General features: G+C 50.3%; 2 protein-coding genes and 1 non-coding gene across 6 annotated transcripts; 2 read left to right on the top strand and 1 right to left on the bottom strand.

The window, feature by feature from the left end:
* The first annotated feature begins 7,196 nt into the window (after positions 1-7,196).
* On the top strand, positions 7,197-25,182 carry Ggt1 (gamma-glutamyltransferase 1). Its single transcript, XM_052744681.1, is given in 16 exon segments — positions 7,197-8,172; positions 10,062-10,213; positions 11,445-11,587; positions 12,088-12,252; positions 13,702-13,832; positions 13,976-14,062; positions 17,962-18,154; positions 18,533-18,690; positions 20,147-20,296; positions 20,809-20,945; positions 23,542-23,584; positions 23,587-23,728; positions 23,960-24,087; positions 24,188-24,300; positions 24,395-24,508; positions 24,866-25,182. Coding segments are annotated over 13 exon segments (1,704 nt in total). The 5' UTR covers positions 7,197-8,172; positions 10,062-10,213; positions 11,445-11,587; positions 12,088-12,091; the 3' UTR covers positions 25,013-25,182.
* A 1,292-nt stretch (positions 25,183-26,474) lies between these two features.
* Ggt5 (gamma-glutamyltransferase 5) lies at positions 26,475-62,164 on the top strand. Of its 4 annotated transcripts, none has more exons than XM_052744678.1 (13): positions 26,477-28,181; positions 28,544-28,577; positions 42,039-42,169; positions 42,404-42,499; positions 43,019-43,214; positions 43,711-43,868; positions 44,337-44,483; positions 47,170-47,306; positions 47,648-47,838; positions 48,277-48,383; positions 48,561-48,679; positions 48,803-48,913; positions 53,133-62,163. In XM_052744678.1, exons 3-13 carry the CDS (start codon positions 42,067-42,069, stop codon positions 53,277-53,279), a joined length of 1,512 nt encoding a protein of 503 aa, XP_052600638.1. In that variant the 5' UTR covers positions 26,477-28,181; positions 28,544-28,577; positions 42,039-42,066; the 3' UTR covers positions 53,280-62,163. The 4 variants fall into 4 exon arrangements, with proteins under 4 accessions (XP_052600637.1, XP_052600638.1, XP_052600639.1 ...); XM_052744679.1 differs by having other exon boundaries at positions 27,897-28,181; positions 28,448-28,577; XM_052744677.1 differs by having other exon boundaries at positions 26,475-28,577; positions 53,133-62,162.
* Positions 52,195-52,300, bottom strand: LOC128115086 (U6 spliceosomal RNA). Its single transcript, XR_008219984.1, has one exon. It is a non-coding gene; the product is annotated as a U6 spliceosomal RNA (small nuclear RNA).
* Positions 62,165-62,728: the final 564 nt, after the last annotated feature.

The raw sequence follows: 62,728 nt of genomic DNA, 5'->3' as shown, positions 1-62,728 counted from the left end.
TGTCCCCCCTGGACGACTGCTCAAATGGCCATCTTGTGAGACCACTAATTACCGCATTTAGGGCCTATCCTAATCCAGTATGATCTCATCTCAGCCAATTATCTTGTGAAGACTCTGTTTCTAAATAAGGCCATGCTCTGAGCTCCCTAGTGTGCATGAGAAAACAACACACCACAGAAACCTCTAGAAACCTCAGTTTCCTTGTCTGCAAAATGACAAGGGCGTCCTAGGCTAAGAGACGTGGGTAAAGGAGCCGGCACCGCACAGCGCTGCACAAGTGTGCTTTTATTATTTATTTTTTTTTTAAGTAATTAATCTTCTGTAGCATCTTCTTCTTCTTTTGGTACTGATAGTTGAGCCCAGCATCGTTTGCATGTTTGGCAATCATTCTACCTTTGAGCCACACCTAGCCCCTCTTTATGGCTTTATAATGAGCCCATCCATCTACCCCCTCAGCTAGCATCCATCCTTTTGGGAACGATCACTGGGTGCTGTGAATGCTGCCCAGGCTACAGCAGCACCAGTAGGAGTGATGGCTGGCCCACAGAGTTGGGTGCAAATCAAGGTTAAGGAAGGGGGTGTGGAGGTAGGGGGTGTGAGGAATGGGCCAAGGTAGTAGCCTGTAAATTGTCCTGGCAGGAGCATTGAGTGCAAAGAGGCAGGCGCCAGCAAGGCAAGAATTTCTCTGCAGGGCAAAGGGGGCCTTTGAAGGGTTTCCCAGTGGGAGAGGAACGTGCTCCAATTTACATGTTGAACAACACTGGAGCTCCATTAGAGAAACAGCCACATTGCAACCTATGACTGGGCGTCACCAGGTGATAGGAGTGGCCCAGAGGGGCTGGTGGGAGGAGGGTGTTAGGTGTGGCTCGGAGGAAGTCACAGATAGCACCGATTGGAAGGGACCAGTGAGGGGCTGGGCTCTGGCTTTTGTGGCTGGTAGAGGTCTGAGGAGGGCAGTTGCTTGCTCAGGTTTGGGCATGTTGACCTCGGGCATCTGACACAGCCAGTGCCTCAGACTCGGGCTCTGTGTGAATAATGTTCAGCATCCAAGAGGTAAGAGAGGCAGAGGAGCTCTTGGGAGCCTGGGTAAGCTAGGCATGGCGTGTATGGGGAGTGTCGGGCAGTTTGGGGTACCAATAAAGTCACAGGGAAGTGGTGGGTGAACAGGAGCGCTTGGCCTGTGGTCCGGGAGATGGTGAGACAGAACCGAGTTGGCTTTCCTGCAGACTATGGCCTGTGATGGGAAGACCAGGACATGGATAGGACAGGGCTTCTCTCCCAACTCCCTGGAGATTCCAGACACCACAGAAAATTACCGGGAATTACAATAAATGCCACCTGAACAGGGAGGGCAGGACAACCAGGAAGGGGGCACTTTGTGCCTTGCCTCTGAATTGTTCATCAGGCAGGACAGAAGTGACTTCCGATCTGAGTGCCAGAGCCAGGCCAACACTGAGGCTTCGGAGAGCTCCTGGACCCCCTGAAGGCTGTCTCATTGACTCTCTAGTTCCCTGTCTTCTCCGGAGAGGAAACTGAGGCCCGAAAGGGAAGGCTTCCCAGGTCCCTATACCAGCTCTCAGTGAGGTCAGGTTTGAAACAGGGGACCACAGGGCCCATGTCTCTGAGATTCTACCCTTGGATTTTGGAGTTGGACTTGACCCACCAGGTGCCAGGCTGCTGAATGCTCCCAGGCGTTAACAAGCTGACATTCTGGAGAATCACACACTTGACTCAGGTTTCACTTACACACAAAGGTGAGTGCTGGATGGTACCAAAAAGCCAGGCCTGGGGAGGGGAAGGGAGCACAGGAGCTCTGTCCCTGCTGTGGTCGGTCAGGGCTAGTCTCCTCATCACCATGGGATGACACTGGACTCTTCCATCCAGCCAGTGTGGTCTGTGTGGTTCTGAGAGGTTATAGCCAGGTAGCCACAGGGCATGGGTATCCCCTGTCTCTCTGATCTGTGGCCTCAGATGATTTGAAGGGTCTGAGACCAGACCCTTCCAAGATGAGCTGACTCTTGTAGCTTGTAGAAGGCACCACAAGAGGCAGGCTGGGGCTTGACCTTGGAGAGAACTTGCCAACCACCTTTAGAGATGATGAGCTCCCCTATGGGGCAGATGTGTAAACTGGCATTTCTAGGGTGCTGGAAAATCAGAACAAACTTTGAGATTCTGTCATCCTAAAGTTGATTAAGTTGTTATGATGTTTGAGATCTGAAGTCAGTTTCAGTCCACTAGTTTACTAAGAGGGGGGCATAAAATGTCCCCGGATGGTATCAGAGTTCTTGGCTTCCAGGGTAAGGAGGGTGAGCCTGCCCCAGGTGTTCTAGAGTGTGTCGGGGGGGGGGGGAAGGTGCCGCTTACTCTGGATCCACCCATTTTGCTTACTCACACTGAGTGTGCAGCTTAGACTATTGACCTCAGCCTGTAACCCTTACCCACCGGGGGCTCAGGATCTGCCCAGAGCTTCCTGGCATTCAGGTGTGGTCAGCCTTCTGGACCTGACAGTGACATGGGGTGTGGCTGGAGGCTGCAATGAGATGCCAGTTCCAGGAAGTGGTTGGCACAGCCTTTCTTTAATAGGTTTCTGTCCCACTGAATGGCGGGGGGGGGGGAGCAGAACCCCCTCCTCAGCCCACAGAACTGCCACCCCAGCGCTGGTTTCCTGTACTGACAACACAAGTCTTGCTTTGCCAGTGTTTGGTTTTCTAAGATGGGGTGGGGGAAGAAAACCCTTTTGAAACAGGAAGTACCTCGGGGGCCACTGTGAACCTGTTCCTCTAGAATGTTCTCTGGAGAGGAGAGCTGGAGTAATTCCTGAGCCTCCTAAGTCTGTTCCTAAGTCTTCCGCCTGGTCAAGGCCCCTGAGGCATGAACAGATGGTACCAGCCCAGAAGGAAGGAATTTAAGATGAAAGGCACTGGAATGGTGGTGTGGTACCCTCAGGCCACTCTGGCATGCAAAATCTCCTGCAGGGTTAAGCACACAAAGAGCCCAGGTCAGCTAGCCCTCAGCAGCGCCCGCCCCCACCAACATTCCCTTCTCACGACTGCCCTCTGCCCGGCTAGTTCCCCAGAACTAGCCAAGGAGTAAAGAGGCACCCACAAGGGTCTTAATGAGCAAGCCAGGGTTAATGGGTTACCCAGCATGGTGATATATTCACCAACCTCCCAGGGTTCTCAAAGTCCAGACTGGCCTGGCTTTCAAGGTCTAGGCTTGCAGGCTTGGCCACCCCCATTTCCAGCCGTGACACCTTAGAGTTCGAAGTGAGGCTAAGGGAGGTCAAGAGGCCTCCACGCCATCCATGGAACTGTCCGTAGCTGCCTCTGCAACGCTAAGGTCCAGCCTCCAGACTCACAGGTTTCCTCCTGCCTCAGTCCAGGCTCAGCCCCAACCCTGAGCCTTTCCTGGGGCTTCCATCCTAGGCCCTGACCTCCCTACCTGGCTGAAAGCACGTTTTGTTTTGTTTTTTTAGTTTTATTTTCTGTGTATGGTGTTTTGCTTGAATGTTTGTTTTGTTTTTTAATTTTATTTTCTGTTTGCCTGTGGACCATTTGTGTGCCTGGTGACCCTGGAGACCAGAATTGAGTCAGATCACCTGGAACTGGAGTTGTGGGCCACCATGTGGGTAATGGGAATCGAACCTAGGTCCTCTGGAAGAGCATCCAGGGTCTTAACCATGGAACTCTCTCCAGTCCATGGGTTTTTCTGTTTGTTTGTTTTAAACCTTTCTTTTAAATTTACTTTATGTTATGACTTTGGAGCTGGAGAGACATCTCAGTGGTTAAGAGCACATACTGGGGGCTAGAGAGATGACTCAGCAGTTAAGAGCACTGGTTGCTCTTCCAGAGGACCCGGGTTCAATTCCCAGCACCCACATGGCAGCTCACACCTGTCGGTAACTCAAGTTTCCGGTGGATCTGACTCCCTCACAAAGACATGCAGGTCAACACCAATGCACACACACACACACACACACACACACACACACATATATCATATACTGTTCTTGCAGAGGATTCAAATTCAATTCCCAGCACCCACATCAGGCAGCTCACAACTGCCAGTGATTCCAGCCTCAGGGGACCTGACACCCCCCTGACCTTCTCATGCACAAACATATACATGTACACATAAATAATAATTAAAGTATTCTAAGTTTTATTTTATTATTTTATGTGTGTATGTATTTTGCCAACATGTATGTCTATGCACCCCATATGTGCAAGTGCCCAAGGAAGTCACAGAGGACATCAGATACCCCTGGAACTGGAGTTAGAGATGGCTGTGAGCCACCATGTGGGTACTGGGAATCGAACCTGGGTCCTCAGAAGAAAGGGTCGTCAGCGCTCTTGCTAACTACTGAGCCGTCTTTTCTTTTCTTTTCTTTTTTTTTTTTTTTAAGATTTATTTATTTATTATGTTTACAGAAGAGGGCGCCAGATCTCATTACAGATGGTTGTGAGCCACCCTGTGGGTGCTGGGAATTGAACTCAGGACCTCTGGAAGAGCAGTCTTAACCTCTGAGCCATCTCTCCAGCTCCCTGAGCCGTCTTTCCAGCCCCCAGTGTTTATTCATTTAGTGTGTGTGTGTGTGTGTGTGTACATACATGTGCTACAGAGTGCTGTGGAGCTCAGAGGACAGCCAGCTTTCTCCTTGGCCATTCTCTCCTGGGCCACTTGACTTTGGTTCCTGAAACTCCCACTGTCCGGCTCAGCAGGAGACACCATTACCTACTGAGCCTTTGTGTGGGCCCGGAGAGCACCGTGTTATTTCCAAGCAGGTTGGAGGCTTCTTAGGACAAGAGTTCAGAGGGAGTAGGAGAAGATGGTGGGGGTGAGGGGGTGGTGTTGAAGGAATGAGGGGAAACTGAGGCCCATGATAATGGAAGAGAATCTGACAGGCCACACACTGTGAGATCCCAGGGCCTAGAGGCTTCTGATTTTTTCCCCTCTGTTGGAAACTTATTCACTGAGAGGTTGTGAGGCCTTAAACAGATGGTCCCCCACTTCCCCAGTCAAGTGCACCCCACCCCCACCCATCGGCCAGATTGCCTTTATCTGGAAAGTTGAGGGATCAGGAAAGACTCTTGGGTCGGGAGACGTCCTTCAGTCCAGTTAACCAAAATACTTGGAGTAGCAGCCCCTCCCCAACTCTGTGGTCCAGATAGTCCAGAGGGCCAGCCTCCATCTGGAAAGGCTCCTTAGACCTTGTGGGGCCTCAGAGGGTTTCAGCCATAACTTCTACTGGGTTAGGACATCTGGCTGCACCCCAGCTCTATGCGACCCCCATTTGAACACAGGAGCCACAGTCCTCCCCCCTCTTTTTAAAGCTTCTTTAAGCTCTACCTGCCCCGGGACTCAGGTTTCTCATTGGGAACCTCCCAGGCTCTGCGCTATCCCCTACCGTTCCAGGTCACATGGCACCAGGGATTGGATTTGGTGCCAACCCTCTCCCTACCTGGAGTAGTTCCTGTACCTTTAAAACCTCCTCCCATCCCCGGCCAGCTGGGGGAGGGAAGGGTGGAGCTGGGTCACAGCTGGGGATGGGGACTTAGTCTTCCGCTGGTGTGGAACCCGGAGTGAATGCGGCACGTGTCTGGATGTGCCCCGGCTGCGGTGTGACCCCAGAGTCCTCCTCTCTCTCTCTGAGTTGCTGGACATCGTAGGTGGGGCAAAATAGACTTGGAGACCCTCCCAAGAATGTGTGAAGACCTGGTTCTGTCCCTCAGCTCTGCCATGCCACTCTAGGGACTCTAGTGATCCTCTCAGAGTCTCCTCGCGGCCACCTGCGCAGCAGGAGTGCCACACACTTCTGGATAACGGGCAGGCCGGCGCAGGCTCCAGTGCCCTGGTCCCTTTGGGTTCACACAGGTAGGCAGAGCCCTATTTCTTATCTGACAACAGGGCATGAGGGGACCTGCCCAGACTTTCCTCTCCCTCTTCTGCAGGGGTAGGGTGGGGGTTAAGGGTTTGGAGTGGAGTCACAGACTTCTCAAAAGAAGCTTTGGAGTCCTGGTTCCCTGGAAGTGGATTTGGGATTAAGAGTTGGAAGCAGCTGAGAGCCGAGAAGATCGGATAGCCCCTGGCAGGAGTGATGGTCAATGTTCCGGAGACACTGTGCCCTCCAGCCATGCCTGTCCCTCTCTGGGCTTGGACTGGGGGTGGGGCAGGGACCGTTGTGCAATGAGTCATTTATTCAGCTCCAGGAGGCTCTGTCCCCTCTAGGTCTGTGCCTCCGCATTTTAAGCTCTTTCATTAGGTTCCCAGCAAGCAGTAGAAAGGGTAGATAGAGGTGTGTGTGTAAGGGGTATAGGTGTGTGTGTATGTGTGTGTGTGTGTGTGTGTGTGTGTGTGTGTGTGTGTGTGTGTAAGGGGTATAGGTGTGTGTGTAAGGGTTACAGGGGTGTGTGTGTGTGTGTGTGTAAAGGTGTATAGGTGTGTGTAAGGGGATTATAGGTGTGTTTTCTGATCCTCTGCCATCCACACCAGTTTGGGCAGCAAACTTAAGGCAGATTCCAACTTCAGGTCTGGGAGAAGCAAGTGTCCTTCTTACTTACAGACAGGACTGGGAGGCCAAAGAGGTCTGTGTTCTTGTACCCAGGTGTCCTTACAAGCATTCGGGGTGGGATGGGGTGTCCTGGTCCGTGTGTGATCTGCAGACCTCCCAGGGACAGCTGATCCTGGGCAAACTGCCTTTGTCTAAACTTCAGTTTCTTGATTTCTTTCTTTTTGAGACACCTCACTCTGTAGCTCTGGCTGGCCTGGAACTCACAGAGATCAGTCTGACTCTGCCCCCCAGTGCTGAGCTTAAAGGTGTGCGCCACCATGCCTGACCTTAAACTTCATTTCTTGCTGGTGGGTGTCTTTAAACTGCGCCTCGTTTGACTCCTGTGACCCGGAGACTTCATAACAGCCCACGGACTCTAGTGGATCTACTGGAGGATTAGCAGAGACATTTTGGTCTGGCTGTTGGTCTGTCTTTCTTGTACCCGCTTCTCGTTGCATCTTGGGAACCTGCTTTACTCAGCCTAGATTCAGCTCGGGGTATGTGTGTGTGATGTGTGTGTGTGCTTGTGTGTGATGTATATGTGTGTGCAGTATGTGTGTGTGTGTGTGTATTATGTGAGTGTGTGTGCAGTATGTATATATGGTTTATGTGTGGGGGGGTGTGGGTGTGTGTGGTGTGTGTACAGTATATGTGTGTATGCATTATGTGTGTATGTGTGCAGTATGTGTGTATGTACATGTGTGTGGTGTATATGTATTTGTGGTCTATGTGTGTGTATACAGTATGCATATGTGTGGTGTGGGGGTGTGTGTGACAGCAGCCAGCATCTCTAGGCGTATGAGGTTTGTATCCTGATGAATATAGGGAGTCTACCACACTTTGTGCTGGAGTTGGGGAACTGCTCCTCTTGGCCGATGAGGACCAGGAGGAAACAGGGTGCCTTTTGAGGCAGATCCACAACTGTGTCTTGTTGGAACTTCATTGGTGAGCTAGTCAGGGTCATGCAGCAATTTGGGGCAGGAACCAGGTGGCAGGTTTGCCCTGATGGGTTGTGTGAGTTTGGGATAGGTCTGGCCTTCTCTGGGCCTTGCCCTTTCTAGGCTGTTCCTGTCATTGATTGGGCCTGTGGGGCTAATGTTCCTTGATTGGTGGTTGAACCGGTCTGGACGCTGTGGCCCTAGGCCCTGTTCCAGAAATACACCTGTCACTGACCGGTAAGGCACAACAACGCCTGTAAGATCTGGGCTGTGGTCTAGTGCCAGGGGACATCCCTACTTCACTGCCTCAGGAACATTTCAGGGACATCGTGTCTGTCTCTAAAGTCACAGAGGGACTTAGCAGGGGCTCTCTGGAAGGGCTCACCGGTGGCCTCTGCCCTCTGGAGGGAACTGAATCTGAGAAAGGGGAGCCCCTTTCCCAGACTCTTAGCACCTCCCACCTCCCTGCTCAGGGCCCTCCTGGGGCTGCATGAACTTTAGCCACCTGGGGACAAGCCTCATGGCAGCGCCTCCTTGCTGCTGTGACGTCAATATTGACCATCCTCCCAGTCTGGCTGGACCTCTTGCAGAGGAGTCCCTATTCCACACCCCACTCAGAAGACTCCAGCCGCCCTTCTGGGATCTAGGCACCCCTTAGCTGACCTCTTGCCTCTCTGGGATTAGGTAAGCACATGGGTCCTTTGCTTCTGCTAGCCTTTTCCCACCTCTGCCCTGAGGAGACGTCCAACCTCAGATCCTGATACCAAGTCAGGGGCGGGGACGCTGAACCATTCTGCAAGGGTGACAGGCATGGCTCTGGCTGCTTCTGGGGGGTGGCAATCAGTTCCATGGCCAGGACTTCCTAAGTGGATCCATTTACCTCTTCCTCCCCATCCCAGAACTATCCTGAGGAAGAAGGGGCTCTCTCCTGGGTCCCCACTGCTTCCAGTGCCTCTGGGAAACCCACCAGAGTTACAGAGAGGGAAGGGTCTGGGTTTGAGGAGCAGTGCCTCAGTTTCCATCCCCACACCAATTTGGGTGGAGCCAGGGCTTCTGGCCTTACACATTCTTATAGTGAATCTTTGAGAAAACTTGCGGTGGAGGGGTGGGAAATGGAAGCCCAGGCTTCCAACAGGGCGTCTTCCGCTTGGACTGGAACAGCTGCTCGCAGGAGGCAGGGCCAGCCCTCCCTGTCAGGCTGTCCCAGAAGGAAGGGACAGGGGTCAGGTGTCAAGGCTGCCCACTTCCTTCCCCAGCCTCTTTGGAAGAGGAATCCTGCTGGGTGTCCTTATGAGGCTGTTAGATGGACAGAGGGATGCCCGGGTAGACAAGGAAGGATGAAACATGTAATGTGGGAGTCACAGATGGCTCACCTCAGGGCCCTGAGACTACTTTTAGGTTACAGCCCCAAACCTGGGAGAAAGGAATCCCAAGATCCCCCAATTGAACCAGAGCTGCTTGAGGCCACAGGTGGAGCACTGGCCATGCCCATTCCCTAACCTACTGCATAGATGGGAGTGTTCTGTACCAGCAATGAATGATGCCACATGTTGCTGGCCTGGCTCCTAAGGCCCCTTGAGACCCCCAGTGTGACTTTCACACCAGAAATCCTAGACCCTGACCTAGGCTCACCCCAGGGCCCAGGGTATGTGCTCAGAAGGCTATTGGGTCTGGAAAAGGATAGAGACTGAGCCTTGGACCACAAGGACAGGGCCTGGTTGCCCTGATGGATAGGAGGAACTCTCCAGCTGCCTTCTGGAGGGCCAAGCTGGCCAGACCGATTACAGGAATGAGACTGACTTCAGGTCAGATCCATGCCTGGATTCAGGCAGGGAGAGCTACTAGGGATACTACTGGGGACACAGGGTGGTGTCCCCTCTGCTCTGGGGACTCAGTTTCCCCCCTCTGCCTCAAGAGTTGCAAATCTACTTTCCCACATGAGATGAGGCACCAAGTCATGTTACACCATCCACCACCCAAACCTCCAAGCCAGGGCAGAGGAGCTTTTCCATTATGGAGTCAGTCATTTTATCCTCAGGTATGGGGAGGGCACGAGAACTCCATTCCTAGACCATGGGATACCTTGTCTGGTCCTGAACTCAGGTGCTCTGAATAAGGACAGGGAGAACCAGAGTGGGAGGCTGTTGCAGGAATTCTAAATGGTCTTATAATAAAAACCCAGAGACAGATATTGGGGTAAATGCTGAAAGATCAGAGGAAACAAGCAACTGCTTCTCTTATAGACTGGATTAATCTCATGTAGTCTAGGGTGGCTTTGAACTCACAGAGATTCAGCTCGATCTCTGCCTCCCGAGTGCTAGGATTAAAGGTGTGTGTGCCACCACTGCCTGGCCTCCATGTTTAATCTAGTGGCTGGCTCTGTCCTCTGATATTCAGGCAAACTTTTTTTGTTAAGAGTGCACGCAAAATATCACCACAGTAATGGACCTGTGAGTTCAAAGCCACCCTGGATTACACGAGATTAATCCAGTCTATAAGAGAAAACAGAGCCAGGCAGTGGTGGCCCACACCTTTAATCCCAGTACTTGGGAGTCACTCGCCTTTAATTCCAGCACTAGGGAGGTTGAGACAGGAAGCGAAATGGCTGGGCGGAGAAAGGACTATAAGGCTGGAGGAGACAGGAACTCAGAGCCTTTCTGCTGAGGATTCAGAGGCATTCGGTCTGAGAATTCGTGGAGACAGGATCGGCTGAGGTGTTGGCGAGGTGAGAAGTGGCTATGGCTTGTTTCCTCTGATCTTTCAGCATTCACCCCAATATCTGCCTCCAGGTTTTTCTTTTTTTTTTTGGTTTTTCGAGACAGGGTTTCTCTGTGTAGCTTTGTGCCTCTCCTGGAACTCACTTGGTAGCCCAGGCTGGCCTCGAACTCACAGAGATCCGCCTGGCTCTGCCTCCCGAGTGCTGGGATTAAAGGCGTGCGCCACCACCGCCCGGCCCAGGTTTTTCTTATGAGACCATTTAGGATTCGTGCAACAGGAGGCAGCCAGGACTTCATGAAAAGGCTCTTCTGTGGATGCCATCCTTTGGAGGGAATAGAGTCTGGGAGGAGAGCATCCCACACTTTTGTCAACACATTCCTCCCTCTTGTTTGGTTACATCCTTCCCTCTAGCCTCAGAGCAAGGCTAGGGGGTTTCCTTCCCGGTATGGTCTGGGAGGAAATCTTCAGGAGAAGTAGTCAGCTATGAGGCACGCCTGTTTTCCTTTTAAGACTTGTTTACTTTATTTTCTGTGTATGAGTGTTTTGTTTGCATATTTGTCTGTGTGCTGTCCACATGTCCGGTGCCCACAGAGACCGGAAGAGGGCATCAGATCTGTGAGCTGCCGTGTGGGTGCAGGGAATCGAACCCGGGTCCTCTGGAAGAGCAGCCAGTGAGTGCTCTTAAACACTGAGCCATCTCTCCAGCCCCTCCCACAACCCCTTCCCCCCTTTTTTGAGACAGTATCTCATACCGTAGCACAGGCCAGCCTAGAATTCACTAGGTAGCCTCTGCTGGGCTCAAATCCATGGCAATTCTTCCGCTTCAGATACCTGAGGGTTGGCGTTAGAGGTGTTAGCCACCCCTACCAGTTAACACTTCACATGCTCTCATCCAAGTCATGCAAAAACACCCTGGCAAGTGACAGCCTGCTGCACACAGGAGTCCCACAACAGGTGAATACCAACTCCAGTCTCAGGAGGGGCCTGGACCCTTGAATCCCTTTGCTCACATGCTGCTCTTACTTCCAAATCCTGGGTTTACACATGAATGCCCGGGCCCCTCCCTGCCCTGCTCTGTGACCCCTTCCCTGGGCAGTGCTTGAGAGAAGTCATGCATACAGGCAAGCGGCTGGCAGCCTCTTTGGCTCCAGAGTTCAATGGGAGGCAGAGGGAGATCATCACATCGGGCACTCCAGGAAGTACTGGGCCCACTTCAGGTATAACTTTGTGACTTTCAGGAGTACCAGGAGGTGGCCTGCTCCGGGGGTTTCAGGGAAGACTGACTGTAGGTTTCTGTGGAGTGTGGGGAGCTCCTGCTTGTCTATACAGCTGTTTTTCGGGAGCCACCTCCCCAGGGAAGGTGCGGAGCTCCTACTGGACGGTAAGTCCTGACCTGTGTTGCTAGTCTACTTATTTCAGGGGACTGTTGGGTCTCCTTGGGAGGCATGATAGATATCCAACCCCAAGCCGCTCTAGGGGTCCATGGATAGTGCCAGGCTCTCGGCTAGCGTAGGGGACACAGAAGAAGTGTGGTGAATCCTCTCCTTCCTGAAGTTTATCTCAGGGCAGTAGCATCTTGGCTTCTGTAGGCAAGTTCCCAGGGCACATGGAGTCTGAAAGGTCTCCTTGGAGGGTCTGTGCTGGGAATGAGCCCTGAAGATAAACAGGTTCTGCAGTAGCAGAGGTGGGATCCAGAGCTTCCGGCAGAAGGAATGGCCTGGCCAGAGATCTGGGGGCTGGACAGCCCACGCATGTTCCAGGAGGCTAAAAGGAGGCACAGGGCTGTGTTCCTGAGGCTTGACTTTAGACCATGCCCTGTGGGGGATGGTCTGGGAGTTCCTAAGGCTGGGCCTGACCCTACTCCTTCTCACTGGACAACAGAACCATGAAGAATCGGTTTGTGATGCTGGGCCTGGTGGCCGTGGTTCTGGTATTCGTCATCATTGGCCTCTGCATCTGGCTGCCCTACACTTCTAGGAAGCCCGACCATGTGTACACCAGGGCAGCCGTGGCCACGGACGCGAAGCGCTGCTCAGAGATTGGCCGGTAAGTAGGTCTGCCGGCTCCAGGGCAAGGCGTACTGGAAGACAGTGGCTTGGGCAAGACTAAGGTTCCTCATCTGTAAAGTGGACAGAGTATCCGATTCCCGGGGACTGCCCATCCTTTCCTTGGACTCTCTTGGTAGCAAATGTCTAGGGGAGAAGGGACGGAGACTCTGAGAGCGGGGTATTAATTTTCCCACAGCCAACTTGGGCCCCTCTTTTTCAATATTGTCTCTGAAAAATGGTGCAATTCCATTCCCATTTTAGATTGTGGGTTTTTTTCTTTTTAATTAAAAAAAATGTATGTGTATGGGTGTTTTGCCTGAATGTATGTTTATGCGCCACTTGCGTGTCTGGTTCCCCTCAGAGGCCAGAAGAGAGTGTTGGATCCCCTGGAACTGGGGATTACAGACAATTGTGAGCTGAGATGTGGGGCCTGGGGCTTGAGAATTGAACACAGGTCCTCTGAAAGAGCAGCCACTGAACCATCTCTCTGGCTAGCCTCCACCCATTTTAAATTTTTTATCTCATTAAACATAAAAAGTCAGCTTCCATTTAGAGACATAGTCAGAAAAAAAGTTATTGATAAAAATAGCCTCCCTTTTCACAACTAAATCACGTGTGTTTGTTTGCTTGGAAAAGAAAAAAATATATATATCTTCAAAAAACAAAAATTTTGCTAGGCATTGTGGCACGTGCCTTTAACCTCAGCACTCAGGAGGCAGAGGCAGGTGGATCTCTGCAAGTTTGAGACCAGCCTGGTTTACATAATGAGTTCCAGAGCTACATAGTGAGAACCTGTCTCAAAAACAACCAACCAACCAACCAACCAAAAAACAAAAACTTTGGGGCTAGAGAGATGGTTCAATGATTCAGAGTGTGTGCTGTTCTTTCAAAGAACCCGAGTTCCCCCATGTCAGTCAGCTCCCAACCGCCTGGACCTTCAATCCAAGGGATCTGATGTCCTCCTCTGACCTTCGTAGGAACCTGCACTTCACACTTTCGCGCTCTCTCTCTCTCTCTCTCTCTCTCTCTCTCTCTCTCTCTCTCTCTCTCTCTCTCTCTCTCTCTCTCTCTCTCCAAGATAAAACAAATTTTTTTTAAAAAAGCCAATCCAAACCAAAAATTCCACCTGTCGTCTCTCAGCCCTTGGGTTAAAGCCCTGGCCCCATAAACTAAAACAGGTGAGGAACGAACAAAGAAATGAAAAACCCGGCTCAGCTGAGCACAGCCGCTCCGCTCACCTCTCCTCTCAGGAGGCTGAGGTTGGAGGCCAGCTTGGGCTTACGTAGGGAGTGGGAGGCCGCGGGATTCTGTCTCAAACCAGAACGATCTAGTGTAGGCTTGCTCTTCTTCTGCCTTCCTTTGGGCAGGGTGACCAGAGAGGGTGGCAGGGTGCTCCTGAAAGACTGGGAAGCCCTCAGGCTCTCACCTTCCTATGTGCTGCCTACAGGGACGTGCTGCAGGAGGGTGGCTCCGCGGTGGATGCAGCCATTGCAAGCCTGCTGTGTATGGGGCTCATGAATGCCCACAGTATGGGCATCGGGGGCGGCCTGTTCTTCACCATCTACAACAGCACCACGCGTGAGTGCCCAGGGTGAGGAGGGCGAGTGACTTGGTCCATCCCGCTCACGTCAGACTAGAGCAGTATAGCTGGGCCACCGCTGGGCTCCCTTGACAGGAGGGGCTGGGGACAACCCGGCCTGCCAACATGTTTCTTTTCATAGGGAAAGCTGAGGTTATCAATGCCCGTGAGGTGGCTCCCAGGCTGGCCAATGCCAGCATGTTCAACAACTCGAAGGACTCTGAAGAAGGTAAGCTGTCACATGGGCCACAGGTATGGATATGCGCTCACAGGGCACACGCACCTGTGTGAGGCCTGGGGACAGCTCTGGTACCCATGACACCCTCCTATAGTGAGTGCTTAATCACCATCGTGAGGGTAGGGGTAGGCTCTTTTATTTCTTCTCAGCCCTGCACTGGGCCACTGGTGTGTGCACATGGAGAGGATAATCACAGCGGACTCCTGGTGTCCACAGAGGACCTGGTTTGATTCCTAGCACCCACATGGTGACTTGCAACCACCTGTAAACTCCAGTCCGGGGGAATCTGATGCCCTTTTCTGATCCCCTCCTACTCAAATAACAGGTCATGGTACATACACATACATGTGGGCCAAGAATTCATACACTTAAAAAAAGTAAATAAATCTCTATATAAACTCAATTACTTTTATATTGAACACATGCAGACTTTATTCCTTATCAACACTCCCTACGTGGTTAAGTGGGCAGCTAGTTACATAGGCTTTACAGGGCAATAATGACTGTGAGCAATCGCCAGACAATTAAACCCACAAGAGGATGCTTCATTTAAGGGACGCAGGCATCCGTGTAGTTTGGTATTCTTGGGGGCTTCTGGATACTGAGAGATTGCTCACACTTCCCAGGGGTCACGGGGACTGCCCCCTTGCCCAGTTGTTTTTGCTGATGAGGCTCTTGTATCCTCCCTATACCCCCGGGGCTGGAAGAAGACACCATGTTTATTCCTGTCCTACAGGTGGGTTGGTAAAACCCAGCGAGGTCCTGCAAACCAGAGGTGAACTAGTAGATGGTAGAGCTGGGGTGGAGCCTGAGCCGTCTCGATCCTGTGTTTTTAATAGTAGACATTGAATTCATTCAATTATTTGTCCATTTGTGGAAACAGCTCTCTGGGTACAGGTGGGGTCTCTCTTCTCTAACCAGGCTTTAAATGGGGAAGGGACTTTCAAGCTCCCCAGGCGGGTGAGTGGAAGCCAGTGTTCCCTTTGGAGTCACTGCTCAGAAGAGCTGCTGTAGATTGCAGAATAAGAAGGTGGAGGCGTGGGGGGCAGGTGTGACAGCCAGGAAGAAGATTCTTGGGCGATGCCCTGTGTGTGGCCTCTTTGGATTCCTCCCCTCACAACTCTCTTTGACCTCACATTCATTGAGAAACTTAGGATGTATAGCAAGGAAACCTCTTGAGTATGAGAATGTTTATGGGTGCTTCGAGTTCACTCTTTAGCCAGGGCTAGTGAAACCTCTTACAGAGCTGGGTACTGTTGACGAAGCAGAGACGATCAATGCTACTCGCTTCCAGGTGGCAAGGAGCACTGAGTACATGGGAGAGTCATTTACGTTGTGGGGAGGGCAGAGGGTAGAGTGTTCAGGGCAGGAGACATCTGGGCAAAGACTCAGAGGTGTGGGGTGAGAAGAGTCACGTTGGTGTCTCAGGAAAGGCGGGAAAGGTTGAGGGACCCAGGAGGAGGGATGGAGATTAGGCCTTGCAGAGACCCAGGGAGCATGTGGCCTGAGAGGAGAAATTTGGTGTCGGAGGGAATGGCGTAAGTAGCTAGGTGGTATAGGCTACTGTGATGCTCCTGTCTCTTGTCTGAGCAGAGGAGGATACACCTAAATGATGGGACCCCTACAACCCTCTGTAAGGTGCAGGGACCCAGTGGGGACATGTTAGAAAGTTACCCCAATAATCCAGGGTGGTTTGTCAGAGCTAAAACCACATAGATGAAGTCAAGATCTGTCAACTCTTTGGGTGATATGCGATTACAGGAAACCGGAGTGACCCCCTACGGTCCTTGGTCTGTGCCCGGGTGGACAGAGTAGCCCTAAGAGAAACAGACAGGGATGTTGGGGAGTAGATTTCAATGGTTGTTTTGGGCATGTGAAGTCTGAAGCGCTTGCTTCCTGTAGGTAGGTGAGTACTGGGATCTGCTGATGAGGAAAATGGTCTGGGCAAGAGGATACACAGGAGAGGTATTGGTAGAGGTATTAAGGCAACTCCACATGGTTAAAAAGGAGGTTTATTTTGTGCGGTAACTTACAAGTAAAGGGATAGGTTACAGGGTCCAAGAAAGGCGAAGTGCAGTCCGGCAGTGTTCTCTGGAGAACTCTGCTCAGTCTACCTCCAGCGTCCAGGATCCAGGAACCAAGAGAGCCGGCGCATCCAGATCTCAGGTCTTAAGGGTCCTCTCTCAGCCCCACCTCATAGGCATGACAGTTATCAGAAGCCTCAATGGGGGTAGTACTTCCAGGTCAAAGCTGGAACAGCTACCCACTACAGAGAAGTGTTTGTAGAAGCTCAAGTCCAGAGCTGAAAGGCATCACTAAGAAAGAGGTAATGTCTCAGGAGACAAAGTGGATGTTAGGAGAGGGAAGACAGGCAGGCATGATGTAGGTGGCTGAGGAGAGTCATAACCCAGCAAGACTTGAGCAGGATGCTGGGTCCGGCAGCACCGGGTCACCCAGGAGCTTCACAGGCAGGGTGGTGTGAGACCAGGGAGCTTAGCAGAGGGGTGACTAGTGCGTTTGTTGATTTTGTTGTTGTTTTGTTTGTGGTACTGGGAATCAAACCTGGTACCTCATGCATGCTAGGCGAGTGTTCTCTCATGGAGCGACTTCACCAACCCACAGTGAAGATCGCTTTTAAGTTGGGATGGATTATGCGCCGGACTTCTGAACTGTGTAGTAGAAAGGAGTATCTTGATTTCGGTTATTATTGCTGTGATGAAACACCATTACCAAAAGCAACTTGGAGAGGGAAGGGTGTATTTCACTCACAGTTCCATATAACAGTCCATTATCAAAAGCAGTGAGGACAGGAACCTGGAAGCAGGAGCTGATGCAGAGGCCATGGAGGGGTGCTGCTTACTGTCTTGTTCCCCTTGGCTTGCTCAGCCTGCTTTCTTATACAACCCAGGACCACTAGCCCAGAGGTGGTACCACCCACAATTGGCTGGGCCCTCCCACCTCAGTCACTAAGTAAGAGGATGCTCTACAGGCTTGCCTACACCCCGATCTTAGGGAAGGATTTTTCTCAGTTGAGGGTCCCTCCTCTCTGATGACTCTAGCTTGTGTCAAGTTGACATAAAACTAGCCAGTACATGGCTCTTGCCACAGACCTGGCCCATCTCATGCTGATTTTACTTTGTGATATTCTAAAGGAGCCCAGGGATTGTCTGGGACAGGAATGATGGAGGTTAACTCAGACTGAGAGTTGGGAGGGGTCTGGCTTTCCCCAAGTCTTGAGTACAACCATAGGCCTGATACAGGAGCTCAAGTATGGAAGACACATCCATTCATCTGGGCCAGCACACCTTAGTGCACAGCTGCCTGCTCCCAGTTCAGTACCCTGTGAGAAGTGTTTGGTCAACACTTCTTGCCTGTGGAGCTCAGCTGTGATCTTAAATCTCTCTTTGCTTAGGATGGGGATGTAGCTCAGTAAGGTCCTGGGTTTGATCCCTAGCAACAAATCCCTTTCCTTCCAAGCTGCTCTAGACCCAGCATTAAATGGGCCAGGGAAAGAAAGTGCCTGGAATACTGCCGCTGCGCTGCTGGTGGTGGTTTTTTAATATGGTTCTGGGAACAAACCAGATAGGCATTCTACTACAGAGTAACCACACCGGCCCTTTGCTCACATTGCTCTTTTCTTTTTTTTTTTTTTTTTTTTTTTTGGTTTTTTGGGACAGGGTTTCTCTGTGTAGCTCTGGCTGTCCTGGAACTCACTCTGTAGACAAGAATGGCCTTGAACTCACAGAGATCCACCTGCCTCAGCCTCCTAGGAGCAGAGTAGCAATGACCTAGTAGCAATGACCAGACTCAGCCTCTAACTCTCTCCATCTCTCTGTCTCTGTCTGTCTGTCTGTCTTTCAAACTCTGCTCCCCTCAACCCTGGCTCCTAGGTGGCCTTTCGGTGGCAGTTCCTGGTGAAATCAGTGGCTACCAGCTGGCACACCAGCGGCATGGACGACTACCCTGGGCTCGCCTCTTCCAGCCCAGCATTGAGCTGGCCCGCTACGGCTTCCCTGTGGGCAAGGGCCTGGCAATGGCCCTGGACAGAAAACGGGACATCGTTGAACAGACACCTGCCTTGTGGTGAGCAGCCTCATGTCCAGGTGACCCAGCCTGGGGGGCGGGGCTGGTGGAGCTCTGTGCTCTGCTCTCAGGAGCCTGCTGCTCAGCGGGGTTAAGTTGTTAAACCTCTCATTGTGTGTGTGTGAGTGTGAGGGTGTGTGTGAGGGTGTGTGTGTGTGTGTGTGTAGACACATTTAGAACCTGGTTTAGAGTGAACACTGTGGTCTGAGCAAAATGGGACAACTAGAAACCCCAAGTGAGAGCATAGCCGCCCCCCAGACAGGCTCTACCTGTACTTGTACTCTACATCCTGAGGACCAAAGGGTGAGGGGTGGGTGTGAGGTATGACAGGTCCAGTTTTCCGCATCTGATGCCTTACATGAGTCTTCTCTGCCTCAGCGAGGTCTTCTGCCGTCAAGGGAAGGTGCTTCAGGAGGGCGAGACAGTGACTATGCCCAGGCTGGCCGATACGTTGCAGGTACTGGCCCAGGAAGGTGCCCAGGCCTTCTACAACGGGAGCCTCACAGCCCAGATTGTGAAGGACATCCAGGAGGCTGGTGAGTGGGCTCCAGTGAGTGGGGCCCAGGCTCTGAGGTGCTCCCTGCCAAGGTTGGCGTCTGGGTCCTCAGGGAGCACTTGGCAGGGGAGGGTCAGTGTGGACCACTTGGATCCATAGCTCCTGGCTCATCCCTAGAGGCTGAGCTGCACGGGGAAACCCCCTAGAGCATGAGTAGGGGTATAGGAGCCCTTGGGGCTGAGGAGGAGCTAGACGGAGGGGCTGGGAGGATGGCCCGTGAGAAGTAAGAGGCAATGGATGTCAGGCAGAGAGAGAAGAGCATGGGCTAAGGGGAAGAAGGAAGATCTGACTCACTGGGAGGATTACAAGGTCTGAGGAAGAATTTCTGAGAGGGCTCTTAGAGGGGTTTTGGGTGGGGCAGTCTGAGGGCTTGGCTGTGGCCTTGTTATTTCTGTCCTGTTTCCATGAAGTGGGGAAATTAGCATGTTGACATCTACGACTGTAAATCCTACTTAGCACCAGTTCCTCAGAGAATCGAGAGTCTTCTCCCATCTATATGGTCATGAAGGAGGAGTCTGGGAAAGGTGGGATGGAAGAAGCGGGTAGTCTACACTTGGGAAAGACCTCTTGTTGTATAAATCCTAAATGGTCTTATAATAAAAACCCGGAGTCAGATATTGGGGTAAATGTTGAAAGATCAGAAAGACAAAGGAACAAGCAGCAGCCACTTATCACCTTGCCAACTCCATGAACTATCTCTGAGTCCTCAGCCAAAAGGCTCTGAGTTCCTGTCTCCTCACACATTATATGCCTTTCTCTGCCCAGCCATTTCACTTCCTATCTCAGCCTTCCCAGTGCTGGGATTAATGGCGTGTGTGTGCTTCCCAAATACTGGGGTTAAAAGTGTGTGCCACCACTGCCTGGCTCTGTTTCTCTCCTAGACTGGATCAGTCTCATGTAGCCCAGTGAGGCCTTAAACTCACAGAGATCCAGACGGATCTCTGCCTCCCGAGTGCTAGGATTAAAGGTGTGTGCCGCCACTGCCTGGCCTCTATGTTTAACTCTGTGGCTGGCTCCATCCTCTGACCTTCGGGCAAGTTTTATTAGAGTACAACAAATTATCACCACAAGCTCTGGCTGCAGAGATGAAAGAAGGTTGGTTAGGAGGCTGTTGTTTGGGCCTGGTATAGGTGGTAAGCACCATTAGTGCCTAGGGTTGCTAGTGATGTTCAGGGTTACCAGTCTGATCTGATAGCACTGTGGTCCCTTCTGATGGTATAGACTGTCTCCTCACTGTGGTACACACCTGTCTTTTTACTCAATGGTGACCATCCTCCTTCGTAAACAGCCCTGACCCCATAGTTCACCCTTGGCCATACTTCTTGGTTTCACCCTATTCTCTGCCCAGTGGTAAACCAAGTCCCACATGATGCAACCCTGTCCCCAACCATGGTACAATCCCAGCGCACATCCACTGAGCCGCTGTCCCACGGCAGGAGGCATCATGACGGTCCAGGACCTGAATGACTACCGTGCGGAGCTGATTGAGCACCCGATGAGCATCAGCCTTGGGGACTCGACACTGTATGTGCCCAGTGCCCCACTCAGCGGGCCAGTGCTGGTTCTCATCCTGAACATCCTCAAAGGTGAGCTATCTCTCTCTCTCTAGCCCTGCTAAGGAGTCGGGACATAGTGTGTCCTTCCTGGTACTCCGTATTGGCTGGGTCTCTTTGCCCTCTGTCTTTCCATCAGTGAACTGATAGAGTATCCGCCCTGCCTCATGGCTGTGGCCTCCTGGAGCAGTGTTGAGTGCCAGGGGGTGCCCATGGGGGGTGGGAGGGGGTGACAGTAGCTGGAAGAGGAAAAATGTTCCGGAAGAAGAAGAGTGTGGCAGAGGCCGTGTCCAGAGTGTATTTCTGGCTAATCTAAGTGGTCTTCAAGAAACCTATAGACCTCGGGACCCCCGAACTGTACCTGTCATGTCCATGATGGTATGCCGTTGTCTTGACCACATCTTTCTCAAATGGCCACTGCTATTGGTTATTACGTATTTCTTTTCCTAAGGCAGAGTGCGGGGAACATGGCTCAGAGATCTATTAACCCCTTGAGCCCCTCCAGGCCCTAATTGCCTGCCAATGTGTGCTTGGATACCACTCAGGATACAACTTCTCTCCAAAGAGTGTGGCAACCCCTGAAGAGAAGGCGCTGACGTATCACCGTATCGTGGAGGCCTTCCGGTTTGCCTATGCCAAGAGGACCATGCTTGGCGACCCAAAGTTTGTCGATGTGTCTCAGGTAAGGGGCTATCCCACAGTGGGTGAGGGATCTGCCAAAGGGGTGCTGGGTGAGCTCGGAAAGCCCACCCCCAGCCTTATGCATGCTTTCTGAACCCATTACTACAAGTAAGTTTGATTTCAGGGTAGACTTGTTACTCTATACCCTGACCTCCATTTTGTGGAGCTCATAGTGTGAGGGAAACTGAGGAAAACAGACTTGAGAATGGATCATTGGTGTGTTGTGATCCCCTCCCCCCAAGCCCTCCACCTGAGACCCAGGATCCTGTCTCAGATCCTTTACCCATGCTTGGGCCCTTGGCCTGGAAGATTCTAGAGTGCTCAGTGCAGAAGGGAGGAATGGATGGAGAGGTTGCATCCCTCAGGAATGATGAGGGGGAGGGGTTAAAACTAGGTGGGCAAAGAGGCTCACTCTGTAGTCCAAAATGGCTTCAAGCTCAAGGCAACCCTGTTACCTCAGCCTCCTAGTACTGGGGTTACAGACTCAAGCCACCAAACCTAGCCCCAGTTTCATTTTGCAAAACTGTACCCCCACACAAACCAACCTGAAACATCAGTGTGCACCTGTGTGCTTTCCCCGGAGCCCCTACTTGAGTGTGAGCATTTTGCTACAAGTCCTTCCTTTCTCTTTACCACCTCGTTTACTCTCCCCATCCTCGTTTTCCTGAACGGGTCACCAATGCCACAGTCCAGGCTGTATTTCCTAAGAGCAAGGGCTTCACCCATTGAGTGAGGAGCCCAGCATTAAGATCACACGACTCATTATCTGCCAGTGGTGGAACCCCGACCCCAGGGTCTCAGTGTCTCTTAGGTGCATTATTCATCAAATCACACCTTACACTTTGCCATGGGGCCTCTTGTGGTAGACCATTTTGTTGCTGCGACAAAACCTGAATTCACAGAGATCCACCTGCCTCTGCCTTCTGAGTGCTGGAATTCAAAGCATGTGCCACCACGGCCCGAGAGGCCATAAGATTTATCTGATGCCAGTGAGAGCGTGGAGGGGTCTGAAGAGAAAAGAGAAGATCTGAGACTGCTCGGACAAGAATGTTTTAGGGCTCTGGGGGAGGGGGACAGGGTATCTTGCATGGTGAGGAAGGGAGGAAGGAATCTTGTTAATGTATGACTTAGATGACACGGTGGAGGAAGAGGAGGAGGAGGAGGAGGAGGAGGAGGAGGGGGAGGAGGGGGAGGGGTGCAGTTAGTTAAGATGAACCATTCTACCAGTAGGCCTAGGATGTTCCAGAGTCTGTTTGCCTGGGGGTCTGTAAATTGTCACTGGGAGAGTGGGGACCTGGGGGGGGTACCTCAGAGTTACAGACTCACAGGCAGGTGGGGTGTCTGCCTTGCCCTGTAGCCACAGGGATCCTAGAGTCAGCTAGTGGGTGGCGCTAGGAAGAACCGCAGGACAGCCTTTACTGAATGTGGTCTGGGATTTAGCAGCTCATTCCTGGAGTCGGGATACCTGGGGAGCCTGTTACAGATGTACAGACAGACTCTTAATAGGGGACTTGGTCAACAGCTGTGAAGCTCCGAAGACAGGGAAAGGCTGCTACAGGGGAATGGCCTAACTGGCCTTTAGCCTAAACCTGACAGGTCCCAGGGTCCCTTTCTTCCTGGCTGCCCCTTCGTTTCCTCTTCCTCCTCATCTTCTCTCGACATTAGCCTTCAGCAGCCATCATGTGCCCACGCTGTGTTTGTGTCTTTGTTTGCCTGTAAATTTCACGCATGAACCTATGGGCATGGTCCCATCCTCCCTTCTGTGTATCGTGGGGGTGTGTCCCAAAGCAAGCAGGTCCCTCACTGCCCCCCTACATGACTGCTCCTTCTCTAGCACTTACTTTCCCAGTTAATGGCAACTCCAGGCCAAAGACCTCAAGGGCATCCTCTCTTCTTTTTCTCCCACCCACAGTGACATCTTCATCTTCAGTCTGGCTGTCCACAGCCTTTCCATGGCCCCCAGAGGGACTCTATATAAATGTTTCCCAACCTGCTTACTCCTCTACCCCAAGCTTGTGTGTGGCTTATAGCAAAAGCCAAACCACTCTTTATAGACCAATGAGACCTTACAGAATGGATGTGTGCTAGCCAGCATCCTCTCTCCTCATTCCATTCATTCTCTGTTATCTAGGGCCTTTGTACTTACCTTTTAGGCTTCATTCTGGGCTCATTTTAGGTACCATTTCCACCAAAATGCCTTCAGCTTCCCCCTTTCCCATCCCTGTTTTCTGGCCCCTCGTTTCCAGGACTCTTCCTGCCTTCTAGGGAGGCAAGACCTGTGGGTCTCTTCCCTGTTGGTTCCTCAGCTCTGAGCATGTAGCACACGTTCCATAAACAATCGCACACATCATGTAAGATCAGGGCAAGAGTCTAGAGGCTTGGGGGATGGCCAGACGTCAGTTGGAGGTGACGGAGGGTGTCAGACAGGAATTTAGGAGGTGCTGGCCTTGGTCCTGGGGAAGTCCTGGTTTAGCATAGAGGTAAGTTGTGGTCAGATCCACGGCTGGGGCCTCTTGAGACTTGCTGGGACAGCCCTGTTGTCTCCCTTCCCCCTGCTTCCTCCTAACCTCCTCAGGCCAGCTCTGGGGTCTCGGCAGGTGATCCGCAACATGAGCTCTGAGTTCTTCGCCACTCAGCTTCGAGCCGCATCTCTGACGGAACCACTCATCCGACCTCCTACTATGAGCCTGAGTTCTACCTTCCCGATGATGGGGGCACTGCTCACCTGTCCGTGGTTGCGGAGGATGGCAGTGCCGTGTCTGCTACGAGCACCATCAACCTCTAGTAGGGGCTGTGCGGCTGCTGGGCAGTACGGGGACAGGGGTAGTGGGTTGGGAGCTAGCTTCATTTCCTGTGAGGGCCTCCCTCTTTCGTGTTGGGAAACAGAGGCTCCACCTTGATAGCATGCCTAGGGTGGGCCTTCCGGGGGGTCCTCTTGGCCTGGTATGGGTGGGTACCAGGTGGGAAACGGCTGGGTTGTTAGCTGTATTGTTATCTGAGCTGGCCTATCTTCAGTTTCGGCTCCAAGGTCCTTTCTCGGGTCAGCGGTATCCTGTTTAACGACGAGATGGACGACTTCAGCTCACCCAACTTCGTCAACCAGTTTGGGGTATCCCCCTCACCAGCCAACTTCATCAAGCCAGGTGAGGGTGGGAATCTGGGGATAAAGGACTTGAGTTGGGAGGGGGCTGGTACCCTGACAGGCAACCGACCAGCCTCTCTGTCTCCTCCGACGGACCCTAGGGAAGCAACCACTTTCATCCATGTGCCCCACAATCATTGTGGATAAGGATGGCAAGGTCCAGATGGTAGTGGGAGCGTCGGGAGGCACACAGATCACCACATCCACCGCACTGGTACATGCCTTTGGCCTAACCCTTCCCACCCCCATCTCTCCCTGCCCTTTTGCTCCGGGGCTATGCGGACATCTCGGCTATCCTCTCCCTCCAGGCCATCATCAACAACCTGTGGTTTGGCTACGATGTGAAGAGAGCGGTGGAGGAGCCCCGCCTACACAACCAGCTTTTGCCCAATACCACAACAATCGAGAAAAACATCGATCAGGTAGGCTGAGAGCCGAGGAAACAGAACGATGGTGTGGGGTGACAGGACATCCTTGACTGGGGACTGGCATCTTCTGAGTCATCAGAGCAAAGAGTGGCTAGTATCCCCTGTCCAAGGCCTATGGTCCCCATGGGTCACCTCATGACTTAGCATGGGTCACCTTGCGCCCTTGCTCAGTGACAGCCAAACAGCCTGATCCCAGGAGACCTTAGAAACCCAGCGGCCTCTCTCTAGTTATTCCTGGTCACCTGGCCGGATGTAGCACTAACTGGGTTTGTGCGGCCCGCGGACCATACAGGGATGGTTTCAGCCACCTCTGCGGCCTTGCTGAGACTCCCTTGGCCCTCTCACCCACAGGTGGTGGCTGCAGGCCTGAAGACTCGGAACCATTACACAGAGGTCACCAACACCTTCATTGCTGTGGTTCAGGCCGTTGTTCAAACATCCAGTGGTTGGGCAGCTGCCTCAGACTCCAGGAAAGGCGGGGAGCCAGCTGGCTACTGAGTGCTCAGAAGGGGCAAGACCAACCTGTAATCCAGGATGAGATACAGACCAGGAACAAGAGTGGGACTTTGGAGGACATGCTGCTCCTGAGTGGGACAGGGCAGCACAATAAATGGGCTCAACTGCCAAGCTCCAGGAAGTCTTGCTGGTTGGACTTCCCATATCTTGGATTTTAATGTCTGGTTATGAAATGGAGCCATTGGATTTGGAGAATGATGAGGCAGGATCCTAAGACTTACTACTGTTAGTGATGGAGCTAACCTCAACCTTTCAGTCCGGGAAGCAAGTGTGCCTGGGAGTTGGGGTCCTCATCCTACATTGTCATAGGCAGTAACACTTCCAGTATCAGCCACTAGAGGGCGCCCCGACTGTGCCGTTAACCGGGATAAAGCAACCCCCTAGCTGTGGGAGAACCTTGAGAATGCTTCATGTCCAGGTTAGGTGTGGGCTTTCATTGCCTAGCATTTGTGGAGGTAAAACTGAAGGGAAGCAGACTAGACAAGAGGCAGAAACATGGCAGCTTGACCAGAGCCATACTTGAGATCAATTTCCAAGCACAGACCCAAAGTGAAATCCAAGCTTGTCTTACTAGTTCTCAAAGAACACAAATGGGTCAGCCAGCTACAGGAAACCCACAGATCCATGAGAACACAGCTCAAAGTGAGTGAGCCCAGAAGAGCAGTTAGGCACAGCATCCCTCCTTGTCCTAGTCAGGATTACTATTGTTGGGATGAGACACCATGACCAACGCAACTTGGGGAGAAAGGGTTTATTTGGCTTACATTTCCACATCACTGTTCATCGTCAAAGGAAGTCAGGATAAGAACTCAAGTAGGAGAGGAACCTGGAGGCAGGAACTGATGCAGAGGCCATGGAGGGGCGCTGCTTACCGGCTTGCTCCTCCTGGCTTGCTCAGCCTGCTTTCTTACAGAACCCGGGACCATCTGCACCAGGATGTTCCCACCCACAATGGGCTGGGCCCTCCTCCATCAGTCACTAAGAAAATGCTCTACAGGCTTGCCTACAGCCTGATTTCATGGAGGCATTTTCTCAATTGAGGCTCTCTCTCTAATGACTCTAACTTGTGTCAAGTTGATATAAAACCAGCCAGCACACTCCTAAAGGGCAGCCCCTCCCAACGTGCCAAGGTCTGTAGGACTCACAGCTGTGAACAGGTCATGAAACACTGTAGATATAGAAGTGGACCATTGGGGCACTCCCAGCCTCAGAGCTAAATATTGCCCCTAGAAGTGAGCACAAGTTGGGGCCCTCTGAGGGAAGGGGCCCAGTGGCTGGAGAAGGGACCCAGGAGGCTAGAAATCCTGGTGCTTCCAACCTGCCCACAGGAAAGCAGGATTTTATACCTGTAGGTATGATCCATGTCTGGGCCCTAAGGGTCTGTCTCCGGGGTTCCCTGGGTAAGGCAGAAGCTGGGCCATAAATGGGTGGCAGTCATTCCTCCATATATGCAGAGGAGAAGGCAGGCTAGTGTGTTGAGGTGTGGTATATCACAGTGTTCCATGCCCCATGGGACTGGCCAGAGAGTTCTGTGAACCCAGGGTCCTGGAGGCGTCCCTTACTCTCCCAAACCCATGGGGTTTAGCCTAGAGCTTCTTCATGGACTTAGGGACCTGAGTTGCCTTTCCATACCGTCTTTCCCCATCGCTTCCTGGGTAAAGGGCTTCAGAGGCCCCAGAACAGGCTTCTCCACCATCAGCCCAGCGTGATTGCAGTCCTCTGAGAATTCTCAGAGCCTCTTCACTGCGGCTGATGCCTGACCAGGATGGGAAGTCACCCTTGAGCCTGCTTGACCCCCCATGGCTTTGTCTTTAGAGTTTTGAGGGCTGTGGCCAGTGGGTGGGCTGGCCCACACTCAGGAATGTGCTCTGGCTCCTGGTTGAGCAATGAATGACATGACACTGTGGGGGACAGTTGGGATAGGGGAGATTCCCACAGACACTACCCTCTCCCTCTAGGCAGATGTGGGAACAGACTTACAGGAAACAGTATCTCTCGCCCAAGCTGAGCAGAGCCTCTGGATGGGACACTTGACAGGCTGAGTGGCTTGTGCAGACATTCTCTGGCACTCATTTTTTTTTTTGGTTGTTGTTGTTGGTATCAAGCAGGGGGTATAGAGATGGGAGAGGGCCATGCTCAGGGGAAAGAGAGAGTGAGGGATGCGGGGAAGGTACTGAAACTCGGAGAGAAGGTCCAGCCCAGGGCTCTTCTGCCCTGCAAGCAGAAGTCTGCTCGAGAGCACCTCAGTGGGGGCCTCGCTCCTCCAGCTGCCTCCCGTTTGAACATCCTGAGGCCAGGGAAAGACCAGACCCAAACCAGGCCCCCAAGAGGAAGAGGCTCATCAGAGCACAGGCATAGTCCTAAGTACCACTGGACCCAGGGAGGCAGGCTAGCAGCCGGGGCGGCTCTGAGCTGTAGAAGTGAGGGTACCCAGACAGGACATCCTCACCCTCTAGAGGTCTAAGGTTGTGTTTCTGGGTCACCATGTCCCAGGGTGGATGATGCAGTAGCACTGGGTGCCAGGGATTAGACATGTGGCCCGTCTGCTCACCCCCTTCCCATGTATGGATGAGGCTGTGCCAGGCTGTGATAAATGGTCTTGAGTGGCCGCCTTGCTCCACTTCCCTGTACCATGTGGGGCCTAGACTGAGCTGCTGCCTAGATGGAACCAGCTGAGAGTATGGGGCTGGGGGATGGAGCTCCACCCGGCAGGAGACACCCTGACCCTGAGCTGTTGGGAGCCAGGGAAGTGGCAAGAGAGCCTCTGTGAGCCCTGTGCCCTAGGTTCTTCTGGGTTTGGCAAGCATCACATTCCCCATGGCACCGGGATGAGGAGCCCCCTGGGTGCTGTGGGGCCACCAGGAAAGACCCTGGGATCCACGGGCAGTGAAAGAGTTAACAGCAGCAGCCGGCCCTTCTCTTCAAGAAAAAACTCCCTGTAGATGCCTGGCCTGCCTCCAGGGCCAAGCTGTAGGAGCTGAAAACTGGAAGTTCAGACCTGTGGCCAGATCTGCCTCTGTAGCAAGCGCTGGAGGAGGGCGGCAGCCTGGCCGCTGTGTCTGTCCGTCTGCTGTCTGTCTCTCCATAAACCCATGTGGCTGGCTGGCTGGCTTCCTGTTGGTCCTTCGTAAACCTGCTTACCCACCTATCTGTAAGCCTATCTATGATCTTTTCTATCCAGTTGTCTGGCCTGTGTGATAACTTATCTCTGGACCCACTGGTTGTTTTTTTTTGTTTTTTTTTTTTTCCTGTCTATCTGATTGCCTGAGTTTACCTGTAGAGTTTCTTTTCCACTTGTCTGCCAGTTTGTTCCTCTGTCTGTCCACTGCCCTGTGTGCCCACCTGCCTCCCCTCTCTCCCTGGACCCCTGAGCCATGGCCTGGAGTCACAGGGCCACAGTCTGCCTGGTCCTGCTAGGTCTGGGTCTGGGTCTGGGTCTGATTGTGTTGGCTGTGGCTCTTTCTCATCATCGCGCCTCCTGTGGCCCTGACGCCTTTGCCCACGCTGCTGTAGCTGCTGACTCCAAGGTCTGCTCAGACATTGGACGGTGAGTAAGAGGTGGGTGTGAGCTGGGTGGCCCTTGGCGGCTGGCTGCTTCTTTCTGGAGACTGTGTGACTGTGGTAGGGGTGTGAAGAGGCCACGTGAGTACCACGCTGGCTGTGAGGTAAGGGCGGTCCGTGTGTGTTTAGCTTCCTACATCAACCCCAGGGCCCTTGCACAGAATAGAGTAGGTGTGTCCATAGGGAAGATGGGGACCCAGGACAGTGCTGCGAAGAGTGTGACTTGTGTTCAAGAAGGCCACCTGGACAATGCTGGTTGGAAAGGCAGACTGAAGGAGGCCTGCTACCTTGTCCCTGCCTGTCCTGAGCAAGGCTGGAACTTTTTCAGGGGCCTGGGTAACAGGCTGCAGGGTTCCATATGGAGGTCCTACCTACCTGCCACACACAATGCTTCCCAGGGCCAGGCTACTTCTCCAAGTCTTTCAGAACACACACACACACACACACACACACACACACACACACACACACACATACACACACACACACACACACACACACACACACACACACACACACACACACACACACACACACACGAACCAGTGCTACATCTGTCAGGACCTCCCTCTCTATGGCAGGCTCTGGCCTTGGTGAGTGGAGTGACTGAGGATGGTTGGCAGGGTAGGAGGAAGAAGGAGTGACAGGAGCCTCGGTGGGTGTTTCCTGACCTTCTTCCAGGAAACCCAACCCCTGGACGCTTCTGCTACCCACCACACAGCCACAGGACCAGGCTGTGGGAGGAAGTCACTCCTGGTCCCCTGCCTCCCACTGGGCCCCCAGAAACCCGGGCAAGCTTCTTCTTCCTTCCAGTTATCTGGATCTCCTTCCCAGAATATCAGCCCACTGTGGGGGTCCAAGTGCTTTACACACCCAAGGCTGGGTCCTGCGGCAGGGAGAATGGTGGTCTCGGTCCAAAAGATGGCTCTGGCATGCTTTCTTTTGCTGTTCTTGAATTCACCCACCCTTCCCTTCTTCCTTCTTTCCTCCCTTAATCCATCTGTCTATCCATTTTTTTCCCACCTCCCTTGCTCATAGTAGCCCCCGCCCCTCCTGACCTGGTCCTTTGAGTTCCCAGGCTTTCTGTCTCCTCCTTCACATCTCCATTTAACTTGGCAGTGGCTGGGAATAGCAGCAGCTCAGGGACCAGTACAGGGCGGTCTTTTCTACTCCACACGGTGTTCCCAAGGGAAGCAAGAGTTAAGGCCAACTGTTGCTCTTTCCTGGGAGATGTTGTGTCTACTTAACCCTCCCAGAACGCAAAAATGTAAATGAGGCTAGGGTGTGGGTGTGGGTGGGTATGTCCGCTCATGTGTGCATGCGCACTCAGGCCCCACAGATAACCAGCCAGATGAGCAGCCCCCCCCATGAACAAGGGTGTGCGTCTACATATCTCTGAGGAAGGTCTCTGAGCAGCGTTTGGTCCGTGAGGGCCGGGCTGCGGTTGGCGCTTGGAGCCTGGGTCCTGTACACGCTTGCACTCTAAACGCTCCCTCCAGCTCTCCCCGGTGAAAAGCGGATGTGGGTTTCCCTCCAGTGTTTGGTCAAACAACTCTCCTTGCTTCCTGTTCTTGTTTTAAGAAACCAGGAGTGGGAGGGAGCCTCCGGCCCCAGCTACTTACTGTGAAGGAGAGGTCAGGGACCACAGCCAGGCTAGGCCTCAGGAAGGTGGCCCAGCTGCTGTGGCCCCTGGCCAAGAGCTTTCCTTTCGTCTTAGGAGGTCTGCCCAGGGGAAGAACCTGGCCAGCGTCACAGCAGGCAGTCTCGGTGGGCCTGGGGTTTTCCCCTTACTACTGCTGCTCCTGCCAGGGTGGGAGGGACAGTCTTCCTAAAGTCCCCTACCCCTCCCCTTCGACCCCAGTCTGCCCAGCCCTGGGCACATAATGGCCATAGCTTTATTTACCAAAATTGCAGAAGGCAGGGCTCCCTTGGGGTTCTGGGGAGCAAGTTCCTGGAGGGTTGCCATCTGGACTGACCCTGGGTCACAAGTGCGGTGGCAGTTGATCCCTAAGGACTGAGTGTGGACTGTTGTTTCATGCCCACCTGGCGTCTGAGGGTTGCACCCTTGCTTCAGAGGAGAGCGGTAACACAGGCCAAGCTATAGCATCATGTCAGCCTCGGTTTCCCCTCTGGGAAGTGGCATTTAGGCTGGCCCCTTCCTCACGGGAATGGCTGTGAGCACACAGGTGAGTTCACCCCACACACTGGACACGTTCCTTCAGTAGCGCTGAATCGTGTCATCTGCCTGGGTTGATCCGGACATAGCCAGCATCTCAGGTCCTGAGGGAAGATTAGTCTGTGACTCCAAGTCCTGCCCTTCCAGGGCCTTGACGTTAGTTTCTGCTCTTTCTTCCTTCCAGCCTGAAACTTACTCTATGACCTTTACGTTCTCTGTATTCCTGGCCACCTCACCAGGAAGTGACAGCCTCTCCTGACCACTGGGGCTCATGATGAAAGTCCCTTGGCACCTAGGGATGGTACACGTGTGTGCGAATGCCTGTGTGAGCACACGCACTCATCTGAATGAGCATGTCATGGAAGTAGTGGTGATAACAGCCTGCTGGTTCCTTGGGGACAAGTGCGTTCAATATGTATTATCCAGGCGACCAACACTGATCACATTTCTCAGCTGAGGAAAGCCAGACTCCGGATGCTGAGTTACCCGCCTGGGCTCTTGCAGCTGGCTAGTAGGAATAGGACTGCTGTGGCCCTGGGCTCCTGGCTGTGGTTGGGGGTTGGAGATCCGTGCGGGTAAGTCATGAGCCCGTCTCTCACCTACAACATCTAATACTTTTGTTTGTCGTGTATCAACTACGTGAGGGGTGGAAGCATGGCTCGGAGGCCCAGCTTTACCTAACATGCATGAGGTCCTGGGTTCCATTTCTGTAACGGTAAAATAATATGTGAGGAACACCTCTAATCTGTCGTGACTTTGGGACACAATGGTAGCCAAGAGGGACAGAGGTCTGCCTCTGTGGAAGGAGGTGCAAACAGATCTAGAACTATGTCGGATGGTTAGGTATGATCACTGTTTATCGGAAGTTTCTGCTTTGTGAAAAATCTCCGTCTGTCTCTGTCTCTTCTCCCCCCCGCCCCCATCTTTCTGTGTTGATCAAGACAATCCCCTTGGCTTAGTTAGCCCCAGGATGACAGTTGTGAGCCCTGGTACCTGGCATCATGGAGCGCTTCCGATACTCTCTTTCTGCCATTTTTTTTTTTTTTTTTTTTTTTTGGTTTTTCGAGACAGGGTTTCCCTGTGTAGCTTTGCGCCTTTCCTGGAACTCACTTGGTAGCCCAGGCTGGCCTCGAACTCACAGAGATCCACCTGGCTCTGCCTCCCGAGTGCTGGGATTAAAGGCGTGCGCCACCACCGCCCGGCGACCATTTTTTTTATTAGGTTGTAGATTAGATGTGTTTTCTATCTTGTTATTTCTCTCCCTCTAAAAGGCAGTGAGTATTAAACCACTTTTGTATTCCTAGCACAAACTCCGCTTAGTAGTGATTCAATATAATTGTTGTATCATGGACGATAAAAATTTAATTTGCTCATTTTCGTCCTGATGCTCTGTAATTTTCCCTTCTTAAGACTGTCTCATCAGTTCAGCTTTGTTTCAGGGCATGGGTCCAATCAAGGGCCTCGTGCACACCAGGAAACGCTGCACCGCTGAGCCACACTTTATTGTATTTGGTATGGGGTTCATGCGATTTCATAAAGAACTGGGGAGCTGTGTTTTCTTTCCCCGTGGCTGTGTTAAAATATCCCGATGGCAACAATGTAAAGGAGAGGGGGTTTATTCTGACTCACAATTCAAGATACAGTTCATCATGGCGCAGGGTTCAAGGCAAAGGGAGCTTGGAGCAGCTGAGCGCTTCACATCCACAATCAAGAGAACAAGGAATGTCTGTGCTCAGTTTATTTCCTCCTTTCCACACAGTCCAGGGTCCCGGTCCCAGGAACCGGGGCAACCCACAATGGGTGGATCACCTCGACTCAATTCAATCAAGACAGTCCCTATGCACATGCCCAGAGGCCAGTGTCCCGGGTGATTCTAGCTCCCAGGTGACACCAACGGTCACCTGGCGCTCGCTCTCTCTCTCTCTCTCTCTCTCTCTCTCTCTCTCTCTCTCTCTCTGCTCTCTGGAAGAAAAAGGCTTATTTTGTGTTGTTTATAAATTGGCTGATTTTTATCTGGACTTGTTTAAAAGAACTTAGCGGCTGAGCCTTCAGCAGGAGTTTGGATCTTACATGTATTCTCAAGGTCGTGTTAAGGGTGAGCTCTCCACTCGGTGCATTTGGGGTGGGCAGAGTGGGAGGCCTTGTGAGTGTTGGGGCTTGCATTCCCTGGAAGAGGACTGTGGGGCCCCTCTCTCCTCCATTTTCTCTTCTTCACTTCCTGGGAGGTTTTGTGCAGCCAAGCACTTCTACCACGTGTCACCGCAACGTGTCCCCACAGCCCCAGAGCCCCAGAAGCAAGCTGCCTGGGACTATAACTTCTGGGCTGTGAATCAAGATAAACCTTTTCTTTTTGAAAGTTGATTATTTCAGTATTTGTTAGAGAAATAGGAAGCTAACATTCCCTCTGTGCTTGAGTTATTTGTATGTGCATGTGAAACCTTTAAACCACGGTTTCTGTTTCTTTAATAGGTGTTCAGTTTCTATGTTTTAAATATTTTACATTTATTTTTTTACTTACTTATTGAAGGTGTGTGTGTGTGTGTGTGTGTGTGTGTGTGTGTGTGTTATGTAGGTCAGAGGACGACTCGTGGAAGCTGGTTTTCTCCTTCCATCAAGTGGATTTTGGAAATGGCATTTAAGGCATCAGGCTTGGCAGCAAGCGCCTTTACCCACTGAAGCATCTCACCAGCCCGTTTCTATTCCTTTGTATGAATTACCAGAAGTTAGCAAATCTTTTTCAAGAAATGTGTCCAGCTTATGCACACTGTCACATTTATTAACATACTTTTTAAAAATCTAAAACCTTCTTTCCAGGTGTGGTGCCGCATAACTACAGTCCCAGCACTTGAGAGGATCAGGAAGGGAGACTGGGAGTTTTAATTCAGCCTGGTCTACACAGCAAGACCCTGCGTTTAAAAAAAAAAATCCTCTTAGCATCTTTTGAATGTTTATAGGGGCCTGTTATGAGTCTTTGTCCCTGATCTGCCTTGACGGGGCTGAATCAGTGGCCTTATGAAGAACCAACGTTGGCCTTTGTTGACTTCTTTTTTTGGGGTGCTGTAGCTAGAATTTTTCTGCCTGGCCCACAGTCAGGACAAATCTCTGTCACCCGCCAGTCCCACAGCCTCTCAGACCCGACCAAGTAAACACAGAGACTTACATTGGTTACAAACTGTATGGCCATGGCAGGCTTCTTGCTAAATGTTCTTACAGCTTAAATTAATCCATTTCCATTAATCTATACCTTGCCACGTGGCTCGTGGCTTACCAGCATCTTCGCATGCTGTTTCTCATCATGGCGGCTGGCAGTGTCTCTCTGACTCAGCCTTCCACTTCCCAGCTTTATTCTCCTCCTTGTCCCGCCTATATTTCCGGCCTAGCCAATGGCCAATCAGTGTTTTATTTATTGACCAATCAGCAACACATTTGCCATACAGAACATCCCACAGCAGGGTGCTGGCCACCAAGCCCAGGGCCATGAGCAGATGCTGGATCTCTGAGCTACACCCTCAGCCGGTGATTTTATTGACTGTGCATTTGGTCTCCTTTTATTAGTTCCTGTGCTTTCGGTCTCTTTTATCTTCTATCTTGATTCGTTTCTTCCATTTCCTTTGGCTTACGACTGCTTTTTGCATCTAGGAATGTGGCTTAGTGCCGAAGTCCTCGCCTAGCACATGCAAGGCCCTAAGCCAGTTCTCAGCATTGAAAAAACAAAACAAAACAAAAACCCCAAAAAACCCTGATTTTTAAAAAGGTATTCACATTGAATTTATGTTGAGATACAGTTTAAGAAACGCTACACAGAGAAACCCTGTCTTGAAAAACCAAAAAAAAAAAAAAAAAAAAAAAAAAAGAAACGAATTATAGCTGGGCATCGGCAGCACACACCTTTAATCCCAGCACTCGGGAGGTAGAGACAGGTAGATCTCCGAGTTCCAAGACAGCCTGGACTACACAGAGAAACCCTGTCTCAGAAAAAAAAGAAAGAAAGAGAGAGAGAGAGAGAGAAAGAAATGATGACGAATCACAATCTGTTTCTGACTAAGTTATGAAGAAGAAGCTCATCTTGATTTGTGGCTCTGGCCCAGGACTGAGCAGTGACCTCTGATGATGGTCTCTTGTTGGCAGACTCCAGAAGTGTCACATGACCGAAGAAAGGGACAAAACAAAAGTAAATTCCCAAACTTATAATTTCTTCATTATTCAGTAATGATGCTCTCTAAACACAATCTCCTCTCCCTGACCCCAGCATTCTTGAGTGTTACTATTGACTCCCAGATGACTGCTTTCTTTTATTATATGCTCTAATCCCATTTTTTTTTGCTTTTTTCTTTAAAGAAATATTCTATGTGTATAAAAGTTAACAGACATGTATGTATGTATTCCAAATGTGTGCCTGGTGCCCAAGGAGGTCAGAAGAGGGCATCAGCTCCCCTGGAATTGGAGTTACAGATGTTTGTGAGCAGTCATGTGGTTGCTGGGAACTGAACTGTGGTCCTCTGGAAGAGCAGCAAGTGCTCTTAACAGCTGAGCCATCTCTCCAGCCCCTTCTTTCTTTTTCCAATGCTCAGATTACCACAATATGATCAGTAAGAGTCCCTTAAAGTCAGAAACTACATATTTTTTTTTTACGTTTTAGATTTATTTATTTTATCTTTATGTGTTTTAGTATTTTGCTGCATATATGTATGTATGTATGGGTACCACATGCATGCCTTGTGCCTTCAGAGGATGGAGACACTGGACCCTCTAAAACTGAAGCCACAGGTGGCTGCAAGCCACCATATGGGTCCTGGAAGTCAAGCCAGGGTCCCGTGCAAGAACAGCTAATGCTCCTAACCACAGAGCCATCTCTCTAGCCCATAGCTAAGGTCTTTCACACATTGTGTCAGTCAGATTTTCATTGTCACAACAAATACCTAGATAATCACTTATAAAAAGAAACGGATTTGGCCCACTGTCAGGAGGTTTTGCACATTGTCTGCTGTTCCCACTGCTTTGGAGCGGCACACGGCAAAACTGTTCATCTCACAGCTGAGATGAAAAATGGAGAGCTGGGGTAAGGGTATCAAGGTATGTTTTCGGTTCCTGGAAGATCTCCCATGAGGCTACATATCTTGTGGTGGTTTGAATGAGGATGGCCTCCATAGGTTCATGTGTTTGAACACTTAGTCACCAGTTAGTGGAACAGTTTGGGAAGAATTAGGGGTGTGGCCTTGTTGGAGGAGGTGTGTTATGGGGAGGGGCTTTGAGGTTTCAAAAGCCCATGCCAGGCCTGCTGTGTGTGTGTGTGTGTGTGTGTGTGTGTGTGTGTGTGTGTGTGTGCCTGCTGCCTGTGCATCAGGATGTAAAGCCTTCAGCTACTCTTCTTGTATTATGCCCATCTGCTTCCTGCCATGATGATATGGACTAATCCTCTAAAACTGTAAACAAGCCCCCATTATGTGCTTTTTTTTTTTAATGAGTTGCCTTGGTCATAGTGTCTCCTCACATCAATAGAAAGGTAATTAAGACACATCATAAATATTCCACCATCACCCATGAGTGCCAAGTTGGGAACTAAGTGTTTCGTACATGGGGGACCTCCCCCGCCCCACACTCATCAGCCTTGGAGAACATTCCTGTCTACTAGCCCAGGATGTCTCTGGATCAGTTTGCATATTCCTTTGGCCAGACCTGGAGTCAAGAGCTAACCAAGGATGATATACATGCATGTATTATGCATATATATTTTCAGTTATTTTGTATCCCTGGTTGACCTAGAATTCACTAGATAGAGCAGACAGCTTTGACTTTGCCTCTGCCTCCTGAGCGCTGGGGTTGCAGACAGGAGTCACCGTGCCTGGCTTGAGGATGGTGCTCCAGGAAGTGAGAGCGGGAAGCTGTGCTGCTGCTGCTTGCCAGGTTCTTCCACTCCGAGACTGAAAAAGTCATGTCTGGGAACCATGCTCTTCCTGGTAACGCCGGTTCAAATCCACAAGAGAGTTCTTCCCTAGTCTTCTCCATCACACATACACACACACACACACACACACACACACACACAGTCAATAACAAAAGTTTTGTCTGTGGCTACAAGCAACTTTAAACGGATACATTTTAGTGACTCTTCAATCCATGGCTTGGTTGTTTTTATTCACAGTTTTGTTTGTTGGGTTTTTTGTTGTTGTTGTTTTTGAGAGAGGCTCTCGTGGTATGTCCCTGGCTGTCTTGGACTTACTACAGAGCCCAGATTAACCTCGAACTCAGAGCTCTGCCTGCCTCTGCCTCCCGGTGCTGGGATTAATAGTGTGTGCCACCACACCGGGCCTCAGCTCTGTCTTTTTTTTTTTAACAGAACTCCAGTGTCCTGTGATTTCTACCTTCTGGTAGCTTTTATTCTCTTAATTCACTTCTTACAAGTTCTCTTTTTCTCTACCCTGTTTGGTGTGTGTGTGTGTGTGTGTGTGTGTGTGTGTGTGTGTGTGTATGTGAGTGTGTGTGTATGAATGCATGTGTGTATGAATATAAGTATGTGAGAGTGTGTATGTGTAAGGGTGTGTCTTAGTCACTGTTCTATTGCTATGAAGAGACACCATGACCAAGATAACTCTCACAAAAGAAAACATCTAATTGGGGGCTTGCTTACAGTTTCAGAGGGTTAGTCCATTGTCATCATGGCAGGGAACATGGAGGCAGTCATGGTGTTGGAACAGTAGCTGAGAGATCCATCATGATCCATAGGCAGAGACAGAAAGGTCTGGGCCTGGCATTGGCTTTGAAACCCCAAAGTCCACCCCCAGTGACACACAAATTCTAACAAGACCACACCTCCTAAACCTTCTTATCCTTTCAAATAGTGCCACTCTCTAGTGACTAAACATTCAAATATATGAGCCTATGGGGCCATTCTTATTCAAACCACCCCAGTAAATAAATGTGTGTGTGTGTGTGTGTGTGTGTGTGTGTGTGTGTGTGTGTGTGTGTGTGTGCTGGCACACGTGCCATAGTGAACCTGTGGAGATCAGAGAACAGTTCTTAGGAGATGGTTCTCTCTTGACTCCTTGTGAGAACCAGCTCAGATTGTTAGGCCTCTTTTGTTTGTTTTCTAATTTTTTTTTCCCCAGCAAGACAGGGTTTCTCTGTGTAGCCCTGGCTGTCCTGAATCTTGCTCTGTAGACCAGGCTGGCCTCGAACTCACAGAGATCCACCTGTCTCTGCCTCCCAAGTGCTGGGATTAAAGGCGTGCGCCACCACTGCGTGGCTTGTTTTCCGCTTCTGTTTTGGGTGGCTGTCTTACCATGTTGCTGGGCTGGCCTCAAGTTCCTGGCCGTAGCGAGCTTCCTGCCCCAGCCCCCCAGTAGCCGAAGCTGTAGATCTGCAGTTCACTCTAGATATTTTACAGTTCACTGATTTTTTTTTCATGTTTGTGTCTAACCTGCTATTAGCATTCAGTTCCTCATTCCAGCTTCTCATTTCCAGTTGCCAGAGCACTGATGAACTTCTTTTTTGTTTTAATTAGTTAAGCTGGGCTTGAAGGTGCACACCTTAATCCCAGTGTTTGGGAGGTAGAGATGGGTGAATTTCTGTGAGTTTCAGGCCGGCCTGGTCTACATAGCAAATTTCAGGCTGGCCAAAGCTAGCAACATAGTGAGATCCCATCTCAAACAAAACACACACACAATTAATCTGTTTTGTGTGTGAGTGCGGGTACATGTGGGTCACTGCAATGTGTGGAGGTCAGAGGAGAATTTCCGAAGTTGATTCTCATCTCCCATCTTGTTTTTGAGGAAGGGTCTTTTGTTTCTGCCACACTGAATACTCCAGGCTAGCTCAGCTTGTAAGCTTCCTGGAGCTGCCCTCTATCTGGACATAGGAATGCTGGGATTGGAGATGTACACTGCCACACCTGGCATTTTACATGCGTTCCAAGGACCAAACTCAGGTCATCGGGCTTTCGGGGCAAGCGTTCTTACCCACTGAGCCATCCTGCAGAGCTGAAATTTTTAATCTTGTCTTTTAGATCTTGAAATATAGTCATTTGGACATTTGTAGTTTGGTTTATATTTGTAAGTCTTGGCATTTGGGGGGTTGAGGAAGAAGAATCACAGTGTGAGGCCAGAGAGAGACAAAAACAAACAGAGACAGAGAGAGAAACCAAGAAAGCCACACAAACACACACACACACACGCACGCACGCACGCACGCACGCACGCACGCACGCACGCACGTGCACACACACGCACAGAGAGAGAGACAGAGAGACAGACACCACACACACACACACACACACACAGAGAGAGAGAGAGAGAGAGAGAGAGAGAGAGAGAGAGAGAGAGAGAGAGAGAGAGACAGGAGAGAACAAAATAAAACCAAGTTGTGGCCTTCATAACCGGGGTCCTGCCGATCTTTTAAGAAGATTGCCGTACTCGATCCTGAGTTCTCTGTTATGCTTCCCTTGCTGTCTTGGTCATTTTCCACCTCGAGCTAGAGAGCACATATAACAATTGTTCAAAATAATTTTCCCCCTGAACATCGTGGCTTCCTCCTGTAATTCCAGTATTTGGGAGACTGAGGCAGGAGGATCATCACAAGTGTGAAGCCAGCCTGGTATAGGACTCTGTCTGAAAAAAAAAAAAAAAGCCAGTGAAGTCAAAATAATAAGTGAGTAAAAGCAATTTTTGAAGTTTTTTAAGGCCTTAGGGAAAAGGACTTGTTTTGGAATATCATTTTAACTAGGCAAAGATGTGTTACATTTGCTTATGCTGTGGAATATTACTTTAACTATGTGAAGGTGTGTCACATTTATTTCTGCCGCCTTTGTTAATGATGTAAGGGTGTGTTACAGCTGTTTCTGCTCCATTTGTTTAACTATGTAAAGATGGGTGGCATTTGTTTCACCTTGCCTGCCTAAGGCACCTGATTGGTCTAATAAAAAGCTGAATGGCCAATAGCTAGGCAGGAGAGGGATAGGCGGGGCTGGCAGGCAGAGAGAATAAGTAGGAGGAGAAATCTAGGCTCGACAAAAGAGAAGGGAGAAGGAGTGAAGAGAAAGATGGAGAAAGAGAGGGACACACCTGGTGCCAGAAGCCAGAGCGGCCAGCCAGACATGAGAGGCCGTGGAAGTCAGAGATACAGTAGGAGAGAAAGGTAGAAAAGCCCCGAGGCAAAACGTAGATAAAGAGAAACAGATTACAATAAGAGCTAAGCTAAGGCTGAGCATTCAAAACTAATAATAAGTCTCTCTGTCATGACTTGAGAGCTGGTTGGTGGCCCAAAAGAAAGCCTGTTACAATTTAGTATAGAAACTAAATTCAGAAGTCATAAGTATAGTTTGCATTTCATGGATGAGCTCAAACATGGACCAAGGACTCAATTAGGAGGTCAGGGAGGTAAAGGAAAACCCAAGATGGAAATAAAAACACAGAGCAGAAAGGGCTTCCGGCGGGAGGCAGCCCACGGCAGGAGGCAGCCCACGGCAGGAGGCAGCCCACGGCAGGGCTGGCTGCTGCCGAGGGGCCCGAGAGCTGAGGCCTTGGCTCTGATGGGAACATGCCATTCCTTCCTCTCCATTCAACTTTGTTGATGGTGTGTTATTGTTAAGATTTTGTGCTTATGGGGCTGGAGAGATGGGTTAGTGGTCCAGAGCACTTGATGCTCTTGCGGAGAACCCAGAGGACCCGAGTTCTGCCCGCAGCACCCATGTCGGCTTCTCACGTCCACCTGTCATTCTAGCTTCAGGGGATCCAACACCCTCTTCTGGCCTCCACACAGAACACACACACATACACACACACACACGCACACGCACGCACACGCACACGTACACGCACAAAAAGAAATAAATAAATACATCTTTTAAAAAGTTGTACTTATACCTCATTCTGGCAGTCTAGTTTTGTTTATGCTTCTGGTTCCTTCCCATTCCAAGACGACCTGTGTGATGATGGGGTTCCCATGTATACTAACATTTAGGCTAAGGAACCACAGTGAGGCAGAGTCCAGGATGGACTGGTTGGGTCACAAGTAAAGTGAGTCAAGGGAATGTATGGGGTCAGAGGTCCCATGGAGTTATGGGAGGAGACCAAGGTCCACTCCCGTGGTCCTTAAATTCCTTGTGGTACCTGGGGGTTAAACAATAATCCTAGTGGTTCTGGGGAGGGTCTCTAGGTGTGAAGGGAGGGGCGATCCTTGGTGAACTATATAGGCTGTATTTCCTGGCACAGTAGCCACCGTGACGTAGGCCAGTCTCACCAACATTTTGGAGTTGAAGGACCTGCCCCTTGGACAGATGAGGAAGCTGAAGTGAATTGTCATAGGCTTGGGGATAAAGAAAAAAAAGATGAAGGGCTCATTGTTTGAATTTCTAAAAGGTCTTATAATAAAAAACCTGGAATCTGATATCGGGGTAAATGCTGAAAGATCAGAGAGACAAAGGAACAAGCCATTGCCACCTCTCACCTCTAGGACTCCTCAGCCTGAAAAAGCCTTTAGTTCCTGTCTCCTCACACCTTATATACCTTTCTCTGCCCAGCCATCACTTCCTTCTTAGTGCTGGGATTAAAGGCGTGTGTGCTTCCCAAGCGAAGGTATGAGATCTCAAGTACTGGGGTTAAAGATGTGTGCCACCACTGCCTGGCTCTGTTTCTCTCCTAGACTGAGTCAATCTCATGTAGTTCAGGGTGGCTTTGAACTCACAGAGATCCAGACAGATCTCTGCCTCTCAAGTGCTAGGAATAAAGGTGTGTGCCACCACTGCCTGGCCTCTATGTCTAATCTGGTGACTTGTTCTGTTCTCTGATCTTCAGGCAAATTTTATTAGGGTACACAATATATCACCACAGTTCATCAGTCCAAGTACTGGACCCTAGTGGCAGGATCCTGGGGTCACCCACCAAAGGTCAGCTTAGACAGTGGAGTTTCAGAATGGGTTACAGGGGCATGGCCTAGGCTAGGATCTGCCTGTTACAATGAGCCAGTGTGGCTGGGAGCTCCAGGGGATGATGGCAGCAGAATCATTTGAGAACTGAGAACGACCTTCTCTGTGGTACAGGGAATTCTAAATGCCCTCATACTTTGCAATCTATTGGGTGTGATGATGGGCCAATGAGTAGCTGGATTTGCGGGGGGGGGGGGGGGCAGTTCCGTGTATTTTCCTCACCTAACTTGGGGTTTGGTGCCAGCAGAGAGACCCTCAACCTGTCACGGTTTCCCAGTAAATGCCAGTCACATGAGCCCAGGAAGAGCTGGGGTAGGGCAGCCAGATCACCGATTCTGTGTCATGTCCCCTAGGGCCGTCCTCCAGCAGCAGGGCTCGCCGATGGATGCGGCCATCGCAGCCTTGATCTGTACCGGTGTCGTTAACCCACAGAGCATGGGCCTGGGTGGAGGGGTCATCTTCACCATCTACAATGCAACAACAGGTAGGCCCTCGTGTGACACCCCCTGGGGAGAGAGACTTGGCTTCAGTCGTGGGGCACCCAATCCCCGGGGCTGCCTTGCGTGCTTCTTCCTTGGTGTCCTCGGGACTCTTTGCCCTGCCTTTGCCTCTGTTGTGTGAAGCCCTGGTGGGAGACAGTGTTTTAAGGGTTAACACAGAGATGGAAACCAAGACCTAGAACAGGTTGGAGCCATCTCTCGCCCTGCCTCAACTCCAGGGAAGGTGGAAGTCATCAATGCTCGGGAGACAGTGCCAGCCAGCCATGTCCAAGGCCTTCTAGACCAGTGTAGAAAGGCCCAGCCACTGGGCACAGGTAAGGCCTTTGGAAGAGTTCTTTAGACAACCTAACCCACTCCACTGTGCATGGGCTTGTCCAGAGCAACCCCCCCAAAAGAGTCAATATGACTCATGAACAGGCCGTGACACTCTGACATTGGGGACGGCCTCTGAACATGGGGAGACTGGACTCCCTGGCCTCCTGGGATGGGTTAGAGGGTTTCTTTGGGGGTGAGACTCCGAGAAGGGGGGTGTTCCAAGGGGAAGACCAGTCTTGGGGAACTCAGTGGATATGGGTTGGTGGGACAGGGGTCCTGGGTCCATTTCATCGGAGGGCAGAATAGGCTCCAGGGTGTAGCCTAGGCCTGGTTCTGTCTATTGCAATGATCCAGTGCCTGGTGGTGGTGACCTCATGTGGATTTTATATGGAAGGCAGTAGAGAGCCACAGGAGGTCGATGCAGGGGACGCTATGGTCAGACATGGGCTCCAGAAGCTGGGAGAGCAAGTTGGGATGATAGGGTTGCACTGGGCTGAGGACGGGTGCCTATTATGCAGGGGCCCAGTGGATCGGGGTTCCAGGGGAGCTCCGTGGCTATGCCGAGGCCCACCGCCGACATGGCCGCCTGCCTTGGGCTCAACTTTTCCAGCCCACCATCACTCTGCTCCGGGAGGGTTTCCGTGTGCCCCGGGTCCTCAGCCAGTTCCTCAACCACAGCTTCCTGCGGCCCTCCTTGTACTCGTCAACCCTGAGGTGAGCACTATAGGGCAGCTCTCAATTCCACATCTTACCTAAGCTCAGCCACTGTTGAGCTGTGCCTCAGTCATTCCTCAGCTGGAGGGTTGACCCTAAGGGGCCAAAGCCCCTATAGCCAGGGTAGCCAACGCTTTTCTCTGGCCAGACCCTAACTTAGGCTACAGATGCCATATCCCTTCAGCTCTGGCTTCCTCCAGCTTCTCTTTGGGGTATTTGGATAACCCCTTCGGCTTGCTCTGCTAGCTCAGTGATAGGTAGGTGACAAGGTGACCCTGGGAAACACATCAGAAAAGTTCCAGAGCCAGGAGTGAGGGTGGAGGCACCAGCCCCACCTATTTCTAGAGAACCAGCTCCCCAGAGCTTCAGTGCTGGACCATGGCTGTTCCCCCAGAAGCATCCTGAAGATTTCCCTAGAGCCCAGAGGAATGTGAGTGTCCGCTGGGATCTGGCGTCAATCTGAGGTTGCCCCTCCTCCCCACAACCCCCACCCCAGACAGCTCTTCTTCAATGGGACAGAAACCTTGAGATCTCAGGACCCATTTCCGTGGCCTGCACTGGTCAACACCCTGGAGACTGTGGCCATGGAGGGTGCGGAGGCCTTATACACAGGGAGGCTGGGCCGCATGCTGGTGGAGGACATTGCCAAGGAAGGTCAGCTGTTCTGACACTCCAACACCCAGCCCAGCTAGAGAAGGAGCCACGTTCTGGGCATTGGAGGTTAAAGTCACCCCTTTCCCAGGCCCTTCAGAACTGCTGGGTGCTCCTGGGATTCGGGAGAGGCCAGGTGCCCATCTCGTCCAGCCTAGCCATGGCTGGCCTCGGGGGTCTCTGTGGCAGAGACCTCGAGTGGCAGAGCTTTTGCAAGTCTGCCTGTAAAGAGGCGATGGCAGGCCTGGATGGCTGAGTTGGCCACCTCTCTCTTCCTATTCCCCACTCCCCTTCCTCTGCCCCCTACCCGTCCACCCTATACCACTGCCCAGGCACTCGCCATCACCCCACGGGGACTACATCACTTGCAGGCAAGAGGGACTTTTTTGTGTGCCCTGAGCTGGGTAGCGACTCTTTCTTGCTCTTTGGCAATCCCCATCTGCACATGGAGCTCTCAACATCTCCCTCCAGGAAGCCAGCTGACAGTTCAGGACTTGGCGGCCTTCCAGCCTGAAGTGGTGGCTCCCCTGGAGATGCCCCTAGGAAACTACACCCTGTACTCACCACCACCACCTGCAGGGGGTGCTATTCTTAGCTTCATTCTCAACGTGCTGAAAGGTAAGACCTTCTCAGGCCTCTTCTCTCCCCTCCAGCTCTGCTCTGCAGGGAGCCTGAGCTCCCAGTTCATCCCTGACTTTGGGGAACACATTAGCTTTCTGTCACTATGTGGGAGCAGCTCCCACATTTTCCCCCCAGGGTACTCTTGAGGAAGGAGAAGTGAGAAATATTTAGATAGAAGGATAGAGGGGAGAGAAATAGATAGAAACACAGGACAGCTCAGGAGGGCCTGGATTTTTTTTTTTTTGTGTGTGTGTGTGTGGATTTTTCGAGACAGGGTTTCTCTGTGTGGTTTTGGTGCTTGCCCTGGAACTCACTCTGTAGACCAAGCTGACCTCAAACTCACAGAGATCTGCCTGCCTCTGCCTCCCGAGTGCTGATATTAAAGGTGTGCACCACCACTGCCGGGCGGGCCTGGATCCTTATCCACCGGCCCTTTCTGGCTCTTCTGAAGGGCTATTTATAGGAATGCCAAGGGGTGGAGCAAAGACACCCCCCCCCCCCCCCCCCCCCCCCCCACCCCCCCCCGCACAGTCAAGTGCAGACCCTTCCAATCACCTAGAAACCTTGCACATGGTCAAGCAATCCTCTAATGCAGCCCTGCCGGGTAAAGCAAGCTCAGATCTCACTAGGAAACCTTTGTGGGCCTCCACATCACTATAACATGATGGTGGACACAGGTACTCATCAAGAAAAGGTTAGTGCTGGGAGTTTAGCTCAATGGTAGACTACTTAGCAAGCGTGACTCCTTTCATATCAGCCCTCTTGTGAGAACTACCAAAGAGTCACATGAGAACCACCTCCCACCAGCAAACTCCCTGTGACCTAAAGACCTATTCGGTCTTACCTCTTAAAGGTTCAGCCACCTCCCAATGGGGACACTATGGGGATTAAAACTCCAATCCCAGTGGGCCCTCAGGGACACCCAAGACATATTCCCATCATAGCATATGGCCATTGTCTTTTTGGACATAAATAGGTTAACAGATGCATGATGTCCAAGGACTGTGGACAGTGGTCAAGATGGCATGTTTTAGAGTTGAGCTCTGTCTCAGGAACTGGCTTATGTTGTGCTGAAGGAAATGGCATCCGTTTTGTTAGTGCATGACCCAGTTTCAGGGCACAGGAGCAGAAGGTTCTGTGGGTAGCGAGCTGCATGTCAGGTGTGTAGACTTAAGGCTGACGCACGGTGCTGGGACTCACAGCCTGCAGGGACTTCCCAAGGCCTCACTAGAAGCTAGAAGTCACAGCAGGTTGTACTCAGAGCTCATTCCCTCTGGAGTCTCCTGGGGAGAATCTACAGGCTTCCCTTGCCTTTGGCTACATCGGTCTAGGCTCTGCCCGTATCAGTTCAGACAGGTACAAAGTCTTACACATACTACATGCTTCCCTAAGGCTACACTTGTGATAAAGTTTAATTCTAAATTAGGGACAGTAGGACACAGCCTTTTCATCTACAGGAAGCACTCTGTGGCTTCTCTTCAGTATATGCAAATCACCAGCATCACCGCCATTGGTTAGCTTTCCGTTACTATAGCAAATACCCTGGGGATTGAAAACCCACTCATAAAGAGAAAGAGTTTGTTTTGTCTCACAGTTTTGTAACGTCTGTCTGTGCTTGGCTGGCTCCATTGCCTTTGGGTGGAGGTGAGGCAGTACATCATGGCAGGGAAGTGTGGTAGAGCAAGAACCTCATCTCAAGGCTGCTGGGAAATAAAGAAAGGGAAGGAGAGGAGACAAGCCCCATCTGAGCACATGACCTACCCATCCTACCGGGCCCCAGCTTTTAAAGTTTTCACCACTTCCCAGCAGTGTCAAGCTCAGAACCAAGCCTACAAGTGTGCATTGGGGCCATTGTTCAGGAACCTACGTGCCACCTTGATGCAAGGACTTCAATAGGGTGACAGTCGGTCATAGAGACAGTTAATAAGGCTTGAGATTTCAGTGGTGGAGTTTATGTCTAACACGTGCAAGGGGGGGGACCTGTCTCAGTGCTGGGGGGGTATTAATAAGTGATTAAGGAGCAGGCAGCATATACAGTATGGATACATTGGACAATGGGATGATTCACAGCCTTGGTGTGATGGATGGAGCAAGAGGGCACAAGATTTAGTCATGCTACTCAGAATGACACTTAACATTTATGAATTGTTTATTCTGGAACTTTCCGTCTGATGTTTTTAAACTATGACTAACAGCAGGTAACTGAAATTGTGGAAAAAGTCAGACCACAGACAAGAGGGGACATTTCTTCTCTGTGTGTCTGACTTACAAAGATGCACGTGGTCCAGCGTGGTGGTGCACGCCTTTAATCCGGGTACTTGGGAGGCAGAGGTAGTCAGAACTCTGAGTTTGGATCTCTGAATTTGAGGCTAGCCTGGTCAACAGGGAGAGTTTCAGGACACCCAGAGCTACACAGAGAAACCCTGTCTCGGGAAAATGTATATGTGTGTATCACACACTTGATCATCACGTTTAGGGCTAGCCTACATAATCTACACAATCCAGGGTAAATTCCTTCTCTCAATTCCTTAACGTACTTTGCCATATAATGTAACATTAATTGTTGTGCTATATAAATCAATATTCATGGATTATGGGGATAAAGAAATGAGTAAATCTTTTGGGGGGGCCAACATTCACCCCACTACACAAAGTAATACCCCTGACCCTACTGTCTCCCTAGGGTTCAATCTCTCTGCAGAGATGGTGGCCCGGCCTGAAGGGAAAGTGAACATGTACCATCACCTTGTAGAGACACTCAAGTTCGCAGTAGGGCAGAGGTGGCGGCTATGGGACCCTCGCAGTCACCCAGGGACACAGGTAAGGCTCCCTGGGACTGATGATGTCCTCTCTCACCTCTTCCCTAGAATACAGCATGGAGGGAGCGGCAGGTCTGGCATGGGGAAGGCGGAGGAATTTCTTTGTATTTCTAGGCAGGGATATCCTGGCAGTGGTCCCGAGGGCTGGAAGGGACTCCCGGGTGGTAGCTATAGTGGGTGGGATCTGGGCTTAGCATGGGCTCAAGGAAGGCCCTTCTACAACAGACTGGAGAAAGGGTCTCCCTGAGGGGATTGAGCTCATCCTCCACTCTGCTCTGAGGACCTCCCCACCCCACCACGACCTGACTCCTCACTAACTTTCTATCTGACTGCTCACCCCAGAACACCTCCCAGGACCTTCTCGGGGAGGCTCTAGCCCAGCACATCCGCCAGCAGATCGATGGCCGTGGCGACCACCAGCTCAACCACTACAACCTGTCCGGGGTCAGGGGCAACAGGATGGGCACCTCTCATGTGTCCGTGTTGGGAGAGGACGGCAGTGCTGTGGCAGCAACCAGCACCATCAACACACCGTGTGTGGGACCTGGGCAGGGGCAGCAGGGGGCGGGTGCGGACAGGGCTCAGGGCCAGATGGGTAGGCCCCTCCCCTTGGCTCCTGACACCAAAGTCTCCTTTACCCCAGTTTGGTTCTACACTTTCTGACCTTCCCTTGTTTGCCCCTAAGCAGGCAACATCTTCCTTTCTCTTTTCTCTCTGTCAAAAAGGATGATCTGGCACCAGGGACATCCCTTGCCGAGAAAAGCTATTGCTAGGTAGCCCTGCGCCAGGTCCTGCCTGGGATGAGCTTTACTTTGGTCCTGATGCAGAGCCAAAGGGGATCTTTCGGGCCTGTGGGTGGCGCTGGGCTCTGGTGTGCTGGAAGGCAATACGGTAAAGGATCCCGAGAGACTGCAGCCCTTGGAGTTGGGAGCCAAGGCCCCAAGTTCAGACTCCACCTTACCTATCTGCAGCTTTGGAGCGATGGTGTACTCACCTCGGACCGGCATCCTCCTTAACAACGAGCTACTGGACTTGTGCTGGAGACATGTAGAAGGTTCCACGGTCACTCCTCCACCCGGTGAGAGCAAGGCCTCCTCCTGCCCAGCACCCCTTGAAGAGAGAAAGGAGGGTGGGTGGGCAGCTAGCCCCTGGGTGAGTCACCCCCATCACTGAGCACTGTTTGCTTGGCAATGCATGAAGGAGGGAGGGGCGGGTGGTACTCCTCGAGGGTGTGGGTGATGCTTGTTGGTCCCAGTTCCAGGTGAGCGCCCACCATCTTGCATGGTCCCCTCCATCCTGGTCAACAAGGCCCAGGGATCCAAGCTGGTGATTGGTGGGGCTGGCGGGGAACTCATCATCTCTGCTGTGGTCCAGGTGAGTCTGAGGGTTCCTGGCTAGAGTGCTTCCTCTCTGGCAAACTCCCTGGGGTGGGGATGGGAGTGTTGTGGTGGGATGGCCAGTGCCTCCTCCTTCCCTGTATCCTTTTATTTCTTCCAGACCATCATGAATAAGCTGTGGCTTGGCTTTGACCTGACAGAAGCCATTGCAGCCCCCATCCTACATGTCAATAGCCAGGGCCACGTGGAGTATGAACCCAAGTTCAACCAGGTGAGGCTGAGGTCCCACCTGCCTCCTGAAGCCCATGTTGCTCAATGTCCCCTGTAAAAAATTCAGTAACTTCCTGTGCCAGGGAGGTACACTTCACCTTCAGGGACCAGGAGGAGTTGAGAAGCTCAATGGGAAAGACAATAGGTTTGTCCCATGGCATCCAGGGCAGAGAGCAGGCTGTTGCCTGAGCTTCTCCTGGGCTGAGGACTTCAAAATCTTGCCAGGCACTGGTGGTGCATGCCTTTAATCCCACCACTTGGGAGGCAGAGGCAGGTGGATCTGAGTTCGAGGCCAGCCTGGTCTACAGAGCGAGTTCCAGGACAGCCAGAGCTATAGAGTGAAACTGTCTTGAAAAACCAAAGGGGAAAAAAAATCTTGCTCTGTGTACACCATTTCCAGGAAGCTAGCTTTCCTGGCTGTGGCCAGTTAGACGCTGCTTCCTGGCGATTTGTTCCCTCGTATAGTTTGGAACTCACATTTGAGAGTTTACTCATGAAAGAGCTTGCTTTTCCTGTGGGATTTTCTTCTGGAGCATTGGAGGTCATGCTGTTGTTGCTTCCAAACATGTGTCTCCCACTAAAGCCCCGGAGCAGGACCAGGGACTGAAGTCTCTTTCCTGGCTACCACCTTCCTCCCCAGAAACTTCTCTTTCTGGGAGTTTTCTGAAGCTAACTGGATGCACTGTGCTGGGGCCCATGTAAAGATTGGCAGCTTTGGGGCTGGAGAGGTGGCTCAGTGGTTCTTCACACCCACGTGGCAGCTCACAACCACTCTGTAAACACTATAAGAGGTCCAACATCCTCTTGTGACCTCCACAGGCTCCTGCATGTGGTGTCCACACACACACACACACACACACACACACACACACACACACACACACACACACAGCAGATTAATGTTTTATAAATAAATAAATCTTTAAAACGACCATTAGCTTTTCAAGGCCACAAGCTTTGTGCTCAGGACCATTTCAACTACCTGTGGTTCAAGGTTCTCAAAGTTCTGTTTTGGTTCCCAAGGCCATCTTCCAGGGCCGCTTAGAATTCTAAAAACCCTCAGACTAAGAGGCCTTCAGTAAAAAAGGGGCATTAACAGATGGTCCTTGACTCATAATAGTTTGACTCCTGGATTTTTCAACTTCCTAATGGTATGAAGTCCATATATGCTGGGCTAGGAATGTAGCCCAGGGATAAGGTATGCACAAGCTCCCAGCACTACAAAAGACAAAAGAGAGAAAAGAAAAAAGGTTACATGCATTCAGTGGAAACCATTTGATGTCTATTACGCATCGATGGTGATTACGCATATAACCATTCTATGTTATAACATAGAATGACATTGACAATACTCAATACATTGCATGTGAGATGTTCAACACTTTACAATGAAATCATCTTTGTCTCAGGTGGACACTGTGGGCTAACCTAAGTGTTCTGCACATTTAAGGCAGGCTATGACGTTTGATAGTTTAGACGTACTTAATTTTTTAAAAAAGATTTATTTTATGTGCATGAGTGTTTTGCCTGTATGTCTGTATGTGCACCACACCCATGACTGGTGTTCATGGATGTCTGGAAGGGCACTGGAGTCCCTGGAACTGGAATTGTGGTTATGAGCCACCAAGCAGGTGCTAAGAACTGAACCTGGGTCCTCTGTAAAAGCAACAAGTGAGTGCTGAGTCATCTCTTCAGGTTAGATATATTCAATATATGAATTCATTTTGAAATATTTTCAGATTATGATGGATTTATTGGGCCATCGTCACCCCATCCTTTTTTCTTTAATTAATTTATTTTTATTTAATGTGCACTGGTGTTTTTTCCATGGGCATCAGGTCCCCAGATACTGGAATTACAGACAGTTGTAAGCTGCCATGTGGGTGCTGGGAATTGAACCCAGATCCTCTGGAAGAGCTGTCAGTGCTCTTAACCACTGAGCCATCTCTCCAGCCCCTCGTCACCCCATCATAAGTTGAACAATATCTGTAGTATTGAGAACTTGCTCAGATCGTGAGGTTCAGGGCTTAGCCACTGGGACTCAGATTCTTGGCATTCTAACATCTTCACAGGGTTCTTCCAGGGACCTGAGAGGCTCTCTCAGAGAGTACCAGGTCCAAGGAACTAATGTCAAGAGAATGCAAGATCCAAGACATGTTCTTTTAAGCCCTTGCTCCTTAAGCTTTGGCCCTTGACTTAACTGCAGATCTGTCCTCAGCGAACATCAGTTCTCAAGACTTGGCACTCTGAGACTCTTTGGCTCTGAGAATTCAGAAGATGACACAAGGTCTGGGAACTGAGATTAATGAATTAAGTGCCCTGTCAAGCCAAGATTGTCAGTTCCCTTGGGGTGTTAAAATGTCAGTTATGCAGATCCAGGACTTTCCATGGAGAACCTCATAAGCCCTGGCTTAGAGATCTCAAGTCTCCAAGGACTCTCGTAAGCAAAAGCCACCACCAAGGCAAGGAAGGGCTTGGAGTTTGGCCACTAAATTCTGAGAAATGGAGGCCTCTGAGGATTGAAAGTCTAACTTTGGTTTCAGCACTGAGATCTTCAGCCTTTCATGTCAAGGCCGTTGGGCAATTCATATAGTAAACGCAGGAAAACTCACGAGCCCTCAGGGTGTGGCTCCAAGTCTCACCTTGCCACTGGCTCAAGTCACATAATGTCTATCACTTGATGGAGTCAGAAAGGAGACAACTGATTATAAGGCTTGCAGAGTCACCACACCTGGACATCTGTGGAATATCGGGTCACAGTGGACAAAATCCTTGACCCATTCATCTGAAATGGCATATGGAAGTTGGGGCTGAAGAAATGCAATTCTTGGGATTTTTGCTGTCTTGTAACATGATAAACAGCAGTAGTGGGGGGTTCATACCCCAAGGACATAAAGTTCTTAGCATCTTAGAAGTCAGAACTTCAGGGCTAGGGCCTACTTAAGTTTCTACCTCCAAGTTCACAGATTTAATGTCTTACACCTGAGCAATTAGGGCCCCATGTCCTGAGCGTCTCCCAACACTTCCTTCAGGGTTCCAGTTTTCTTGGTTACATACAAGTTTGTTTGTGTTTGAGACAGAATTTGGCTCAGGCTAGCCTCAGAATTGCCATGTAGCCTAGACTGATTTCAGTTTACAACCCGCCCTGTCTCTACCCCTTAAGTGCTGGATTGTAGGTAAGTACCACCATACCTGAAGGACCAAAGCACCCCCATTTCCTATATCCATACAAACACACACACACACACACACACACACACACACACACACACACACACACACACACACACGGAATGCTTCATGAATTTACAAGTCATCCTTGAGCAAGGCCCATGTTAATCTTTCTGGATTGTTCCAATTTTAGTGTGTGTGCTGCTGAATCGAGCACAGGACAGCACATGGATATCCTGGACAAATGGGATCAGCAGCTTTGAGTCCTTCTAGACACCCCCTTATCACCCCAAAGTTAGAGCCCCCCAGGAGTTTGACTGCTGCATATCTGGATGTCTCAGGTCTTGAGTTCTTATGTGATTGTTGCTGATGTCCTTTATGGTTTGGCAGCACTCAAGCTGGTGGGTCTGGGTACCTAGTATCCAGTACTTTGCTCTCCTCAATGTCCCCGGGCATCTGTGAACTCCAAAAGGTGTTGCTTTGAAGAGATTCAAACTCGTGGCCCCTGAGCTCAAGTCTTCTAACGCTACCTTCTCCACGGAAGCCCCTAGATCACCTCAGACTTGTCCTCTGGGTCCATAGTGAACTGGACTCAAGAACAGAATGAACTCGCTTCTTTTTTGAGGAGGGTTTCGACACAGGGTTTCTCTGTGTAGTTTCTCTGTGGTGCCTGTCCTGGATCTCACTCCGTAGTCCAGGCTGGCCTCGAACTCACAGAGATCCGCCTGGCTCTGCCTCCCGAGTGCTGGGATTAAAGGCGTGCGCCACCGCCGTCTGGCTGATCTTGGTTCTTGAGGGGTTGTTGCTCTGAGTTGCACCGTCCTTGCATAATCCCTGTACTCTTACGTCCCTCTGATGTTTACAAGCCATGAACTCCATGCTCCAGAACCAGTTCCTGACAGTCTTTCCCTAGCCAGCGTCCTCAGGCCCCCATGCCCCAGTCCCATCCTTTTAGGTCTGTTTTCCTATTTTTTTTTGTCCGGCCACTCCCTTGTGTACTGGGGGACTTGAGCTGCCCTCTCCGTGAATGCCCCTTCTCTCTTCTTCAGGACGTGCAGAAGGGGCTTCAGGACCGGGGCCAGAGCGAGAGCCCACGGCTGTTTTTCCTGAATGTGGTCCAGGCTGTGTCCCAGGAAGGGCCCTGTGTCTATGCGGCATCTGACCCGAGGAAGGCTGGAGAGGCTTCGGGATACTAAGACGGCTTTGCCCCGAGCTAGGATCTGACCCACTATGAGTTCGGTGCCTCAGACAGAGGAGGCTGGAGGTCTAAGCGCTCCAGAACCTGGATCCTTTGCCGCGAGATCAACCTGGGACTGAAAAGGACAGGGACAGCTCGGCAGATGAATGACGGAAGAGGGAAGGATTGACTTGTTTGTGGTCCCTTCCTGACACCTCCTGTGGCCCTGCTCTGCCTCTTCTAGCCTCATGCCCATCCTCTAAATGGTCTACCTACCAGTCCAGGATTAAAGAGGAGCCACACTGTGGACTGATTTAGTGGTTCTAAGCAGGTAAAGGGACACTCAGCGCCCTGTGACGTGCAATACACCTCAGACTCTTATGGCCCTTCATGACTCACCATCAAGGCTCAGAGATGGGCCAGGTTTCATAAGGCTCAGAGAACAGAGGCCACTCACCTCTACTCTGTTCAAGCTACAGTGTGTTTGGGGGCTTTGCAGTGTGTCTGGCCCCCATCTTGCCTGCCAGTGAGAAGGCAGGAGTGTGGCTTGTAGTACTCGCCCTCAACTCTTGTGAGGCCCTTCTCCACTCCAGGAAAAGGTTGGATGAAGCATACTATGTTCTTGAGAGTAGGGCTCATTCTTGGTAGCACTGACATGTAGGATGAAATAATCCTCTGTTGTGTGGAGCTGTCCCCACGTTGCACACCCTTGACACAATAGCATCCCCTCGCATACCCCCCCCCCCCCCCGGATGCAACAACACAAACTGTCTCTGGACAGGGCTGCAGCATCCCTGGCTGAGACCTGCTGCTCCGGATGGGTGGGAAACTGCCAGAGATGGCTTTGCAGGCTGTCCAGTACGGTGCCCATCATAGGGGTCTCCCTAGAGGGACCTAAGCATCTTGCATCACACTGACTCCTGGGAGCATCAGGTACTTCTGTATCACCCCAAGGGTCGGCAGGAGTTGCTTTAGTAAGTACAGAATGCGACAACAACCTGCATGGCTTATGTATCTTAAAGAAATCCATCGCTCTGGTTCAACAGTTTAAGAGCTCTTTTTTCTAGGACCTAGTTTGGATTCCCAACACCCACATGGTGGTTCATCACCATCTATAACTCCAGTTCCAGGGGATCTGATGGCTGTTTCTGACCTCCACAGGCACCAAGGATACATACAGGCAAAACACTCACACATAAAATTAAGTGAATAAGCAGGTGATGGTGGCGCACGCCTTTAATCCCAACATTCGGGAGGCAGAGGCAGGTGGATCTCTGTGAGTTCCAGGCCAGCTTGGTCTACAGAGTGAGTTCCAGGACAGGCTCCAAAGCTACACAGAGAAATTCTGTCTCAAAAAACAAAAAAATTAAGTGAATAAATATAATTTTTAAAATAAAAAAAAGAAATGGATGACTCATAACTCTGAAACCCAGGCAGTCTGAGATAGGGTGCCAGCAGATTTGGTGTTTGGTGAAGGGTCATTTCCTCACAGACAGTCTGTCATATGGCAGAAGGAGTTAGGTAACTTTCTAGGGTTTCTTAAAAGACGTTAGAGTCACCCCTCACTATCTGTAGGAGATTGGTTCCGGGACCTCCATCAAGAAGACTGAAGTCGCCGGGCGGTGGTGGCGCACGCCTTTAATCCCAGCACTCGGGAGGCAGAGCCAGGCGGATCTCTGTGAGTTCGAGGCCAGCCTGGGCTACCAAGTGAGTTCCAGGAAAGGCGCAAAGCTACACAGAGAAACCCTGTCTCGAAAAACCAAAAAAAAAAAAAGACTGAAGTCTGTGAATGCTCATATCCTTTATATAAAATGGAGTAGCGTGGGTTGGGCGGTGGTGGCGCACGCCTTTAATCCCAGCACTCGGGAGGCAGAGCCAGGCGGATCTCTGTGAGTTCGAGGCCAGCCTGGGCTACCAAGTGAGTTCCAGGAAAAGGCGCAAAGCTACACAGAGAAACCCTGTCCTGAAAAAAAAAATTAGTGTTTGCATCAGCTGCTTGTGAAATCAAGAGCTGGAAGCTAATGGACGGTTAAGTGAGGTCCGGTGATATCATTTGGTGTTCCTGATTACAATCAGATTTTCTTCGTCATCCTTGCGGCATTGTGGTAAGGTGTGGACTCCCTCCCTTGAGTCAAGACCATAAACATTCTCTGCTCCCTTCTGACCACAGCTTCTCTCTGTGCATGCACTTCTGTGCCTAGCTACAGGATCTTCCTAATTTTATGACTGCATGCTTCAAGCCACTTAATCTTGCTCCTCCACACACATGTCTGTCTCCTGCTCCATCTCTGCTAACCTGACTCAGGTGCTATTGATCAAAGAGGGGTGGCTATATTTTCTGGTATCTCTGTTGCCATGTGATAATGTCAGTGTGTTTTCTATATCAGACTAAAGAGGTAACATCAGACCTCCATGATGGGTTCTGTTCTTGAGAGATTATTTTACCTCGTATATGAATCGAGTTCAAAGGGGAACTTAGGGATTTCCCTGTGACCATGCACCTCTGACACGTTGTGACCAGAAACAAAATGGCAATTTGTGTTTCCTCCTTGATCCTTATAGAAAAGAAATTGATGCCATGTCTGAGAGAGGAAATCATACCTTGTTCCTACTCATAATTCATCTCTTGACGTATAGTGGAATAAATTTAATCCCCCAGCTTTAGAAAGAAAGAGGTTGACTTGGTCATGCACAATGTCACTAGGAAGCTTACATTAAATGTTAAAGAGAACAACCAATGATAAGCAATCTAACCTTTAATATCAACTAAATCAAAAAGTAATGAGATGTTTCTATACCCAAGCTTTCCTTCAAGACTGGTGTAACTTACTGTCTGGGTGTTCAACAACCAAACATGGAGACCAACGCTAATAAATATGTAGAGGCTAAGAGGACAGCCAATATTTTTGCCCTTGCCCCAAGGTCAGGGGCATGACAGGATATGTCTCAACATGCTCTGCAGCTCCGGTAAGTCACCTGCCCTATCCTCTTGATGAGAGAGGCCATGGCAGGCCAGTGGCACAACACATAACATGTCTGACTACAGATCAGAAGACAGAGAGGCCACGAAGATACAGAGATTGCTGTCAACTAGTGAACGCTTGGCAAGAGGAGGGTTGATAAGGAAGGAAATGTCCACCGGGCTTCCAAGGGAAGCCACGTGGTCAGCAAGACCCTGTTATCTTGTCTTGGAATTCCCTCCACCACGCTCCGCTACTTTGAATTCCGTCTCACTCCGATTTTTAGGCTAGAGGCAGAAGTTGGTCAGAGTCTTGGCTGTAGAAGGCCCACTAGTCTGATTCTCCTCAGAGTCTCCGTTCTCCTCCACCCTCATGAGCACAAACTCTACAACTGGCATTTCTGTGGACATTCTGATCTGCAGAGCTCCCACCAGAATGGCCCATTAAGTTCTGCTTACAGAACTCTAGGGTTCTTTCTTGCCCATAGTTCCAAACCCTTTCACATTCCTCCTGTAAACCATTTCCAAAGACCTAGAAAAACACGTGGTCACGTTTGTCACAGCCATGACCTCGCTTCTGGTTCTAATATTAGTCACATTTCTACTTAACCGAACACCTGATAAGGGAGGAAGGGTTCATCTTGGCCTGTGTCGTAATTCCATACAGTTTCCCAGGAAACCACAAATAGATGAAAAACATTAGGACCACATTTGGGGCTTTATGATAGGACCCTGGCTCCCGAGATGCATTGGACTCTTTGATATTCTTGAGGTAAAGCAGGTCTGATCTAGTCAGGAGGGAGTCATTTTTGTCCTCTCCTGCTGCCCAGGACCACACTTCTGTCAATAAATCCTCCCAATAGGTGGCTTTGTGGGAGATGCTTTAACTGGCCATCAGTGCCTAGCTGGCTGTAGATGAATTCAACTTGTCTCTCTTCTTTCTTCTTGGGCTGTGACCTGGAGAGTTAGAGCTGGAAAGTAGAAAATGGAGGTGCTAAGTTAAAACCCTTAGCTTATCACTTTCTATCACTGGATAAAGACAGGAAGGATGAGGTGTGAGCTGTAAGCTCATGACCAGAGTGGTACAGAATAGGCTGAGGGAGTGAGAGGGAGCCTGAGACTGGAATGCTAGAGGATGACCGTGACCTGCATGCTGTGAGCGTTGCCTGTTCCCTCCATGCTTATTACGGTGCAAAGTAAAGACACAGGATACTCAGGGAACTGTGTAAGACTACAGTGGTGTGGAATTGAATTTGGAAAAACCTTCAAACTGCTTCCCTATGAGCACCAGACTGCCTGGATAAGTAGACCATGGGGCAGAGAAAGAGGGGACATTTCTGTGGTGGGAAATGATTGCTGATAACACGAATATCAGTGCCATTCACTGGGCCCTTAAGCCGTTCATTTATCTGTGCAATGCCTGCCGGACCCAGGGAAGTCATCCTTTTATGGATTGGTCCATCTTGGGAATAGGAGAGGCATGTCAACGGAAGAGTATCATGTGATTAGTGTGCAGATCTAGCTGCCTGGTGGGCATACTGAGTTTGGAGGAAATGAATTTTAAAAAGGTGGTTTTACAACCTGCTCATGGAAACTTCTATGTCTCTATTTGGTCAATGGAAGTCAAATGGAACTTGGAAAATGAACCTAAGTTACAGGAGTCAAATAAGGTGATGCTTCTTATCTGCAGCACGGTGCCCAACAGTACCTACTTCCGGGGGGCTGGATGGGAGAGCAGGTGTCATGCCCACTCAGCTCCACAAGGGCTGTCCTATACTAATGTTGGTTCGGCATTTGTTTGAAACTGGACCCACAAGACCAGTTCACGCTCACTTGGGAAGGAAACCAGTAGACATTCCCCGCTGCTAGTGTTTGGTCCCATTGTATCCACGACAGCATGCCAGCTGGTACAGGTTGTCCTCTCTTACAGGACACTAGAGGATGGTTGCATGCCTCTACACAAGGGATGGGTAGAAAGCACTGTACCGCCTGCCCAGTCCCCAGGTATATTCCAGTCAGTGAAACCTGTTCAAACGCAGACGTGCTATGAGGCAAAGCATGAATCTTCCCTATGGGGAAGGGCGATCAGGCTTTTGCAGGACTCATGGACAGTTGTGGCTTTCATTCTTCATCTAGCCTGATGCCTATGCCCACTGTGTCCACTCATTAGGAAGGGAGGAAGGAAGTCATACGGATTTGGGGCTGTGGCTCAGTGGTAGAGTGTTCACCTGACATGTCTGAGGCCTTGTGTTCCCTAGAACCACAATAAACAAACACTTAGAAATGGAAGGGGGTCGCATGCACCTCGGCTCCTCCAACTGCAAGCCTCTGCAATGGCCGAGACTTAGCAGCCCATCTCAGACCGTGGGCACCTGTTCCCGTTTCAGTTGCGGGACAAATGGCATGAGCTGGGCTTTCTGGTAAGAACCAATACAAAAGGCAGCTCTGGGCTTTTGCTCCTAGCTCTGAAAGAGCTAACCTAGGCTTTCTCCTTAGAACAGCAGTTTTGAGCAGTGTATTATGCCTTGGAAGAGGTGGAGCCACTGGCTGGGACTACCAATGACAGCATGAAGTAGCCTCTCTATAATGGTGTAGGTGGGTGGCTTGGAGTGTAGACTCTGCTCTAAGTAAGTGGTATGTGTAAAGGAGATCGTTTTCTCAAGAGCTTCCTGACTCCTGAGCCACAGTGTTAGACCTGCTACCTCTAAAACAGCCTCCACCAAGGTGGCATATATACACATAAACAAAATAAAAATAATAAAAATAAACATCAACCCCTAGGGCTTTGGGAAAGGTGAGCATACATAATATAGAATATAATCTAATATTTATATGTAATAGATAAAGTAGCTACTGAATAAATTGAAGGAAGTGTAATTGCATAAAATAATATGTTAGAATGGAGAACTAACTACAAATATAGATATAGAAGATGTTAAAATATAATAAAATATTATTCATTCTTATAAAAAAGGCAAAAACTTTGACAAAAATACTTTCTAGGACAATATAAATAAAGTTTCAATATTTGGGACATATTTAACCTAAATGCCATTTATCTGAAATTTAGGCTTATTTGGCATCTTATATTTTTATTTGCTGCTATGTCAAATATGAGTAACTAATGAACGTGACATTAAGGGCAAAGATCTAAACACATTGGCGATTGTTCTGGCTAGTTTTATGTCAACTTAACACAAGCTAGAGTTATCTGAAAGGAGGGAACCTCAACTGAGAAAATGCCTCCATAAGATCCAGCTGTAAGGCATTTATTTAATTAGTGATTCATGGGGAGGGCCCAATCCATTGTGGGTGGTGTTATCCCTGGGCTAGTGGTCCTGGGTTCTATAAGAAGGCAGGCTGAGCAAGCCACATAAAGCAAGCCAGTAAACAGCACTCCTCCATGACCTCTGCACCAGCTCCTGCCTCCAGGTTCCTATCCTGCTTGTGTTCCTGTCTTGGCTTCCTTCAGTGATGAACAGTAGTAATATGGAAGTGTAAGCCAAAAACACCCTTTCCTCCCCAAGTTGCTTTGGTCATGGTGTTTCATCACAGCAATAGTAACCCTAACTAAGACAATTTGGGACCGCGATAGTGGGGTATTGCTGTGACAGACCTGACCATGTTGTTTTGGGAGGATTGTTGAAGGACTTTAGAACTTTGGGGTAAAAGAGCCATTGAGTGTTGAGAGCTCAGTGAGCTGTTCTGAGGGAGCTTGGAAGATAAGAATGTTAGAGCAGTGCCGGATGATGGAGGCCTGGCTTGTGAAGTTCCAGAGGGAAGCAAAGACTCTCCTGGGGCCATTTGAGCTAAGAACCTGTGGTGTCTCGTCAGCTGGAACCGAAGAATCAGCTGTGATTAACAAGAGACCAGAACCACTAAAGCGAAATCCTTGCTTTGCTGGGACAATGGATGCTGATCAGCTGGGGCTGAGGAATCAGCTGTGATTAACAAGAGACCAGCATCACTGAGGTGAAATCTTCTGGGAAGTGTTCCTGAGAGTCAGCACAGAGAAGCTGTGTTCTAGAGGCGGCCAAGGTTGTACCTTCTGCTGGCCGCTGAACCTGGTAGTGTCAGAATCACCCAGGTGGTGCTGGTTTTGAAGGCATGAATGGACTATGGGAAGCAGCTGTGTGGCAGGGCTGGCGTGCCTGAAGAGAGCCTATTGGTGAAAGTGCAGCCCAGTTGCACCAAGGGACCCTGGCGTTTTGGAGATATGAGTACCATGGGATGACCACGAAGAACAGCAGCCGGTGTGGAGCCAACCAGAGCCTAGAAGACAGGCTGTGTGTGCTGCAGAGGGCAGATCCAGGTAAGTGGAGATGCTCTTTGAAGGAGCCAGAAAATCGTGAGTGAATCCCAGATAATTGGATGTTGAGTTATTTACACTTTTGTAGTTTGGTTTGTTATGTTCAGGTTGTGACTATGTCCTGGTTCTCCCTTCTGGAAGTGAGAAGGTATTTAACTTATTTTTGATTTTCCAGAGGTCCACAGTTGAAATACTGAATTTTAAAAGAGATTTTAGATTTTTAAAAGATATTTGGATTTTTAAAGAGACGGACTTTTAAAGGGTTTGAATTTGTAAAGACTGGGACATTAAGTTTGTAAATGTTTTATATTGTGATGTTGATGTTAATTGGTGACCTTGGGGATGACCAAGGAAAGGTTATGGTGTGATAGTGATATGTTTGTGTGTCAAGTTGGCAAGGCTAGTTTTTTCTTGTTTTTGTTTTTGTTTTTTAGTTTAGGGTTTTGTTTGTTTGTTTTGAGACAGGGTTTCTCTGTGTAGTCCTGGCTGTCCTGGAACTCACTTTGTAAACCAGGCTGGCCTCGAACTCAGAGACTTACCCACTTCTACCTCCCAAGTGCTGGGATTAGAGCTGTGTGTCACAACATCCAACACATCGTGGCTAGTTTTATGTCAATTTGACACAAGCTTGAGTCATCTGAAAGGAGGGAGCCTCATCGAAGCAATAGAAACGCTAGGACAGTGTCCATTCAAGAAATCGAGACCCTTGCCTGAACCGAGCAAGCCTATCCTAGATCCCCCTTCGCAAAGTGCTATGGATAAAGCATGTCCTGCCATTAGGACTAGAGAATTATTCTGTGCGTCGGACAGTGTAAAGCAAGGAGAAAAATGTCCATACTTAACTTCATGAAGCCAGTGTCCATCCCATACCTGGCAAAGACATGCACAGGCCAAATGTGCCTCTTGTACAATGCAAACTCCTACATAAAACATTGGCAAAAGAACAGTATGTCCCACCTGTTTGGGTAGAGCTGGCTCTAATACTTCCAGAAAGCTTTCTTGGTATTTGTGCAAACACGTCTCTTATCTCTGATCTTTCCCTAGAGAAGAGAAGCTGGGCTGGAGAGATGGCTCAGAGGTTAAGAGCACTAACTGCTCTTCCAAAGGTAGAGTTCAATTCCCAGCAACCACATGGTGGCTCATAACCATCTGTAATGTGATCTGGTGCCCTCTTCTGGCCTGCAGTCATACATGCTGTATACATAATAAATAAATAAATAAATAAATAAATAAATAAATAAATAAATAAATTTTAAAAAAAAGAAAGAAAAGAAAAGCCACAGGGTAGCTCCACAAAGGATGAAGAAGCATTTGACACTTGACAGCATTTGGCTTCCATTCTTTTGTGTGTGGGGAAGTGGGGCACGTGCCACTGTACTCAAGTAGAGGTCAGAGGACAGCTCTTGGGAGTCAGGTCTCTTGCTACCTTGTGGCGCAAGTGCCTGTACCGATACAGCCATCTCACCAGCTACACAGCCTTTTTTAAAAAAGATTTAAAAAAAAATTAAGGGGCTGGAGAGATGGCTCAGCAGTTAAGAGCACTGACTGCTCTTCCAGAGGTCCTGAGTTCAATTCCCAGCAACCACATGGTGGCTCCAACCACCTGTAATGAGATCTGGTGCCCTCTTCTGGCCTGCAGGGGCACATGCAGACAGACACTGTATACATAATAAATAAATAAATCTTTAAAAAAAAAAATTAGGTGTATATGTGTGTGATTCTGCATGAGTGTATAGGCACCATTTGCATGCAGGGGCCCATGGAGGCCAGAAGAGGGTTTTGAATCTTCTGGAACTGGTGTTATAGGCAGTTGTGAGCCGCCATGTGAGTCCTGGGAACCAAGCCCCAATCCTCTACAAGACTAGTAAGTACGTCTAGCCACTGAGACATCTCTCCAGCACCCCCACAGCAATCCTTTTCTTAGTTTATGTTCACGGGTGTTTTGCAGACGTGTCCATGCACCAAGTGCATGCAGTGCCCAAGGAAACAGAAGAGGGAGTTGGATCCCCTGGGTCTGGAGTTTCAGACTGTTGTGAGCTGTCCTACGTGTTCTGGGAATCAAATCCCAGTCCTCTGCAAGAGCAGCCAGTGCTCTTAAACACTAAGCCATCTCTCCATCACCGCCCCCCACCATCCATCCACAAAAACAAAACCAAACTACTGTGGTATCACAGTAGTGCACTTGGGAGGCAGAGACAGG

The sequence above is a fragment of the Peromyscus californicus genome, unplaced genomic scaffold, assembly GCF_007827085.1.
Source record: "Peromyscus californicus insignis strain IS unplaced genomic scaffold, ASM782708v3 Scaffold_19__1_contigs__length_69161282, whole genome shotgun sequence".
Taxonomy (NCBI): Eukaryota; Metazoa; Chordata; class Mammalia; order Rodentia; family Cricetidae; genus Peromyscus; species Peromyscus californicus.
This window is presented reverse-complemented; position numbering and strand designations above follow the sequence as displayed.

What these genes read in the sequence shown, in the direction of transcription:
- Ggt5 (XM_052744677.1), top strand. Translation starts at nt 28,405, where the DNA reads ATGGCCTGGAGTCACAGGGCCACAGTCTGCCTGGTCCTGCTAGGTCTG. An exon ending in GTCTGCTCAGACATTGGACG is followed by an intron (nt 28,578 to 42,038) that starts GTGAGTAAGAGG and finishes CATGTCCCCTAG; the next exon opens with GGCCGTCCTCCAGCAGCAGG. An exon ending in GGAGGACATTGCCAAGGAAG is followed by an intron (nt 43,869 to 44,336) that starts GTCAGCTGTTCT and finishes ATCTCCCTCCAG; the next exon opens with GAAGCCAGCTGACAGTTCAG.